Source organism: Salmo trutta, chromosome 38 (assembly GCF_901001165.1).
Source record: "Salmo trutta chromosome 38, fSalTru1.1, whole genome shotgun sequence".
In the NCBI taxonomy this organism is placed as follows: domain Eukaryota; kingdom Metazoa; phylum Chordata; class Actinopteri; order Salmoniformes; family Salmonidae; genus Salmo; species Salmo trutta.
This window is the reverse complement of record NC_042994.1, coordinates 6,194,529-6,265,910: the sequence shown is the minus strand read 5'-3', so window position 1 is coordinate 6,265,910 and position 71,382 is coordinate 6,194,529. Positions and strand designations below refer to the sequence as shown.

At 42.2% G+C, this 71,382-nt stretch overlaps 3 protein-coding genes across 11 annotated transcripts; all 3 read left to right on the top strand.

The window, feature by feature from the left end:
- Nucleotides 1-34,707: 34,707 nt before the first annotated feature.
- LOC115178314 (prostaglandin E2 receptor EP1 subtype) lies at nt 34,708-41,542 on the top strand. 4 transcript variants are annotated; one of them, XM_029739449.1, is made up of 6 exons: nt 35,472-35,875; nt 36,253-36,306; nt 38,034-38,161; nt 38,383-38,943; nt 39,388-39,648; nt 39,964-41,542. In XM_029739449.1, the coding sequence occupies exons 3-6, from the start codon at nt 38,075-38,077 to the stop codon at nt 40,240-40,242; spliced, it is 1,188 nt and encodes a 395-aa protein (XP_029595309.1). In that variant the 5' UTR covers nt 35,472-35,875; nt 36,253-36,306; nt 38,034-38,074; the 3' UTR covers nt 40,243-41,542. The 4 variants fall into 4 exon arrangements, with proteins under 4 accessions (XP_029595310.1, XP_029595308.1, XP_029595309.1 ...); XM_029739447.1 differs by lacking the exon at nt 35,472-35,875 and adding an exon at nt 35,912-36,049; XM_029739450.1 differs by lacking the exons at nt 35,472-35,875; nt 36,253-36,306 and adding an exon at nt 34,708-34,727.
- Nucleotides 41,543-45,207: 3,665 nt separating this feature from the next.
- Nucleotides 45,208-59,936, top strand: LOC115177811 (interleukin enhancer-binding factor 3-like). Of its 3 annotated transcripts, none has more exons than XM_029738787.1 (20): nt 45,208-45,283; nt 45,878-46,038; nt 46,675-46,789; nt 47,783-48,000; nt 48,932-49,106; nt 49,419-49,596; nt 51,223-51,320; nt 51,978-52,073; nt 52,245-52,356; nt 52,500-52,597; nt 52,868-52,979; nt 53,128-53,256; nt 53,465-53,673; nt 54,094-54,213; nt 54,511-54,636; nt 54,952-55,119; nt 56,711-56,828; nt 57,087-57,125; nt 58,020-58,433; nt 59,136-59,936. In XM_029738787.1, exons 2-20 carry the CDS (start codon nt 45,914-45,916, stop codon nt 59,267-59,269), a joined length of 2,784 nt encoding a protein of 927 aa, XP_029594647.1. In that variant the 5' UTR covers nt 45,208-45,283; nt 45,878-45,913; the 3' UTR covers nt 59,270-59,936. The 3 variants fall into 3 exon arrangements, with proteins under 3 accessions (XP_029594647.1, XP_029594649.1, XP_029594648.1); XM_029738789.1 differs by having other exon boundaries at nt 45,209-45,283; nt 58,020-58,418; XM_029738788.1 differs by having other exon boundaries at nt 45,213-45,283; nt 45,881-46,038.
- Nucleotides 59,937-63,791: 3,855 nt separating this feature from the next.
- LOC115178653 (tartrate-resistant acid phosphatase type 5) lies at nt 63,792-68,714 on the top strand. 4 transcript variants are annotated; one of them, XM_029739907.1, is made up of 8 exons: nt 63,792-63,882; nt 64,722-64,812; nt 65,228-65,427; nt 65,641-65,765; nt 66,214-66,376; nt 66,652-66,834; nt 67,797-67,946; nt 68,169-68,714. In XM_029739907.1, the coding sequence occupies exons 2-8, from the start codon at nt 64,722-64,724 to the stop codon at nt 68,286-68,288; spliced, it is 1,032 nt and encodes a 343-aa protein (XP_029595767.1). In that variant the 5' UTR covers nt 63,792-63,882; the 3' UTR covers nt 68,289-68,714. The 4 variants fall into 4 exon arrangements, with proteins under 4 accessions (XP_029595767.1, XP_029595768.1, XP_029595765.1 ...); XM_029739908.1 differs by having other exon boundaries at nt 63,829-63,915; XM_029739905.1 differs by lacking the exon at nt 63,792-63,882 and adding an exon at nt 64,486-64,524.
- The last annotated feature ends 2,668 nt before the right edge of the window (nt 68,715-71,382 follow it).

Sequence of the window (71,382 nt, the reverse complement as noted above, 5' to 3'; positions counted from 1 at the left end):
TTATATTTAATGAAAGCAGACATTTTTAATGTCATGAACATACGCTCCTTCAACAGATATAGTTGACCTTGGTGGGTGGATGATGAAATAGATCTGCCAGAAAATATTAGTTTGGGGTTGTGTTCCTTCATGAGGACCATAATGGAACCTCTAAACTGAAGATCCATTGCCATGGTTATTACACAGAACAGAAGGAAGCTCTGCTCTGAAACATATCTCTGTCGTCTTTCTGTCCTAGATACCAATCAAGGAAAGAAATATTCCTATTCTGAAATGATAAAGGCTTTAAGGATTGCACAAGGCTTTTGGATGGCTCTCCAATGAAGCTGAATTTGCAATTCAGATCTGATCTTCATCTAATCTTCCCAATCCAGGCCTGGTCTCCCATTCCCTTCCCTTCCCAACACTGTATAATGTTACCAATGATCCATTTATAACCTGGGTGGATTTGATGACTCCTCCAAGAAATCTCATCCTCCATGCTTCAGTGGAAACCAGATGACCTTGGGCTGGAAGGGAGCGAGAGAGAATGTGTGTGTGTGTGTGCAAGCGTGTGCGCATACAGGTGTGCTTTGTTCATGTGTGTGCATCTAGAAAGTTGCATGGTCCTCATTGAGGAAGGGCTAGGCTAAACATCTGTTGTAACTGCTGTGAGCGAGCGGGTGGCTCTTTCAGTCATTATGGGAATGGTCCGCTGTCAGGTGTCTCCTTTCCATTTCCAAGAACTTACTCACTCAACCTTCCAATGGGTTTATTATTTTATCCAGACAGATTGGAGTTAGTAGCCAAAGTCCCTTTATTGTTGGTGGTGGTGGGTCTGTAAATACGGTTGAACGTTTTCTTTTTGAGTGCAGCCTGCCTGCGGATATTCAAGGATCTTTCGTTTCTTAGGTTTAGGTTGTCTCGGCTGCTATGGCAACACTTAAACTCTGTAACCAATTAGAGTAGACCAGTATAAAACCAGAAGAGAGGATGAGTAAATGAGCAGGATATTGGCTGTGCACCTCAATGGCAGAAGGACATATACTTCATCTAAGCCTTGATTACAATGCATATAGGGGTGGCATGCTCACCAGACCTGGGTTCAAATACTATTTGAAATGTTTCATACTTTGATCGTTTGCTTTAGCCGGTGTCTGGAGCGCTAGGTGGGAGGGGTTAGCACTTTTGGAACTTTTCTATTGGCTCCAAATCATTTCAAATATTATTTGAACCCAGGTGTGATGCTCACATTCCTTAAAACCAGTGGTGTAGTCTACTGAGTCAACACATGATCAAATGTATTCCAGGAAAGAAAGATGTACTGATACAAGGTGGGGGGTCAGCTGGAGGGAAAGCAAACACTTTATAGGTGTCTCAGCTTGGTGTTGTGTGTGTGTGTGTATGTGTGTGTGTGTGTGTGTGTGTGTGTGTGTGTGTGTGTGTGTGTGTGTGTGTGTGTGTGTGTGTGTGTGTGTGTGTGTGTGTGTGTGTGTGTGTCTGAACCATTGTGTAAACCCTGATGACTTCCCTGCATCACTCAGCAACAGAGCAGGGTCAACTCTCGGCTCCTTATCTTCCGCAGTGCATCTGAGGACACACACACACTTACTCACACACACTCTTCCAAATATGTGACAAAGTCAAATGGCAGGAAGTCACACTCCATGTATTCGGGCGCAGAAGATCAGCGCGGTAGCGGGGTTGAGCAGACATATGCAGTGTTTACCGGGACTGCAGTCTCCGCGAGCGTGGAAACATTGCCTTTACATTTCAATCACGCTACAACGCTGATCTTCGACGCTATTGATTGAATCCAGCCCTTCAACTCAGTGACTCTTCATTGCGTCACACATAAACACATATCCTCCTCGTCTTTGCGGCGCAATAAAAAACCGAAGCCAAATTCCAAACAACGGTCCAGAAAATGAGGTTATCTTTGACTTCTCGGCGAGAAGTTGATAAATGGTTGTGCTCCCGGGTTGTTTATATTGACACGTCTAACGTTCAGTAAACATCTACTGACTCCTACTCTTGTTCTGGGACTTGGCCGAGGAGAAGGAGACCCAAGCAAAGTTTGGCTCCTGAATTAGAGATGACTCATGTTCTTTAAGAATAATTTGTTCATCAGTGTTCTCTCTGCTGCTCCGTTATATAACCTTCTTCTTCTTCTTCGATATAGAAAGGTTTATAGGCCTCTATAGGAAAGCCTGTCACGTGGAACGCTTTATAGGGACCATAACTCAGGGGGGATAATTCGCTCTACAGATAATTTACTGCTATCTACAGGAGATCACTTATAACCTAAGCCACTGGAGGCTCAGAGACAGTAATTGAGCTTTAATAATACATTTTGTTTACGTTCTTATGTCAGGGCTCTGGGTAGATACGTTTGTTTGGAAAGGTGTAATTTACAAGGTGCTTAATGGCCGTTGGGGATGAGGAAGGGATCAATTTGAAGCAAAGCAGGAAGTGGATGCAGGGAGAACGAGAGTAGGTGACAACGTAAACATGGGATTTTCTCTCTTTTTCTCGCTCCTCATTCTCCAGTTCAGTTACTGTAAATCAGCCCTCATAGCTGCCTTTCCACGTGCCTGCCATAAAGTGTTATAGGCGAACCTGCAAGACAGAGGAATTCATGTGGGCTTAGTAAATATCAAATATGTCACAATTTCAGTGAACACAGTATAGTGGCTGCCTTCCTCTGCATCCCCTCTATCTGTCTCTCTCCCTTCTCTCTCTCCTCTCTGCCTCTGTCTCACACTCTCTCCATTTTCCCTCCCTTTATCATATATCGCTCTCTCTCCCCCTCTTTTATGTTCCTCATTTTTCTCTCTCTCCATCCTCTTTCTCCTCTCTCTCTGTCCCTCCTCTCTCTCTCTCTCTCTCTCTCTCTCCCCCTCTTTTATGTTCCTCATCTCTCTCGCTCACGTGCTCTCTCTCTCTCTCTCTCTCTCTCTCTCTCTGCCCCCACTCTCTCTCTCTGCCCCCCCCCCTCACTGCAGAGCAGGGACGTGGTGCTGTGCATAGAATTAGAATGACCATAGTAATGATGCATCACAACACCATGTCAGCCATATTGAGTGTACCCATGAGTGTACCAGTACCAGCCAAATTGCCTTGATCGGAGGGTCTATATCCAATCTAGTAGGCCTAATTATATTTCTATGGGCTTGTCGTTGACCACTCTTAACTGTCAGCCACCCCGGGGCACTCTGAACGAACAGAGTGCAGTTTAATTCCTAAGAAATCAAATGTCTTTTGCAAGAGAGACCTGGAGGTTATATCCGGATATCTGACGTTCCTCCGGGCTAAAAGATGGGACTCCGGAGAAGGATTTGGACATCTACTAGATAGCAAAACAAACAGGCCAACAGACACACTATTGCCAATGTCTCATACTTTGTGAACCACTCCTAAAGAGTCCTAAACACTCTCACTCTCTCTATCGCTCTCTCTCTTTCTCACTTTCTCTCTCCCCCCTCTCCCTCCCCCTACATTTTTATGCATGATTATTCAGTTAGTGCAGTGGACCTGATCCTAACCCCCTGGGGGGCATCAACACCAGACCCAGCCTCAGGACAGTTGGTCTCAACGGTTGTGAAACTGCTGCAGCTCGTGCCAGGGACATGAACTAATGCCTGTGACGGCCACCACGGACTAATAACTCCTTTACAGCGAACGGTGAGGACAGGGGGAAGGTGTGATTTATGAGCCTGCCTTTCCAAATGGGAGGAAGGTTTACCTAATGCATTAAATACTTTTGGATTTCTACAGCATCTCACTTTGGGTTTGCAGTCTATGGTCCGAAGGTTGTGTCTGTGTGGCTCTATGGCCCTGCTCTACAGACAGAGGTTAGACAGCGAGAGACAAGAAGATGAGGGTTTTATTGTTGCTGTCTGGTTGTGTTTAGATATGTGTTCGGTGTATGTTTCCTCGTGGTGAAAACCAAAACAAGGGCTGGATAGAGATGCTGAATGATCAAATCCCGTTTTTCACATCTAGTGGACAAAGAATGAACCCAATTTTGCTTTTACTGTTCTAAAATGGACCAGGTCCATCTCATAATTGGGACTCAATGGGGAAATCCAACAGGTGTTTCATTGAAAACCCAACGAGCTTAATTCCAATACCAGATTTTTTAATAAACCCAGCTGGACAAGAATACATACGAACATTAGCCGCATAGCTACCTAATTCCCATACAAACTGAAAATATACTTGGGAAGCATGAGAGACGATTGGTTTACATGCTCCAGAGTTTGGTGGGCGCATTATTCTGATTTTGTACACCCCATATTTCACTTCATTGGCCTTGTAAAGCAGAGAGTGCCAGAGCACTCAGACTGTGGGGCTAGTTCAAAGGAGACAGGCAGGTTTGTATTGGCATCACTCATTATGCAGCTGCGGTGTAGTGATCATCTCTCTCTCTCTCTCTCTCTCTCTCTCTCTCTCTCTCTCTCTCTCTCTCTCTCTCTCTCTCTCTCTCTCTCTCTCTCTCTCTCTCTCTCTCCTATGATAGCTTGAGCCAGAAAAATATTGTGTGTTCAGTAAATTAAAAGCGGCCCTAATGCTTAAGGAATTACAGTCCAAGGCACCGGCCGTTGAAGTTGAGTGACCCTTGCTAAATCTAATTTCCTCTCCTGGTGAATTGACCAAAGAGAACTTGATTTTTCCTCTTTGCTCTTGGACGGAAGGTTGGATGATGTGAGGAGTGTTTGGGACTGGGGATGAGGGATAGCGAGTCTATTTTATTTTGGTATAACGCTGATTAAATCAATTCCATGGGCCAATGGTCATTTATGCAGTCAGATTTTCCAGACCCCAGCCAGGTTGGTGACTGTTGTCAAAAACAATCGGACTGTTCTAAAACATGAGATTAAACACTTAAGAGACTATAACAGTGTCTCTTCAGTCATGTGATAAATATGGCTGATCTCTCTCTCTCTCTGTTTGTTTTTGTCTAAAATATCCAGTTGTCTCCATCTGGTCTAGTAGGCCGTGACCAGACACATATATGGTAACAAAAGGAGCATATCGACAGACAAACTTCAACCTTTACCCTAGCAGGAAAACAAACAGCGCTGTTCCAGCAGAATAGACTGTTACTTTATGCAACGGTCTAACGTGCTTATTTTTTATTTTCTCTTGCAATTAATCATTCTTTCTATCTTTCTTTTTTTGGGACTGTGTGACGGTAAATAGCCCCCCCCAGCCCATACAGACTTCTTGGCTGATCATGGAGGATACAGCTGCAGAGAACCACCTAGTCCTGCCGTCCCTCCTACGCTACTAAGCAACTAACTGTCAGTCTGCATCTAGTACCCTCAAACTCAACTCTGGACCTCAAAGCCAGTTCCACTGCATTTTTTCATTGTTCCCATCTAATCAGAGACGGATTTAGACCTGGGACACCAGGTGTGTGCAATTAATTATCAGGTAGAACAGAAAACCAGCAGGCGCTGGACCTCGTAGTGTAAGAACAGAAAACCAGCAGGCTCCGGACCTCGTAGTGTAAGAACAGAAAACCAGCAGGCGCCGGACCTCGTAGTGTAAGAACAGAAAACCAGCAGGCTCCGGACCTCGTAGTGTAAGAACAGAAAACCAGCAGGCTCCGGACCTCGTAGTGTAAGAACAGAAAACCAGCAGGCTCCGGACCTCGTAGTGTAAGAACAGAAAACCAGCAGGCTCCGGACCTCGTAGTGTAAGAACAGAAAACCAGGTAGAACAGAAAACCAGCAGGCTCCGGACCTCGTAGTGTAAGAACAGAAAACCAGCAGGCTCCGGACCTCGTAGTGTAAGAACAGAAAACCAGCAGGCTCCGGACCTCGTAGTGTAAGAACAGAAAACCAGCAGGCTCCGGACCTCGTAGTGTAAGAACAGAAAACCAGGTAGAACAGAAAACCAGCAGGCTCCGGACCTCATAGGGTAAGAGCTGAGTACCCCTGATCTAGTAGATAGTAACAGACTAGTTCAGTCCAGATGCTTCACACGGCCTTTCTTAGTTCAGGATGTGTGCAGGAGTGCAGGGAATCACATAGGCCTATCATTTCCCAATGCCATTGGTCAATAGCTTCTCCATTATGATGCGGTTCAGTGTTGGGGTCAATTCCATTTCAATTCAGTCAATCCATAAAGTAAACAAAAATTCATTGGACTTTCAATTTACCTCCTGAAATGACTGAATCAAAATGGAATTGACCCCCAACCCTGAACTGTACTTTATGTGAGAAGCTATGTAAGCTGGGCTTGCTCAACACAATACCCCCCCCCCCCCCCCCCCCGTAACTCTATTGTATGAACATCTCATGAAGGGGAATGCTAATGGTATGGAACACTAACAGGGAATATTAGCTCATTACAAACTACACCACTTATTCCAGTAAAATCAGAAACTAGGCCAACGCAATAACTTTGCTGGCAGCACATTAGCTTGTTTTCTCCTTCCAGCCTTAAACAATGTCTCTGGAATAGGGGGCATCTGGTGGAGCGGGTATAAGCAGTGCCATATTGGGACATTGACTTGTCTGACCTAATCAAAAACACTCTTTATGTTCGTTTTTTATGGAGGGGGCTTTAGACAAAGCGCTCACAAGTTTACCGCGTGGAAATCTCAATGTGATTTACGAGTTTCAATTTAGGATTTATTGTTCTTCAGAAACCTTCATTCCACTCTGTTACTGATGGTACGTTCAGACAGTGCATGCTCCTCAAATGGCAACCTATTCCCTATGTAGTGCACTTCTTTTGACCAGGGCCCATAAGGCTCCCACAGGGTGCTAGTCAAAAGTAGTGCACTACATGGCGAAAAGGGTGCCATTTCAGACGCAGTCAGTGTTTCAGTTAGAATTAATATATATATTATTTTTTATTTAACCTTTATTTAACCAGGTAGGCTAGTTGAGAACAAGTTCTCATTTGCAACTGCGACCTGGCCAAGATAAAGCATAACAATTCGACACATACAACAACACAGAGTTACACATGGAATAAACTGTCACGTCCTGACCATAGAGAGCTCTTATTTTCTATGGTAGAGTAGGACAGGGCGTGACTGGGGGGGTTTATTCTAGTTTTATTTTTCTATGTTGTTTGGTTCTAGTTTCTGTTTTTCTATGTTGGGGTGTTTGGATGATCCCCAATTACAGAGGGAAAAAAGTATTTGGTCCCCTGCTGATTTTGTACGTTTGCCCACTGACAAAGAAATTATCAGTCTATAATTTTAATGGTAGGTTTATTTGAACAGTGAGAGACAGAATAACAACAACAAAAAATCCAGAAAAACGCATGTCAAAAATGTTATAAATTGATTTTAAAATGTGTGTGTGTGTGTTTGTGTGTGTGTGTGTGTGCGTGCGTCCTAGTACAGGATCTAAATCAGGTCTGATTTATGCAGAAGGAGGTAAGTGATACTGCAGACACAGTGATACTGCAGACACAGAACTCAAAGCCATACATGCTTCCACTGGGTCAACAGGTTTACGGCGTCTCTCATACTGCTATAGGCCTCATTGCATATGAACTGGGATTAAATTACTGATTGCCATTGTTGATTGACTTAAACCAGGGGTGTCCAACTCATTCATGGAGAACCTAGTCTCTGCTGGTTTTTGTTTTTTCCTTTCAATTAAGACCTAGACAACCAGTTGAGGGGAGTTCCTTACTAACCAGTGACCTTAATTCTCCAATCAAGTACAAGGGAGGAGCGAAAACCTGCAGACACTCAGCCCTCCGTGAAATGAGTTTGACACGTGATTTAAAAGGAAAATAGGTAATCTTATTATTTTGACATAAATCTTTTACAAAGTAAGTATTCGTATATCTATGCCAATGGATGGCATGGTATAAAAACAATCACAAAGTTGTGTGTGTGTGCTTGTGTGCATGCATGTCTACTATAGAGATAAGATGGAAAGTACCCAATCATTGTGGGCGGGAATGCCAACATGGATAAGCCAAAACAACATAGACAGAGAGTTTATCGGAAAGGAAAAGTTGAACTAGATTTCCTGGTTTCTCTTTGGGAAAGGGCCAATAGATAGGCCTACAGTGTGAGTCATGTTTATAATCAGGCTCTGTTATGAGTAATGATTCAAACAATGCTTCGTTATATTAATGAAGCAATACAGGGAGGCGGTCACAATTTAATGTTGTTATAAGTAATATGATATACAATAAATAGTGTTATTGGTGTTTGTAGCCAGCAATGTTTAATTCAATTACAAAACCATGTAATTTGACTGTTTGCAGTGTAAAATGCATGGCATTTTTGTCTATCATGCAACTGTGAAATACTAAGGGTTGAACCTGCCATATTTTCAAAGGCTTAAAGCTTGAAGTTATCAGACAGTGTTTGAGACTAGAGTTCGGTCGGGTAAGTCGTAACTTTTGCGTGAGAAATGTGAATAATGTCATTTCTGGGCCAGCAATGCTAGAAACACCTTGGATGAATTAATTTGTTACAGTTGTAATGTATCAGTGCAATCTGATATCGTGTTTCTCTTGTTTTATGCTTCATTCCCTCAACAATTTAGCAGCTTAGCCTATTTACAGTTGAAGTCGGAAGTTTACATACACCTTAGCCAAATACATTTAAACTCAGTTTTTCACAATTCCTGACATTTAATCCTAGTAGAAATTCCCTGTCTTAGGTCAGTTAGGATCACCACTTTATTTTAAGAATGTGAAATGTCAGAATAATATCAGAAAGAATAATTTATTTCAGCTTTTATTTCTTTCATCACATTCCCAGTGGGTCATTGTAACGGCCGTCGTCAAAATGAGACCAAGGTGCAGCGGAGGATGTGTTCATCTTGAAAGACTTTAATGGACTAACTGAACACTTACAAAATAAACCAAAAACGACCAGCAACAGTTCTGTCAGGTTGTAAAACTAAACAGAAAACATTCACCCACAAACCCCAAAGGAAAAACAGGCTGCTTATGTATGACTCTCAATCAGCAACAACGATCTACAGCTGTTCCTGATTGAGAGCCATACACGGCCGAAACAAAGTAATACACCAACATAGAAAAAGGAACATAGAACACCCACCCTAGTCACACCCTGGCCTAACCAAAAATAGAGAACCAAAACCCTCTCTATGGCCAGGGCGTGACAGTCATACACTCATACATACACTCAATTAGTATTTGGTAGCATTGCCTTTAAATTGTTTAACTTGGGTCAAACGTTTCGGGTAGCCTTCCACAAGCTTCCAACAATAAGTTGGGTGAATTTTGGCCCATTCCTCCTGATAGAGCTGGTGTAACTGAGTCAGGTTTGTAGGCCTCCTTGCTCGCACATGCTTTTTCAGTTCTGCCCACAAATGTTCTATGGGATTGAGGTCAGGGCTTTGTGATGGCCACTCCAATACCTTGACTTTGTTGTCCTTAAGCCATTTTGCCAAAACGTTGGAAGTATGCTTGGGGTCATTGTCCATTTGGAAGACCCATTTGTGACCAAGCTTTAACTTCCTGACTGATGTCTTGAGATGGTGCTTGAATATATCCACATAATTTTCCATCCTCATGATGCCATCTATTTTGTGAAGTGCACCAGTCCCTCCTGCAGCAAAGCACCCCCACAACATGATGCTGCCATCCTCTTGCATCACGGTTGGGATGGTGTTCTTCAGCTTGCAAGCCTCCCTCTTTTTCCTCCAAACATAACAATGGTGATTACGGTCAAACAGTTCTATTTTTGTGTCATTAGACCAGAGGACATTTCTCCAAAATGTACGATCTTTGTCCACATGAGCAGTTGCAAACCGTAGTCTGGCTTTTTTATGGCGTTTTGGAGCAGTGGCTTCTTCCTTGCCGGGTGGCCTTTCAGGTTATGTCGACATAGAACTCGTTTTACTGTGGATATAGATACTTTTGTACCTGTTTTCCTCCAGCATCTTCACAAGGTCCTTTGCTGTTGTTCTGGGATTGATTTGCACTTTTCGCACCAAAGTACGTTCATCTCTAGGAGACAGAACGCATCTCCTTCCTGAGACGTATGACGGCTGCGTGGTCCCATGTTGTTTATACTTGCATACTATTGTTTGTACAGATGAACCTGGTCCCTTCAGGCGTTTGGAAATTGCTCCCAAGGATGAACCAGACTTGAGGAGGTCTACAATTTTTTTCTGAGTTCTTGGCTGATTTCTTTTGATTTTCCCATGATGTCAAGCAAAGAGGCACTGAGTTTGAAGGTAGGCCTTGAAATACATCCACAGGTACACCTCCAATTGACTCAAATGATGTCAATTAGCCTATCAGAAGCTTCTTAAGCCATGACATCATTTTCTGGAATTTTCCAAGCTGTTTAAAGGCACAGTCAACTTAGTGTATGTAAACTTCTGACCCACTGGAATTGTGATACAGTGAATTATAAGTGAAATAATCTGTCTGTAAACAATTGTTGGAAAAATTACTCGTGTCATGCACAAAGTAGATGTCCTAACCGACTTGCCAAAACTATAGTTTGTTAACAAGAAATTGGTGGGGTGTTTGAAAAACACGTTTTAATTACTCCAACCTAAGTGTATGTAAACTTCTGTCTTCAACTGTATGTACTGAACCTTGAGACCATAAAGGGATTAACAGTTTAGTGAAATTTGAAAACAATTCTAAGCGCCATTGAGTTGTTTGAGTCAAAGTCTCACCCTGTTTTTCTGTGTTAGCAGCACAGTGGCAGCCCTGCTGTGGGCCACCCTGACATGGTCTCAATCTCAACAATTGAGAAATAGGCTCTTTTCCAACATTTACACTATGCACTACTACACTACATTACAGCTTATTCTTTTTTTATTAAATTGGACCTTTATTGAACTTGGCAAGTCAGTTAAGAACAAATTCTTATTTACAATAACGGCCTACCGGGAAACAGTGCGTTAACTGCCTTGTCAGCTCAGGGATTCGATCCAGCAACCTTTCAGTTACTGGCCCAACACTCTAACCACTAGGCTACCTGCCGCCCCATTCTAGTTATTACCTAGAATGAAGCAATACATTGGGCATGCTTTCTAGGTGGTATGCTAGTATGGACATTGGAACATAGCCATAGCTGAACTGCCAATAGACATATGGAAAAACACAGAAAAGTAGACCAGAGACCACATTACACCAAGAGTACATCAGTGGAGGCTGCTGAGAGGAGGGCGGCTCATAGTAATGAACGGAACGGAATTAATCCATTCCAGCTATAATCATGAGCCGTCCTCCCCTCAGCAGCCTCCACTGCTGTGGCCAAGCAGAACAGTGTTCTAGTTGTGGCAGTGCCCATCCCACATACTGTACAGTCTCTGCCATCCCAGCGAAGCGCCAGGTGACTCGAAGCCAAGCCATGTGTTTTAGGTTTACACTGTCCCGGGATGCCAAGGAGTGTCGGCCTGGCAACCTGCAACATGGTTGTTATTGTACAGAGACAGACACAGAGGCACACCTGAAACAGACTTGCACAAGCATGTGTACAAGCATGCATGAATGCTCTCTCCTTCTCTCTCTCTCTCTCTCTCTCTCTCTCTCTCTCTCTCTCTCTCTCTCTCTCTCTCTCTCTCTCTCTCTCTCGTATATGTACAGTGCCTATAGAAAGTATACTCTGACATTACACCGTCAAAGTGGAAGAAAAATGTTAACATTTTTTAAAGATTCATTAAAAATAAAGAACCAATATACCTTGATTAGATCAGTATTCACCGCCTATATGTTAGAAACACCTTTGGCAGCAATTCCTTCTGGGTAAGTCTCATAAGTGCTTTGCACACCTGTATTTTGCAATATTTGACCATTATTCTTTTCAAAATTCTGTCAAGGTGTTGGAGGTCATGGCTAGACAGCAATTGTCAAGTCTTGCCATAGATTTTCAAGCAAATTTAAAACTGTAACTTGGCCACTCAGGAACATCACTGCGTTCTTGGTAAACAACTCCAGTGTAGATTTTGCCTTGTGTTGTATGTTATTGTCCTGCTGAAAGGTGAATTCCAGTGTCTGGTGTAAAGCAGACTGAAGGTTTTCCTCTAGGATTTTGCCTGTGCTTAGCTCCATTCCATTTCTTTTGATCCTGAAAAACTCCCCAGTCGTTGCCGATGTCATGCATACCCATACCATGATGCAGCCACCACCATGCTTGAAAATAAGTAGGTAGTTACTCTGTGATGTACTGTGTTGGATTTGCCCCAAACATAACACTTTGCATTTAGGCCATCTTTAATGTGTCTGGGTAGTTTAATACATCATCCACAGCATAATGATTAACTTGACCATGCTTAAAGAGATATTCAATGTCTGATTTGTTGTTGTTACCCATCTACCAATCATCTGCCCTTCTTTATGAGGCTCCTGAAAATCTCCCTGGTCTTTATAGTTTAATCTGTGCTTGAAATTCAATACTTGACTGGGGATAATTTCTTATTTTGTGATTTGTTGAGCAGAATTTAACTTCTGAACTAATTCTGGCTTGCCTAAACAAAGGGGTGAATATTTATGCAACGACTATATTTTAGTTCTTGAATTTGTATTAATTTGTAAAAAAATTGTCAAATTTTTTTTTTGAATTTGACATTATGGAATATTTTGTGTATATCAATTAAATATATTTCAATCCCACTTTTATGCAATAAAATGTGATAAAAGTTCCAGAGGGTGTAGAGTTTCTATAGGCCCTGTATGTGTTCTTATTACAGTATTACTGTCTTCCCGTCTTGTTATCACTACTGTCAGCTCTATATTTCTTCCTTACACATTAGTCCAGTATTTGTTCCTCTGACTGGTGCCTCTCTCCACCGGGGCCACCTACATGGACGTGTTAGTGGTTTACAAATAAAACACTGCGGCAAGTCTGTAAAGGTTCATCAATAAAGACAGATACATTTTACAAATGCCTGGACTGGATTGGAACTGAACACAGAATCAATACAAATATCAATACAATGAGAGTTCAGAACTGAACTACAGTTGACTACAAAAAGATTTGATTTGATTTGAGTTCAGAAAGAAAGAAAGAAAGAAAGAAATAAAGAAAGATGGACAGCAAAAGTAAAAAATAATGTTTTGTCGAGCGTGCCAAGAATTTATCAAACAATGTTATGAGAGCCATAAAATGAAGGGAGGCCTAAACCCTTCCCAATTACACTTGGCTGATTTTTGTACATTTTGAAACAGTTTTACAAACGTTAAAGTCTCAAAATAAAAACATAAAATTAATGTAAAAAGCGCATTTACTTTTGAACCGTTTTAGTAAAGAATACCGATAAAATGTAAGACAAAGGGCTGGTAGATGTTAATATCACATTCCATCGTTGCTGATATAAACGTGGCTCCACAATGTCCTCTGGAAAACAATGTACAACAACTACGCTAACCACTGTATTGACTTCAAACTGCTTTTTACTATCAAAAAGGTTAGTAGTATTTCCAATCTGGGGAAAATGATCCTTAACTCTAAATCAACATCATAAGAGCAACTGATTTTGACACTAAATGAGAGAAAAATCATAAATCATAAATCATTTAGAGAAAGCTCAATTAGATAAAGTTCCTTCACTTCTTTATTTATTCATAGAAATTGCAGACATATATATTTACATATTCGACATGCCAGGAGATGTGACCTTAATAATAGCAACAGTAACCATGACTATGGTGTAATAATATATGATTTCCATATGTAACCTAATAAAACCACAGACAGTGATTTCCAGTTCAGTGGGGCAATGCCTTGGCTTGGACCCTAGCCTGGCTAAACCAGTCAGAACTCGCCTGCTAGTGAGTCAGAGCAGCATTCAGTCTGGTTTAGCCAGGCTTGTTCCCCGGACAGCACTACTGTTTGACACAGAGCACAGTGATGATTCAGCTTTGATCCTGTATCAGGGCCTCAAAAGGGTTGAGGAGAGGGTAGATAACCACTGTCTGTGTGTAAGAGACACGCAGTGAGCATACACACCAGAACCCAGCAGCAGAAGATAAGTGTCATCCTTATCATCAAAGACTTTCTGAAATAGAGAGCCCTCCTCACAACAAACAATCCAGAAGCATCTTTGATTGTACAGTACTATGCTTGTAATTAATAATGGTGGTATTACATTCAAGTAATATTATTCTATCATGGGGATCTACTTTGAGTGTTTGAGAACTCTGCTGGAGTCCTCGATGGGGTTTCCATACTGACTATAATATCAGCTAACATCGACAACAAGGTGCTTGTGTGAACCAAGTCTTTTGAAGATTTGAATCACTGAAACCTTTCACCGATAATAGTCCTGATTCCATTAAAACAACATACACTACAATATCTATTTGGCCAGTATCCTAGTAGGCTAATTTACATTCACGTCCCAAATGAATGGCAATGTCAAACTTTGACAGTTATACTTGCACAGCATAGCTTTGATTACCGGATTGTCGTAAATATTGAGAGAGAGAGAGCGAGAGAGAGAGAGAGAGAGAGAGAGTGAACGTGGGCTGAGGTAAGCTCAACACAGCATGATAAATATTGAGAGAGAGAGAGAGAGAGAGAGAGAGAGAGAGAGAGAGAGAGAGAGAGAGAGAGAGAGAGAGAATGAACGTGGGCTGAGGTAAGCTCAACACAGCATGCTAAATATTGAGAGAGAGAGAGAGAGAGAGAGAGAGAGAGAGAGAGAGAGAGAGAGAGAGAGAGAGAGAGAGAGAGAGAGAGAGAGAGAGTGAACGTGGGCTGAGGTAAGCTCAACACAGCATGCTAAATATTGAGAGAGCGAGAGCAAACCCTGGCCACACTCTATATAGGCCCCCCCATATCAGACCTATGCCCCTTCAGCCCACCCCATGCCTCCCGCCCCTGCGGCAAGGACCTCAACATGACAGCAGGACATAATGCCCAGGCCGTGAGCAGAGCAACAGGCCCAACCCCCAGTATTACACCCGCCCATCCCCCATCATGCGACCTAAGAGGTATGTATCAGATGCTCAACATACTCTGCTCACGCCTACAGTGATGGTCCAGGCCTAAATCACACAAAAACAACACTAGACACTATGGAACACAAAGCTTTTATTATCTCATCCTGGAATATACAAGGTCTGAGGTCATTTGCCTTTGGCCTAAAGAGCAGGAACACAGACTTCATCAAAGAAATCAGAAATACAGACATTGTCATCCTACAAGAAAGATGGTATAAAGGAGACGGACCCACTTGTTGCCCTCTAGGTTACAGAGAGCTGGTAGTCCCATCCACCAATCTACTAGGTGTGAAACAGGGAAGAGACTCAAGGGGTATGCTGATTTGGTATAGAGCAGACCTAAACCACTATTAAATTAGTCAAAACAGGAACATTTTACATCTGGCTATAAATTAATAAGGAAATGATCTCAACAGAGAAAAATGTCCTCATGTGTGCTACCTATATCCCCCCAATAGAATCCTCATACTTTAACGATGACAACTTCTCCATCATAGAGGGGGAGATAAACAATTTCCAGGACAAGGGACATGTACTAGTCTGTGGCGACCTAAATGCCAGAACTGGACAAGAACCTGACACCCTCAGCACACAGGGGGACAAACACCTGCCTGCAGGTGACAGCATTCCCTCCCCCATATGCCCCCCTAGACACAACTACAACAACATAACCAACAAAAACGGGTCATAACTCCTGCAGCTCTGTCGGACGCTTGGTATGTACATAGTCAATGGTAGGCTTCGAGGGGACTCCTATGGTAGGTACACATATAGCTCATCTATTGACAGTAGTACTGTAGACTACTTTATCACTGACCTCAACCCAGAGTCTCTTAGAGCGTTCACAGTCAGCCCACTGACACCTCTATCAGTTCACAGCAAAATCACAGTCTACTTGAACAGAGCTTTGCTCAATCATGAGGCATCAAACTCAAAGGACCTGAATAATATTAAGAAATGCTATAGATGGAAGGAAAGCAGAGTGGAAATCTACCAAAAAACTATTAGGCAACAACAAATTCGATCCCTTCTAGACAATTTCATGGACAAAATGCTTCACTGTTATAGTGAAGGTGTAAATTTGGCAGTAGAAAACCTTAACAGTATATTTGACCTCTCAGATTCCCTATCAAATCTAAACATTTCAAGCAGACAACCTAAGAAAATGATTGAGAAACCTATACAAACAAAAACCTGAGCCTATGCCTTCACTATGGTGAATCACTAAAACATTTGCATCACTGCCTGGTATGGCAACTGCTCGGCCTCTGACCGCAAGGCACTACAGAGGGTAGTGCGAACGGCCCAGTACATCACTGGGGCTAAGCTTCCTGCCATCTAGGACCTCTATACCAGGTGGTGTCAGAGGAAGGCCTTACAAATTGTCAAAGACTCCAGCCACCCTAGTCATAGACTGTTCTCTCTGCTACCGAACGGCAAGCGGTACCGGAGTGCCAAGTCTAGGTCCAAGAGGCTTCTAAACAGCTTCTACTCCCAAGCCATAAGACTCCTGAACATCTAATCAAATGGCTACCCAGACTATTTGCATTGCCCCCCTCTTTAACGCTGCTGCTACTCTCTGTTATTATCTATGCATAAGTCACTTTAAAAACTCTACCTACATGCACATATTAACTCAATTACCTCGACTAACCGGTGCCCCCGGACATTGACTCTGTACTGGTACCCCCTGTATATAGCCTCACTATTGTTATTTTACTGCTGCTCTTTAATTATTTGTTACTTTTATTTTTATTTTTTATTTAGGTATTTTTCTTAAAACTGCATTGTTGGTTAAGGGCTTGTAAGTAAGCATTTCACCTGTTGTATGACAAATACAATTTGATTTGATTTGAAAAAACACTATGGAGAAAAGAAGGAACAGCACATCAGAAATCAGCTCAATGTAATTGAATAATTAGAATCTAACCACTTCTGGGGAAATTGGAAAACTCTAAACAAACAACAACACGAAGAGTTATGTATCCAAAACGAAGACGTATGGATAAACCACTTCTCCAATCTTTTTGGCTCCATAACAAAGAACAAATAGCAAAAACATATTCATAATCAAATACAAATCTTAGAATCAACTATTAAAGACTACCAGAACCCACTGGATTCTCCAATTACATTGAATGAACTACAGGACAAAATACAAACCCTCCAACCCAAAAAGGCCTGTGAGGTTGATGGTATCCTAAATGAAATGATAAAATATACAGACCACAAATTCCTTATTGGCTAAACTTAACCTCTTTAACATCATCTTGCACATTCAAGATTCTACTTGCACATTCATCTTCTGCACATCTACCATTCCAGTGTTTAATTGCTATATTGTAATTACTTCGCCACCATGGCCTATTTATTGCCTTAACTTACCTCATTGTATATAGACTGTATATAGACTTTTTGTTTTCTTTTGTTCTACTGTATTATTGACTGTATGTTTTGTTTATTCCATGTGTAACTCTGTGTTGTTGTTTGTGTCGAATTGCTTTGCTTTATCTTGGCCAGGTCGCAGTTGTAAATGAGAACTTGTTCTCAACTAGCCTACCTTGTTAAATAAAGGTGAAATAAATAAATAAATACAAATATAACCCCAATATTTGGAACCAAGGACTGATCACCTCAATCCACAAAAGTGGAGACAAATTTGACCCCAATAACTACTGTGGGATATGCGTCAACAGCAACCTTGGGAAAATCTTCTGCATTATCATTAACAGCAGACTCGTACATTTCCTCAGCGTTGACTATGTACAGTCTCAATGAGCATAGCCTTGCTATTGAGAAAAGCTGCCAAAGGCAGATCTGGCTCTCAAGAGAAGACAGGCTATGTGCCCACTCCCCACAAAATTAGGTGGAAACTGAGCTGCACTTCCTAACCTCCTGCCAAATGTATGACCATATTAGAGACACGTTTTTCCCTCAGATTACAGATTCACAAAGAATTCAAAAACAAATCCATTTTTGATAAACTCTCATATCTACTGGGAGAAATACCACTGTGCAATCACAGCAGCAAGATTTGTGACCAAGAAAAGGGCAACCAGTGAAGAACAAACACTATTGTAAATACAACCTATATTTATGTTTATTTATTTTCCCTTTTGTACTTGAACTATTTGCACATCATTACAACACTGTATATAAATAAAGGTTAAATAAAAATATATAAAAAATATAGACATAATATGACATTTGAAATGTCTATTCTTTTGGAACTTTTGAAAGTGTAATGTTTACTGTAATTGTTTTATTGTTTATTTCACAAAGTGTTTATTATCTATTTCACTTGCTTTGACAATGTAAGCATATGTTTCCCATGCCATAAAGCCCTTTATTTGAATTGAGAGAATGAACGTGGGCTGAGGTAAGCTCCACACAGCATGATAAATGTCAACATACTCTCTGTGTTATTAAAATCAATGAACATTAGTTTAACACAGCTTAGTCTATCTTCAGAGAGAGAGGGAGAGAGAACGAGTGAGAGAGGGGGTGGGGGGCTATTCTGAACATGTTCAAAGGTGTGTCCTAAGAGACGCGTGTTACAGCTTGACCTTGGAAGTGGTGGAGAATAGTGAGCTATGCGTTCTCTATGTGATGATATGGACCATTGCCTGCATCCACTTGCAACCTGGTCTCAGAGCATTTCGTATTATTCTATACGTAAATCCGAGAAACTCCATATAGCAAATTAAATAAAATTAAAAGAATGTTATGTTTGGTATGGTTACATAAGACAGATGGTTACTTAAGGCAAAAACAAAAAGAAGGTGATTGGTCGGGTGTATGGGTGAGCGTATAACCCAAAGGTTGCCAGTTCAAATCTCATAATGGACAACTTTTGCATTTTAGCTAATTAGCAACTTTTCAACTACTTACTACTTTTTTAGCTACTTTGCAACTACTTAGAACGTTAGCTCACCCTTCCCCTAATCCTAACCCTAATCATTTTAGCTAACCCTTCCCCTAACCCTAACCTTAACACTTTAACTTAACCCTAACCCCTAACCCTAACCCCTAGCCCCACTAATGTTAGCAAGCTACCTAACGTTAGCCACCTAGCTAGAATTCAAATCAAATAAAATTTTATTTGTCACATGTGCCGAATACAACATGTGTAGACCTCACCGTGAAATGCTTACTTACAAGCCCTTAACCAACAATGCAGTTCAAGAAATAGAATTAAGAAAATATTTACTAATTAACTAAAGTAAAAAAATAAAAAGTAACACAACAAAATTACATAACAATAACGAGGCTATATTCAGGGGGGTACTGGTACCGAGTCAATGTACAAGGGTAAAGGTTAGTCGAGGTAGTTTGTACATGTAGGTTGGGGTAAAGTGACTATGCATAGATAGCAGCAGTATAAAAAAGGGGGGGGGGGTGGATGTAAATAGGCCGGGTGGCCTTTTGATTAATTGTTTAGCAGTCGTAACATATCATACAATTCGTAACATATCATAAGTTTAGCAAATTCGTAACATATTATATGTTTTGTAAATTCGTAACCTCATTTAATATGAATTTTAATTTGCAACATCTTCAAATTAATACATACCATACAAAACGTAACATATCATACTAAATTGTTCGCCTTGGATTTACGTACAGAATAATACTAAATGGTCTGAGACCAGGTTGACACATGATACACTTAGTCTGCAGCCACCAATTCTGATACAGCCAATTGCCTGGATCTACTATCATGATCAAACTATTTGTGAGGCAAATTGCCACTCAATTCCAAGTACAGCTGGTGAAGTGGATCAAATGTTGGGAAGTATGATTTTTTGCACTGCTGGCACTGGTATTAAAGCCACATCGGTGTCAATGGTAGGCTACAAGAGGACATCATCTTCAAGTCACTAGCTTGCCAATGTTATTGTACCGTGGCAATCCTTACAGAATTCTTAGACACATTCTTAGACAGGGTGGAAGACATCTTCCTGTGGTTATTTATGGAAATTCAGGAACGATAAAAGAACATCAGTTTTGGTCTCGGTCATCAGTTCAGAGGCTTTATTACAATGGATCTGAGCATAGGCTAAATATCTCACCAAAACATGTTGCAGAATCAGAAAGCATAGAGGAGTACTATCAAAAAAATCTAGTGATAGATCTCTCTATGTATGTGATTTAGTGGCAGGTAACCTGGCGGTTAGGAGCATTGGGCCAGTAACCCAAAGGATTCTGGATCGAATCCTTGAGGCGACAACATAAAAATCTGCGACTCTGCCCTTGAGCAAGGCAATTAACCCTTATTGCTCCAGGGTCGCCATCAATAATGGCTGATCCCTGGCTGTGACCCCACTCTCCAAGGGTGTCTCGGGGGAATGGGATATGCCAAAAACACATTTCCATTTCACACCTCACACCAGTACAGGTTACCCACTTGTACATACAATGAAATGGAACTATATAAGCACCCCCTAATTATTAAATACAATCACAATCAAATGGAGATAATCAGAGGACATCGTTAGTCAATCCCTCCACATAATGCAGTTTAAGACATAAACTGGGTATAACTAAGTGAAACCAGAACACGAGTGTGTCAAATCAACAAGAGAACCAATAGACACATGTCTACCATTAGGGCTTAACTCAACACTAATTACTGTCAAACTGAGGCAAACACTGTCTCTGGCACACCACTGCAGACTCATTTTGTCAACAGGGTTCAATTTCAGGGACAGATCAGTGGTGTTGAGCACAGACAGTTCCACAATATGCTACAGGTGTCAGATCCTAATTTGTTGTACAGCAGGAAATGCAAACTTGTATTGTTTTCAAAGTTTAAAAAGGCTTCTAAAATGTGTAATTTCTAAATAAAATGTTGGCCTTAATTTGCCCTAAATAAAAATGTATCTTCTCCTACATAAATGTCCACTAATTATAATCCACAAAATAATTCAGATTTCCTGTTGCTGCAGGACTATTTTTCCTCAAGTATAGTGGTCATTCATCTCAAGTATAGTGGTCATTCATCTCACGTGTAGTGGTCATTCATCTCACGTGTAGTGGTCATTCATCTCAAGTGTAGTGGTCATTCATCTCACGTGTAGTGGTCATTCATCTCAAGTATAGTGGTCATTCATCTCAAGTGTAGTGGTCATTCATCTCACGTGTAGTGGTCATTCATCTCACGTGTAGTGGTCATTCATCTCAAGTATAGTGGTCATTCATCTCACGTATAGTGATCATCCATCTCAAGTATAGTGGTCATTCATCTCACGTATAGTGGTCATTCATCTCACGTGTAGTGGTCATTCATCTCAAGTATAGTGGTCATTCATCTCAAGTGTAGTGGTCATTCATCTCACGTGTAGTGGTCATTCATCTCACGTGTAGTGGTCATTCATCTCAAGTATAGTGGTCATTCATCTCACGTATAGTGGTCATTCATCTCACGTGTAGTGGTCATTCATCTCAAGTATAGTGATCATTCATCTCACGTATAGTGATCATCCATCTCAAGTATAGTGATCATCCATCTCACGTGTAGTGGTCATTCATCTCAAGTATAGTGGTCATTCATCTCAAGTGTAGTGGTCATTCATCTCACGTGTAGTGGTCATTCATCTCACGTGTAGTGGTCATTCATCTCAAGTATAGTGGTCATTCATCTCACGTATAGTGGTCATTCATCTCACGTGTAGTGGTCATTCATCTCAAGTATAGTGGTCATTCATCTCACGTATAGTGATCATCCATCTCAAGTATAGTGATCATCCATCTCAAGTATAGTGGTCATTCATCTCATGTATAGTGGTCATTCATCTCACGTGTAGTGGTCATTCATCTCAAGTATAGTGATCATCCATCTCACGTGTAGTGGTCATCCATCTCACGTATAGTGATCATCCATCTCACGTGTAGTGGTCATTCAAACAAATGGCTTTCTAATGGGGCAAAGGAAAAGATAAATGTGTTTTGAAAAAGATAATCAAGTTGAATTGTTAAGTTGTTGAGCAGGCTGTAGTAGTGGTTTTCAACCTTTTTGGTATTGAACCCTCAATCACGTTTTGCTCTGCCCAAAGTGCCCCCTCATGTGTAACTGATCATTAGGCCCATGTTCTTATGAGTCTTCCTAAGTATCCCCTTGTGACAGTAGTACCCCATGTTGAGAACAACTGAATGACACTACAGATGTAGGATCTTCATTTGAGACAGTTTGCTACAGCAGGAAAATAATCCTGCAGCAACAGGGAATGTGAATTATTTTTGTGGATTATAATTAATGGACATTTTTGTATGGGTCGATACATTTTTCATACGGGAAAATCAAGTCTGAAATGTAAAACTTCAGAAGCCTTTTTGAAACACAAATACATTCCAAGTTTTTTAATTTCATGCATTGCAGGAAAGTTCTCCTGCAACAAGGTGATCAAATTAAGATCCTACATCTGTAACTATCTCATTACACCTCCTTCTACCTCTGAGCTCTAATTCTCATCATCTCATTTCTGTCCTGCAGTTTTACACAATAAATGTTCCACTCGGATTCGGGACACGTTCGATACCGTCTGGCTCTCAGAGTGTTCTTGGCTAATGGTTCCTGTGTTAGTGTGTGTGTTTGTGTGTGTGTGTGCACACTAATGCTTGTGTGTGTGTGCGCGTGTGTGTGTCATGGCCATTTCAGGCCAGGTTCAGTCTCTTTGTTTTCATAAGATACTCACAGGGGCTTATTTCAGTAATTATTCTACATTGATGTCTGAGAGCCTCATCATCGATTTTGTTTGTCTCCCCATGGAGCATGGCCTGATGGATAATTAACCAATAAGGCCTGAGGAGGTGTGGTATATGGCCAATATACCACAGCTAAGGGATGTTCTTAGGCCATATATCACAAACCCAGAGGTGCCTTATTGCTATTATAAACTGGTTACCAATGTAATTAGAGCAGTAAAAATAACTGTTTTGTCATACCCATGGTATACGGTTTGATATACCACGGCTGTCAGCCAATCAGCATTCAGGGTTTGAACCAACCAGTTTATAATTGAGTTTATACTATATTTGAGTCTATACTATATTTGAGTCGATACTATATTTGAGTATATACTATATTTGAGTTGACACTGTATTTGAGTATATACTATATTTGAGTCGATACTATATTTGAGTATATACTATATTTGCTCTCTGTCGCCTATGTGCATGCCTACAAGTGTGTGTGTAATATTGTGTGTGTTGTGTGTGTTCGCGCAGTGCATGTAGTGTAGTGTAGGGCATGTGCATACCTGTGTGTGTGTGTGTGTGTGTGTGTGTGTGTGTGTGTGTGTGTGTGTGTGTGTGTGTGTGTGTGTGTGTGTGTGTGTGTGTGTGTGTGTGTGTGTGTGTGTGTGTGTGTGTGTGTGTGTGTGTGTTTCTACATGTGTTGGTACCATGGCATCAGTCATTATTTAGCTGAATGTTGACTCTGCTAGCAGGCAGCTTTCAGTTCTTAAATCTCTCTGTTCTGCAGGTCCACTTTAATCACTGCTGCCTCTACCTTTATATCCCTTGACAGTGTGTCTGTTTGTGTGTGTGTGTGTCGACAGGGCATTCCTTAGTCACTACCACCTCCTACCTCCCACAGACCGTTACCACCAATGTTGTTCTTACCAACGTCAGCAAAGCCACCGATGGAGAATTAAAACACGGCACGACCATGAGGTATAGTGGTGGGGGGTGTCATGCATCAACGCACCCTCTGACATTTACTGCAAAAGCAATTCACTCTTATCTCTGCTGCGAAGGCAGATGGGCAACGTATTCTTAATGTATTTCCTACTTCTGGGCTGTCTTCCTGAATGGGGAAGGAAGATATGTCAAGACTGCAGAGAAAGACAACAACAACAAAAATCTTTAAACTCCAATTCTTGTCTTACATTCTGACTCCATGTTCCACTGGCATGCCGATCCACACACGAACAACGTGTAATAGCCAATAGGTAATCTGTGAAGGATTTTTAAGCAATGCCAGCCAGATCTGGGTTCAAATACTATTTTAAATCTTTCAAAAAAATGTAGCGTTTGCTTAGCCGGCCTGAAGTGCCAGAAGGGCGGGGTTTGCAGTTTGCACTTTTACGACTATTCTTTTGGTTCCATTGCGTCAGGCAATCTCAATCAAGTCCAGCTGAAGTAATTTAAATGATTTCAAATAGTATTTGAACCCAGGTCTGCTGCGGGCTAATGCACGGGGCCAAGAAAAGCAAAACAATAATGGCTGCTGCCATATCATGAGCCAAACTGTTCAGTGTGAACAGTAAACATTATGAGAGTCAAGTTCTCATGGAGGAAGGAGAAAGAGAGCCAGAGAGAGATCGATAGAGACAAAAAGAAGGAGATAGAGTGAAAGGAAGAGAGAGGGAGGGAGAGGGAGGGAGAGAATGAGAGAGCAGGAGAGAGAGAAGGATAAAAAGAGAGAGAGCGAGAGAGAGAGAGAGAGATAGAAAGAGAGAGAGAGAGAGAGTGAGAGAGGTGGTGTGTTTGTTTAGGGATGCTGGTTAGGTTTTGTTTGGCGAGGGCCAATAATGAACCAATGTTTGAGGAAGATGGTGCCCATTAGAAAGCTATGGAAGTATGTGGAAAGCTGTCATCGGTTTAGTCTGGAAAGATAAAGAGCCAGTCAGTGACTTTATAAAGCATAGAGAGGAAGTGTGATATTGGCGCACTCCGGTGCTTTAGTGAAGAGGAGGACATTTAGAAAGGTTTCTCTTCTTTGCTAAAAGGGTCCTGGAAATTGCTAAAAGCTAAATAAAAATATTCATTAAAGTGGTTCTTTGTTTAAGTTATACAATATATCTTCCGCACTTTGCCAGGGCATACATCAATAAATGCACACATTAATAAATTAAATCTTTCTATTATTAAAGCTTTGTAGGCTATTAACAAATCACAAACGTGACAAAAGGAGGTTTATTCAATTCCTGTGCTGATGCATAATAGGTCGTCCAATTTGTAGTCGAAATCATTTCTTTAGTACATCTTAAATGGCTGTTAAACTGAAAGTAAAGGTCAATGAAGCTCATCAAAAGATGCCTGGTTTATATGAGACATGAATAGCAAAACCAAAAGCTTCTTAGGTCCTTGTTTACGTCGTTCATATTGAATAAGTTCTGTTCTGTTCTTGTCCTCGAGGATGGGTTTACTTATTATTACAATTCACAGTCACACTCATCTTCAGTGATTGGTGGAGAGTTGTCAACCCACCTATAGGTCAACGTTCTGTACTGTATGTCTCAGGAGGGAATGCAACTGCCAGCAGGAACTGTCTTCATCATGTCAATTAGAGGAACGCAAACACCACACACACACCAGTAACTTATTGATGCCACAGGCTCTGTATTGATTGATCACGTGCCTGCTTTCTAAAACGACCACATCGCTATAAAGATCACAGGTCGATCCATGAGTAAAGCAACAAATGAGTCAAACGTTTGAAGACAAGTGGCCTGATCTAGATATATTATCCAGGATTCAGAGCTATTTCTGTCTGATGTTCTTAGCTTCATCTTATTTAGTCTTCATCATCCCACTAGTTTGTTGACCATGTTGTCACCATCCCCATCGCTCTCTCTCTCTCTCTCTCTCTCTCTCTCTCTCTCTCTCTCTATGCCTCCTACTCTCTCTGTTATTCCTAATCAATATCAACACTTCACAAACGGCCTGGTGGCATGTCACCAATATCAATCAGTTATTATTCTCTCTCTGAGGCGCTGGCATTCCGTGTTCCAAGCTCCGCTTATCCCACCCCATCCAAACCCACAAGCCCCACATTGCCTTTCCATCTGGGGCACAGAGATATGGAAGGAAAAGGGGGAAGAAGGGATGTTTTCTTTTTTCAGAACCCCTGATATTTTGATGTGTGTGTGGCGTACTAGACAGCGGTTATCGGATGGAGAGATGGAAAAGAGGAATTTGGGGATGGAAGGATAGAGGGATGAGCTGGGGCTATTGACCTCCCAATCACTCCCCTGTTTCAGCGTTGACTGTCAGCTTCAACACATGCGCGTGCGTGCGCGCACACACACACACACACACACACACACACACACACACACACACACACACACACACACACACACACACACACACACACACTTTGCACCTTTGACCCCCCCCCTCCTTCAGACCCATAATCTGTGGTCTCAACAGTGGAAAGAGGTTAGCTGTGAAGAATTCTTCTGAAGCCCTCCCAGCTGTGGTCAGTCTGTCTCTCTGGTCGGTCTGTCTTTCTGGTCGGTCTGTCTCTCTGGTCGGTCTGTCTCTCTGGTCGGTCTGTCTCTCTGTGGTCGGTCTGTCTCTCTGGTCGGTCTGTCTCTCTGGTCGGTCTGTCTGGTCGGTCTGTCTCTCTGGTCGGTCTGTCTTGGTACAGGATGGGGATGATTTATGCTGGAGTGTGTGTTTGTGTGTGTGTTATTTTAGGTCCCGGCGAGGATAGAAGAACATAATGTGTGTGTGCGTCCTAGTACAGGATCTAAATCAGGTCTGATTTATGCAGAAGGAGGTAAGTGATACTGCAGACACAGTGATAGTGCAGACACAGTGATACTGTAGACACAGAACTCAAAGCCATACATGCTTCCACTGGATCAACAGGTTTACGGCGTCTCTCATACTGCTGTAGGCCTCATTGCATATGAACTGGGATTAAATTACTGATTGCCATTGTTGATTGACTTAAACCAGGGGTGTCCAACTCATTCATGGAGAACCTAGTCTCTGCTGGTTTTTATTTTTTCCTTTCAATTAAGACCTAGACAACCAGTTGAGGGGAGTTCCTTACTAACCAGTGACCTTAATTCTCCAATCAAGTACAAGGGAGGAGCGAAAACCTGCAGACACTCAGCCCTCCGTGGAATGAGTTTGACACGTGATTTAAAAAGAAAATAGGTTGCTAAAAATATATATATATATATTTTGACATAAGTATTTTACAAAGTAAGTATTCATATATCTAGGCCAATGGATGGCATTGTATAAAATGTATAACACAGTTGAAGTAGTGTTTAATGGCTGTATGTCTTGCTTGTTATAAGGTAGTTCAGAAGGATAATACTATATACTTACTGTAAAGGATCATCTCTATATGATCTGCTGTGTAACCAAATGGAGGAGAAACAACTCAGCTTTCCTTTTCTCTCATTTGAATCTAAAACGTAATTTGTGCAACCTTCGAGGTCAAAAGTACAGTAATTTGACCTCAAACACTGAAGCCTTATTGGTAGACTACAAGGGAGTAACAGGAAATGATTTACATGCTTCCACGCTTACTTTTCTGGAATTGTTTATTTATGTTTCACAATAGATAAATGTAACTAATGTTTACTCAGATATGGTATTTTGCCAGAAAAGGGAAAGTGAAGAAGATGGAGAAATGAGACAACATAACAGCATGTGGGAATGACTAGCTTAGCTATCACAACAAAAATCTGACGCAGACTAAGACAATATAGTAATGTTTATATTTCACAATAGAATAGATAGACACAGTCCTTGTTTAGGTTTCAGATCTTTGGCCAGAAAAGGGAGCGAAAAGAGATGAAATGTGTTGACAGGAGCATATGGGCATTAGAGAGAGTTAGCCATCACAACACAAATCAGACAGTCTAATGATATTTAGAAAAGACAAGTTCATGGTTTTCCTCAAAATGCTGCCGAGCTGCCAGAAAGGGATTTGCATCCGTTATGAAATGTGTCATTAGAGGGACTACTAGACAGATCCCAGATCTGTTTGTGTTTTCATGTATGACCATAGGAGTTGGCTAGACAGCACAAACAGATCTGGAATCAGTCTAGTAGTACCTCTAGTGACACATTTAATAACGGATGCAAATTCCTTTCTGGCAGCTCGGCAGCCTGACACTTTAGACCAGTGGTTCTCAATCCTGGTCCTGGGGACCCAAAGGGGTGCACATTTTTGTTTTTGCCCTAGCACAACACACTTGATTCAAATCATCAAAGCATTTTAATGAGTTGATCATTTGAATCCGCTGTGTAGTGCTAGGGCAAAAACAAAAATGTGCACCCCTTTGGGTCCCCAGGACCAGGATTGAGAACCAGTGCTTTAGACTGATCCCAGATCTGTTTGTGTTTTCATGTATGACCATGGGAGTTGGCAAGACAGCACAAACAGATCTGGAATCAGTCTAGTAGTCCCTCTAGTGACACATTTCATAACGAATGCAAATCCCTTTCTGGCAGCTCGGCAGCCTGACACTTTAGACTGATCCCAGATCTGTGTGTTTGTGTTTTCATGTATGACCACAGGAGTTGGCTAAACAGTACAAACAGATCTGGAATCGGGCTAAAGTGTCAGGCTTAAATATTTGAAGCATTTGGGTTGCATACTTATTATATCCGTGGAATTGCAGGCTAATTGATGTTATTGCAAAGAGAGAGAAAAAAAATGCCACACTGACCTACAGCTTAAATCAAACTTGGCCTCTCCTCTTCTCCATCTCGAACCCTCGTTGAAATTCTACTGGGCCTCGTTCAAAGTATGAACCACCAAGAGCGCCAGAGGTTTTGGTCCAAATTCATAAGCAATAAATAATACAACCGTTTTTTGGAGCACCATTTCAACATGCCACAGTGCATTGAGTAAGTATTAAGACGAACAAAGTGTTTAGCTTTCAGCGATGTTCAGGATAACAGTGGGCTTTGTTTAGGTGTGCTAGTGTGAAAGGTAAATACAATATTGAGATAGGGTCTTTTATACAAATGTCAGGGATTCCACGTAACAGCTTGTGTTGCTTTGAGCTCATATCACTCTGCTTGGTGACGTTATGGAGTGGAGAGAGAAACTAGAATCTAGTCGATGCTGCTGAACAGATGCCATATCTTAATTTGAGCCAGTTTGCTACAACAGGAAAATAATCCTGCAGCAACAGGAAATTATAATTATTACGTGGATTATAAATATTGGACATTTTTGTAGGGGTTGATACATTTTTCGTTAGGGTAAATCAAGTCTGAAATTTCAATATGGAAGTCACAAATTTCAGAAGCCTTTTTAAACCTCAAATACACTACACATTTTAAATGTCCTGCATTGAAGGAAAGTTCACCTGCAACTGATCAAATTAAGATCCTACATCTATCGGTTCAAACCTAGAGCTACATCTATTTATCTATATCTGTGGGTTCAAACCTAGAGCTACATCTATTTATCTATATCTGTGGGTTCAAACCTAGAGCTGCATCTATTTATCTATATCTGTGGGTTCAAACCTAGAGCTACTTCTATTAATCTATATCTGTGGGTTCAAACCTTTTGGGATGATGACAGCTGTTTTCCTTTTTAGCGAAAAACTAAACTGACCAACTAAACAACACAACATGTCCTCCCCCTGTCCTCAACATCTGGTTTGTACATGAGTTGTGTTTGTTACCATGTAGGTAATGGTTGCTTTCCAACATAATCATATGGTTTTAAAATATGTTTGATGTTCATTTTCTATTTTTTGTTGTATATTAGTTTAGTATTTGGTCCCATATTCCTAGCCTGCAATGATTACATCAAGCTTGTGACTCTTCAAACTTGTTGGATGCATTTGTTTTGATTGTGTTTCAGACTATGTTTTGCCCAATAAGAACAGAATAGTGAATAATGTATTGTGTCATTTTGCAGTCAGTTTTATTGTAAATATATTTTTTTATGTTTCTGAACACTTCTACATTAATGTGGATGGATAATCATGAATGAATCGTAAAGAATGATGAAAGAGAAAGTTAGAGAAAAACAAAGGTCATACACCCACCCCCCCAAATGCTAACCTCCCATGTTATTGGTAATGGGGGGGGATGATCTTATTATAATCTTTAGGGTGTGATTGTTGGTTACTGAAATATGAATATACTGATAATTAGTGCAGTGATTTATCAAAAACACATGCATGACCCTTTTCTTTGACAAGATCTAACTAAATTAATTACTGGAAATGTTTGCCCTTGAAAGGAATTTGATTGTGAACTAGACACAAATTGATTTTTAATTGGCAAGCCTTTCTCTGCTGCACACCTGTCTTGTATCAGTCCATGTCCATTCCTCCATGTTCAGCTGTGGGAGCCAAGACAATCCATCACTGACAGTGCTGTTCAGAAACTATAAGGCCTACTTCCCAAATGACACCCTATTCCCTACATAGTGCATAGGGCTCTGGTCAAAAGTAGTGCACTATATAGAGAAAGCCCATTTGGGACGATACCTAAGACTACCCAGAGTGCATTTCAGCCCCAAGTGCCCAGAAGATCAATAAACCCATTTTCTCCTCTTTGTCTCTGCTCTTGGTTTCAACATGGGGTTCTGGTGGAGAGAAGGCCTGGCCACGATAAACACCTATATTAGCATACCCCAGGTCGGGGGATTGAAATGTGTGAGTGCTCAGTGCTGGTAGATTTACATGATGGATAGAAAGTGTGGAACATTCCATGAATCCATCGCTGTGGTAAATCTAAGAACCACTAGTGTCTCTGTCTGTCTGTCTCTCTGTCTGTCTGAGTGTCTGTCTGTCAGACTGTCACCCCCTCCCACATAGAAAAGTAGTGAGGTAGCCTAGCCTGCCAGCGGAACCGAAAGAACCCACCCAAACGTTCCAGAACCAACAAGCTTCCATCTTCCTTCCATTCCACTCATCATAGTCATCTCTTTATGAATGGAATAAGTGCTTAGAGTCAACGATGCTGATTTGCATATTTTTATATATTTTGATGTACTGTAGACGTTCCAGTTGGCGTCCAATTTATCCTGTTGATTCTAGAGTGGCTAGATAGCATATGGCTTTCCAATCATGACAGCAAAACATCTCACTGTAAAACGTTAGCAGGACAGATTATGACATGGTTGTGGTTTCTGTTTGTCTCTGTGAATAAATTGTATGACTGCATATTGTTTTATTCAAAATAACACTCACAGTGCTGTGTGCATGTGGACAGTTTGGCAAACAAAACTGTTCAAATTATTTAGGACTGCAGCTGCTGTTGCCTGGGCGTCAAGATTTCTGCAGTTGGAGAGGTTGTTCTGAAGGCAAAATACAGACAAAAGACCCCATAATAAAGTGATATTAGACATAGTGTCACCAGCTACTGCGTCTGATAGGGTTCCTTTAATTCATATTAATTCAACATCAGGTGGGTTTATTGCATAAGACATTGAAGAATTTTGTGCAAATGAAGACTGGAGAGACTGCACAGAAGGAACTCTCATCAGAAACTGATCGGAGAGGCACAACCACCTCTATTCTTGGGTTTGAGGGTGATACTAAAATGCCTGAGACAGGTTGAGATATGGGGTGTTCAGCGACACAGACAGACTATTTTTTCTTACTGCATGGGATGCAGATTTGGACGAGCGAAGTGCCGCCCACACAAACGGTATGCAGTGACCAAAGAGTACTTAACTCTGTGCTTTTCTTTAGTCTAGCATTTCCAACTTGATATGAACAGACAAAGATCTTTATCCTAAACCTTTTGCCTGGCTTTTCCAACCCTCCATTTCGCTGCTCCATCGGAGAGCGGTTCAAAGGCCGGCAGGTTCACTGTTGAGACAGAAAAGGGGGGAAGAGAGGAAGAGGAGAGCAGTCAGTGGTTTTCAGGACCACTTTGTGGTCAGTGGGGGAGATTGAGGAGCCGAGGGAGCCCGAGGAGGCCTCAGAGCCAGACTGGGTGTTGGAAGGACAACAGGGCCGTTGCACAGGCCAAATGGCAAAGTTTGCGAGCGCAAATTACCAAGAAAATGGGGAATGGGGAAAAATGTTCATAGAAAAAGGGGGCCGGGGGAGGGGGGGACGTCTCGTCGGGGCCAAGTGCTTGACTTGACTTCTGCTCTACGGGTCTGACTCTGACAACCCCAGCTGTTAAAAAAAGAACGAAAGTTGTCTTCTTCTTGGTCCTGGATTCCGGATCCAACTTCCAAGATCAATATTCCCACAACTGTGGCCCTCTTTGAGATGGGCTGCGTCGCAAAAGGCAACCTATTCCCTATAGAGCCCTATGGGTCCTGGCCAAAAGTAGTGCACTGTGTAGAGAATAGGATGCCATTTGGGACGTAGACATGGTCCTAATGGGGAAGGTTTGAGCCGTTCCAATCCTTTGAACTTCCAACGCTGTTTTGCGCTTCTGGATGATCAAGGTCGTCGGTTGTCACGCAATTCCTGCTTGTGTTATCAGATCCTGGCATCCTACTGAGGAATGTTGAAAGAGAAACCACCTCCTGCCACTGTTAAGCCCGTTTGGTGCGGATGTGTGAGGTGAAGGTAGTCTGGCTGTTACTGACGTCATTCTTTTCTGGCCTTAATGGCCATGTACTCTTATATTCTCCTTCCGGCACAGCCAGAAGAGGACTGGCCACCCCTCAGAGCCTGGCTCCTCTCTAGGTTTCTTCCTAGGTTCCTGCCTTTTTAGGGAGTTTTTCTAGCCACCGTGCTTCTACATCTGCATTGCTTGCTGTTTGGGGTTTTAAGCTGGATTTCTGTATAAGCTCTTTGTGACATCTGCTAATGTATAAATGGCTTTATAATTAAATGTCATTGATTGATTGATTTTCAGGAATGTCACGTTAAAATGGGAAAGGAATTAAAGAGAAAGTAGGAAGTGAAATGAAGGAGATGATTTTATGTTTCGTGCTTCTACACCTGCATTGCTTGCTGTTTGGAGTTTTAGGCTGGGTTTCTGTACAGCACTTTGAGATATCAGCTGATGTAAGAAGGGCTATATAAATACATTTGATTTGATTTTGATTTGGAGGTTAATCGTTTTTTAGATCAAAGAGGTGACAACTAATATACTGTACCTCAATGTTACATTCCATTTACTTTCACACACAGGTTGTTTTTCAGGTCCGATGTCACATTAAAATGGAAAAAGGAATAAAAAAAGGAAATGGGAAGTGAATTTCAGGAGATCTTTTAACCTCTGAGATTGCTTCGGCGATTTTTTAGATCACAAGGTCAAACCCTCCTTTGATGCACCTTGTTAAATTCCCATTTCAATTTTTTATGCGGCATTCCATTTACTTTTCACACACTGGTTGTTTCTTGATCGCGCGTTTGATCATTCTCACCGTCACCCACCTTCTTTCACTCTAACAGATGTTGTGGGTCTTACGTTGTGTTCTGGTTTTGTTGATAGACTACTCTTCAGCCAGACATCTTTCTCGCCATTTCAGCCTTCACAAAGCCTCTCTTTGTGAGAGATGTTTTGAACCATTTGGAAGGCCTAGTAGACCTGGTCCAGTCCAATGGAATACCAAACCAATGTCTCAGAGTATTCCCTCAGAACCATACCAAACATGAATGTCCTCTCTCTCTCTCTCTCTGTCTCTCTCTTTCTGTCTCGTTCTCTCTCTCTTTCTGTCTCTTTCTCTCTCTTTCTCTGTCTCTCTCTTTCTGTCTCTTTCTCTCTTCCTCGCACTCCTCTCTTTCTCTCTTCCTCACCCTCCTCTCTTTCTCTCTTTCTTTCTCTTTCTCTCTCTCTTTCTGTCTTTCTCTCTTTCTGTCTCTTTCTCTCTCTTTCTGTCTCTTTCTCGCTTCCTCGCCCTCCTCTCTTTCTGTCTCGTTCTCTCTTCCTCGCCCTCCTCTCTTTCTCTCTCTCTTTCTGTCTCTTTCTCTCTTCCTCGCCCTCTTCTCTTTCTCTCTCTCTTTCTGTCTCTTTCTCTCTTCCTCGCCCTCCTCTCTTTCTGTCTCTTTCTCTCTTCTGTCTCTTTCTCTCTTCCTCGCCCTCCTCTCTTTCTGTCTCTTTCTCTCTTCCTCGCCCTCCTCTCTTTCTCTCTCTCTTTCTGTCTCTTTCTCTCTTCCTCGCCCTCCTCTCTTTCTGTCTCTTTCTCTCTTCCTCGCCCTCCTCTCTTTCTCTCTCTCTTTCTGTCTCTTTCTCTCTTCCTCGCCCTCCTCTCTTTCTCTCTCTCTTTCTGTCTCTTTCTCTCTTCCTCGCCCTCCTCTCTTTCTCTCTCTCTGAACTCCTCACTTCTTATTGCTCTTAATCCAATGCCAAGCCACATGCCTGTGTCTGCCCTGGCGTTGCCAAATAATGATTTAATTAAACAAACATGCGCACCTGTCTCCAGTGGGCAGTACGAGACGAGCGCCACGCTTTGGTTGGACCACCTGACACATTCCTCCTATCACCTCTTTTTATACTAAGCTGTCAATCAAAGAGAGAGAAAGACAGACAGTTTCAGCACTAAATGAATAGTGTTAGTAGTAGAGGATGGAAAGGAGTTCCCTAACTAAGCTGCATGGTCTCTGGGTAACCATATGAGTGAGTAGTAAAATGACATTCAATATATTTAAAACCACAGTGGGATAAGACACAGTAAGTAGTATAAATATTAATCATTCTTGGGCTGATCAGAGTGAATTAATTCCCTTGATATCTGGGCTATCTATAGCAGGCTAATAAAGCCTGTCATAATCAATCACTGCATGAATTAAGTGTCTGGTTTAGAATATATTTGCCTACATCATACATTTAGACAGGAGAGTAAAAAGCCACTAGAGAACCAGTCTGCCTACCTCATAGGCCTACAGTATGTCCTCAGCAAAGTATTCAACTTTTACTGGGTCTGGCCTGATAGTTGACACCTCTAGTTATTTATAACATCATGTTTCATATGCAGCGTCAGCGTAGCAAGAGAGAAATGCCATCTCTCGTCTCGGTTTGCACTTTATCATCAATTTGAAACCAAGCATTGATCCTAGGACCTGGAAAAAGAATACTGATCTAGAGAAATCAGATAGATCTCACTAGGGCGGCAGGTAGCCTAGCAATTAGAGCGTTGGGCCAGTAACCGAAAGGTCGCTGTTTTGAATACCCGAGCCGACAAGGTGAGAAATATGTTGATGTGCCCTTGAGCAAGGCAGTTAACCTTCATTTGCTCCAGGGTTGCCATAATACTATGGCTGACCCTGTAAAACAACACATTTCACTGCACCTATCTGGTGTATGTGACAATAAAACATCTATATTTTTTGCTACAATACCTCAAGGCATACTCTGAGATGCACACGTTAAAAACACTTGGAACAAATGTATTTTTACAGGAGCACAGAAAATAGCCTGAATTACTGTATACCAGTGTTTAATGGTGAATTATAAGCATAAGTATCATTTGACACTTTCCTATACAGGCTGCACCATACTGTCTAACCTACTGCATGCAGTGTTTCACCTCTTATAATGATGGGTTATAGACCATGCGTTCATGTCATTTTTACTGAGCAATAATGATCAAATTAATCAATAATGGCTATTTAAAAACAACCAAATATTTAGGTATCTATTTTAAACTATAGATGTTTGGCAGCTGGTTATTGTGATGCTAGTTGAGTTATTATTTCCTGAACCATGTATACACAGACTGATATTCAAAAGTAAAATGTGAATGTGCCTCACAATGGCTACAGTAGCCGAATATTACAGTGACCGTAAATCGTACATGTAAACATGGACAAATTACATGAAAAAGTGTTATTCTATGTCTGAAAATAATATGACTTAATGACTCACGGGGCCGCCCATGGGCTACCTATCCATTAGGACACGGCGCTATATAAAACGCTATTGAGAAGCACGCGTCAGAGAACCTGCGGTACAGCCTATCCGCGGCATTGGAATATTCCACGCGCTCCGGTCATGAAACTCCAATCAAACGGATTTAAAAGCGATGAAGGCAATTCTGTTGGGAAGTTGTTGAACATTTGTTTTCCGAGAACAATGGGGAATATTAACTCAGTGTCATCATCCTGCCGAAGAGATATCATGGAACAATGGTTCTTCTTTTAGAGTACTTTTATGCTGCACCAGTCGGTTTAGGAAGACTTTGGTGAATGTGTTTCGTTTTCAACGGTTTCTTTGGATTATATTGATACCTGTATATCTTTCTGGAATCTGGATTTAGAATAACACCGCAGACTATTCCGTTGACAGGGTGGACATCACAATTGACTGGAATTATTCATCCCTATCTGTAATGGTAATGATTATTCATTAAATATTTTCTTATCATAATTATTATGGCTTTTTATTTTATTTTTGTGTATGGCAACAGTATTAATAAAGGGTAAGCAAATGGACAGCTTTGGAAAAAATAACCCTCCTCAAAGAAATGATGCTAAGAATGTTTCAGAGCCACAAAGACATGTCAGTGGTATGTAAGGCATGGTAGTGCATATTTAAAATAGCTAAACACACCTTCAACTCAATAATAATTACAGGGTGGCTCGATAAGGTAATAATTAGTCATTGAGTAGGGTGATTAGGATGATAGTGAAAGGTGACAGGTTAATCCAGAAAATGTCTTTGGATGTTTTCTGATTCATCTTCAGTGACTTGATACTAAACCTATTTTAGTTTCATTTACAGTAAGGGTGAGCTGTGCATGGAGAACTGTTTTCCTCAAGTTTAGTGAGTATGTAGGTCTATTCATGACACATATGCATGTGCAAAACCACCTGTTGAGATTTGTTTTACTATAATAGAACAGAAAATAATTGAATATAATTGAGTAGAATAGAACAGCCAAGTTATTAATTGAGTTGGGTAGAATAGCCAAGTTATTAATTGAGTTGGGTAGAATAATCTTGGCAGCATATATCACCTCTATTAGTGACATTAGACCACTGAATAAAACAGACAAATTTGTATTAGAAACATAGACTGTCTGCCACATCAATACAATATAGACACACTGTTGAAACACAAACATGTGTGTAGAGTTATCAGAAATGTGTTTTTTTGCTTAAGATGTATTGCTTGAAAGTCTACTTTTACACCAACGAACACAGACCATTTGAGGCGGTTTAAAAAGAACCATCACCTCAATGTAAAGTCCATGTTTCCAGACAAGTGTTAATGTGAGGAAACCATTTTGTCAAGAGAGAGAGCGAGAACGTGTGTTGCCTGCTGCCTCCCTGGTCTAGAATAGAGCCTGAGGGATTGAAGCTGCTCATGGAATGTGTCTCAATAGTTGTGTGCTTGTCAACAGGGAACTGTTATAACTTGCCCTTAGTTCTAACCCTTCAGTGGCGTATGACTAATGTACAACAGATTGTGTGATACAACAGAGAGTTTTTCAGCAGAAAAGTCATTACACCAGTGTGTGGAGACACTGCAGAATGCTTGTGTCTATATTTGTGTGCAGACAACCTCTCAGTTGTATCAAATGCATTGTACATCAATTGTACAACCTAAGGGTGAATAGAGCAGCTGTTCTGTGGGATTAGGTGGAAGCTGTCCCTAACCGCTGATTCAGGATCAGATATTGTTTAATGATTCCTTAATGGTTATGTTTGGGAATTGGGGTAGAATGAGCTGATCCTAGACCTGTGGTTAGGGGTTAGGTGCTATTACCTCAAATAAACATTTAAAATAAATACAAATCATTATTCGTCATGTACACAGTTTACAGCAGGTATAAAAGTTTAAGTGAAATGCTTGCGTGATAGACGCTCAACATTGCAGTACAATATCAATAATAAAAAAAATTATAATGATTAATTAGAGGAAGGTAGTATGCAAAGTAAAACTGATATGTACACAATAGAATATACAGTATAGATAATGAATGTGTTATGTCAAGTATGACTGTGTTACAAATATAACGTGGATAGTGTCTTGGTCGCGCAGTTAAATAAATTGTATATAATAGAACAGCAGTGTTGAGTGTGTGTGTGTGTGTGTGTGTGTGTGTGTGTGTTTATGTGTGTTTCTGTGTTTGCGCTTGTGTGTAAGGGTTGGATGTGTGGAGAATCAATGCAAACAGTCTCTAAGGTACAGATATTCTCTGAGGTGCAAATAGCTATTTTTGTCAAGTTTAAGTTTAAAGGGGCTTTAAAGCATATTCTATCTATGTGGGTTAAATAGGATAGAGAACAGTGTGAATTTTGACACATCTGATTCTGTGGTGTCATTCATGAGTTCCTCATCATCATGATATTTTATAGCTAGTAGATAGCTAGATAGGGAAGAAGACTTGTTGCTGAAACTTGAGAGTCTGAATTCTAGTATTGACTGTGTGTGTTTTCCATTTATATTGCCACCTATACGATGACCCCATTCCCCCATGTTACTTACAGGTCATTGAAGCCTGAAATACCACTATAATCACATTGTCTCTCTCCTTCTCTTCCCAGCCTCTCTCGGTGATGGGGTTCCTGACCTTCAAAGCCCAGTGATGCTAGCCATGAATCACTACAACCTCTCCGGGCCCCCGGGGGCCCTCAACCCCCTCTCCAACTTCAGCCAGTGGGACACGGAGATGGTAGGTAGGCCAGATATTAGAGAAGTGGAACAGTAACCCGAAGGTCACTGGTTAAAGTCCCGGGGGCCAGAACTAGCTAATGGAGGGAGGCTGGTTTCACTTCTGTGTGTGTGTCTGTGTATGTGTGATGTCCGTTGGGTTGGATAACATAAGACAGCAAAAAGACACAGTTCAGATTGTGATTGGACATAAAGTTGTATTGTATATTGCATATTGTATAGGTGGAAATGGAGAGTCTGGCTCACCAGGGGAACCTCACCTCGGACAAGCCTATGTCCGGAGGCCCGATCGCAGCCGCTCTCTCCATGACCCTGGGCGTCATCTCCAACATCGTGGCCTTGTTCATCCTGGCCAACGCCTACTCCCACCAGCGCCGACGCTCCAAAGCCACCTTCCTCCTCTTCGCCAGCTCCCTGGTACTCACAGACTTTTTTGGCCACATCATCCCGGGAGCGCTGGTCCTCCGGCTTTACCTCTCCGGAGGGGTGTTCCCCGAGGCGGTCGCCGCTTCCTCAAATGGCTCGACCGACCCCATGTGCCAGTTCCTGGGTGGATCTATGGTGTTCTTCGGTCTGTGCCCGCTCTTCCTGGGCTGTGCGATGGCCGCCGAGCGCTGTCTGGGTGTTACGCAGCCACTGCTCCACTCCTCCTTAGTTACCACCACCCGTACCAAGCTGTCCCTCTCTGGGATCTGGCTGGTGGCCCTCTGCGTGGCCCTGCTGCCCTGTTTCCAGCTGGGGTCATACACCTACCAGCACCCCAACAGCTGGTGTTTTATCAAGGTCAGTAGCCAGCAGGGCTGGGGTCAATTAGAATTGACAGCTGTCAGGTCAGAAAGTGATTTTAATAAAAAAATTAAGAAATGGAAAAACGTTTTAAATAAATAGCTTCTACTCCTCAGTTTATTAAGAAGTAATTAAAAATAGATCCTGTTTTTTTTATTTTTTATTTATTATTTATTGATTTAATTCAATTCGAATTGACCCCAGCCCTGGCAGCCAGATACTGAGCTCCCCTAATGCTTTAGGTTGAACATTCTCAAAGTTCTATGGCAGTTATTTAAACAATGTGACGTTTAGTAAATCTGCCTACCACCATTAAAGTGAATGTTTTTTTTTTGGAGGCACAAAAAGCTTAATTGAAATAACACTAGTGTACAATATGACAGGATAAAGTACCGAGTTATATACAACAACGACTAAATGTCTGTCTTCTCCTTCATCAAGGTCTTAGCTAACGACACCCAGGAAGCGGACGTAGCCTTCGTTACGCTCTTCTCCGGGCTGGGCCTGACGTCGCTGGGGGTGGCCCTGGTGTGTAACACCATCAGCGGGCTGACCCTGGTTCTGGCCAGGCTGAGACGGAGGCCATCGGGCTACTCATCGTCCCACAGCCACCGCTCAGTGGCCAAGAGCCATGATATAGAGATGGTGGTGCAGCTGGTGGGCATCATGGTCACGTCCTGTATCTGCTGGAGCCCTCTGCTGGTGAGTGGGACAATCGCTGCCTAGGACATGAACAAGTGTAGATGCTGATGCCACTGATTCCATCCACCACACCATGCCTATTCCCTACACCCGCTACACATCTAGAAAAAAGTCACCCAACAACAAAGACTGGCCACAGGCCCCTTCAGTTTGATCCATTTGTACACTGAAAATACACAAGATAGTTTATTTTACGCAAAATTATTCCAAAGAAATCGAATTAGGCCGTCAATGCCCCATCAAAAAAATAGGTTGCATGATGCTCTGGATCAAAGTATAACAATGAACAATTATATCTCTTCTCTTATGCCCCAGATCTTCGGACTCATGTCGGTGATGCGCTCCTATAGGGGCTCCATTGATAAAGCTGACATGGCCACCTACGAGACGTTGAATTTGATGGGCGTGAGGCTGGCTTCCTGGAACCAGATCCTGGACCCCTGGGTCTATATCCTGCTGCGTCGGGCCGTCCTCCGCAAGATCTACCTCATCACCAAGCGCCAGGCCGATTTGAAAGGGAGTGTGCTCCGACGCTGGGAGGGGAACTCGTTTCAGAGCAAGAGCTCGGAGAACAATCCCGTTAACAGGATATGAGATCATAAACAAGCAACAGGCCGATGTGAAGGGGAGTGTGCTGCTACGCTGGGAGTGGAACCCCTTTCAGAGTAAAAGCTTGGAGAAGAATACAGTCAACAGGATATGACTGTGTGACTGACGGTGTTCGAGTGAGTGCCAGAAGAAGACAGCATTAGCCCGCTAAGCTAAAGCCTAGTATTGACCAGGGAGCCAAAGCAACTCTTTAGGTCTCAGGCAAGGTTACTCATCATGCAGCGAGCGTGGTCCTTGGTACTTTGTGGTGGCCACCGACAGAAAAAGAGGGCATTTCTGTTGTCACGTATAGTGAAGGATACAATGCTCTGAAAAATGAGGATGTTCTTCAGCCATGGCAGTATCTCTCAATCTTCTTCATCACAGTGCCTGGCAAGCTAAGATCATCCTCCTTTGGATATCTCTTAAATTAAAACTAGGAATTGAGTACGGACATACCCGGTGTCCGAGTACGGTCTATTGGACCGGTCAGTCTGCATTATCGCACTGACCGAGAGTTGAGAAACACATTATCCCAAGGACCGAGGGTTGGGAAACACATTATCCCAAGGACAGAGGGTTGGGAAACACATTATCCCAAGGACAGAGGGTTGGGAAACACATTATCCCACAGATGGAGAGTTGAGAAACACATTACCCCACAGATAGAGAGTTGAGAAACACATTACCCCACAGATGGAGAGTTGAGAAACACATTACCCCACAGATGGAGAGTTGAGAAACACATTACCCCACAGATAGAGAGTTGAGAAACACATTACCCCACAGATGGAGAGTTGAGAAACACACTTGCATAGTGAGTAGGTTGAAGCATATGAAAATGTGCAGCTATATCAGCACAGGTTCATCTTAGAGATCAGAAGGTCAAAGCCTAGCTACATATCTTCATGAATAGAATGAAACGCCGATGAATATCACAATTCATTCAACTGATTGGATCTCATTTGTGGAACGTTACATTTGATTGTTCTGAAGTCTGTTGGTTAAGGTTTAACAATTACATTTTAACATCACCGATGTCTAACGATTCCAGAACGATTCCAAAAAAACGGAGTTGTATGCTATGTAAATGTTATGCTAAGATTAAGATTGCTTGTTAAGTAAAGGGAGAACTATGATTTTTCCTGACCTTCTGATGTATAAAAATGCTACTTCATGTCAAATATTGTACAAGTTATAAATATTTATTGCTTTTCCTCAATTCTCTGGGGACGCGTAAAGAAGTTATGGAATGTAAAGCAATTGAATGTGATGAAATAAAGAAGAAGGTTTTGACTGAATTAGATACCGTTGTTGTCCTTTTTTTCTCCTCTCCGCCAAGGTATTAAATACAGTATTACAATAATACAGTATGAGTATTATTGAGTGTACAGTATCCTGAATATATGGTGGAAAAACACACGATGCAAAGAAACCAAATGGTGTTCCTGGGTCCATTCTAGTAAACAGTGACTATTATGCTCAAGTGAATATTCTTCGATAGGAAACTGAAGATAAATGCTGCAGCCTGCTTACCGCCTACGTAGTTCTCTGAAAACTTTCCTCTCACATAACTGTATATTTGACACAGCTTTTAAATCATACATTTGGAGAAAGGCCAAAGTCAGCAAAACACCAAATTCCCAAAACACATGCAACAACACAAGCCAACCCAGCAAACCAGGACTGAGGGTCATCATAACACCTCATAAAACATCCCTGTTCAGTTCTAAGTCCAACGCTTGATTTATTTATTTCTCAGGGCCCATTACAATCCTTCCTCTATAGTCTCTAGACTTTACAGTCTTGTCTACAATTCATATATTCTGTCTGACTTGGTCTTTTTTTCATTCAAATGATAAGATGCTGGAAACTATGCTCGAAATGTGATTCCCATGGGACAAGAGCAAGAAAGGAATGCTGGCTTAGAGTAAGTAAATTAAATAGCAAATTATATCGACCATGGCAGTCAATAAATAACATTCATAGTTCTTTCCTATAAAATGATTGACTCCAAGTCACACTGAATAAAATTGTGGTAGCCACGTATGTACAGTTGAAGACAGAAGTTTACATACACTTAGGTTGGAGTCATTAAAACGTGTTTTTCAACCACTCCACAAATTTCTTGTTAACAAACTATAGTTTTGGCAAGTCGGTTAGGACATCTACTTTGTGCATGACACAAGTAATTTTTCAAACAATTGTTTACAAACAGATTATTTCAACTATAATTCACTGTATCACAATTCCAGTGGGTCAGAAGTTTACATACACTAAGTTGACTGTGCCTTTAAACAGCTTGGAAAATTCCAGAAAATTATGTCATGGCTTTAGAAGCTTCTGATAGGCTAATTGACATCATTGGAGTCAATTGGAGGTGTACCTGTGGATGTATTTCAAGGCCTACCTTCAAACTCAGTGCCTCTTTACTTGACATCATGGGAAAATCAAAAGAAATCAGCCAAGACCTCAGAAAAAAATTGTAGACCTCCACAAGTTTGGTTCATCCTTGGGAGGCATTTCCAAACGCCTGAAGGTACCACGTTCATCTGTACAAACAATAGTACGCAAGTATAAACACCATGGGACCATGCAGCCGTCATACCGCTCAGGAAGGAGACGTGTTCGGTCTCCTAGAGATGAACATACTTTGGTGCGAAAAGTGCAAATCAATCTCAGAACAACAGCAAAGTACCTTGTGAAGATGCTAGAGGAAACAGGTACAAAAGTATCTATATCCACAGTAAAAATAGTCCTATATCGACATAACCTGAAAGGCCGCTCAGCAAGGAAGAAGCCACTGCTCCAAAACAGCCATAAAAAAGCCAGACTACGGTTTGCACATGAGGACAAAGATTGTACTTTTTGGAGAAATGTCCTCTGGTCTGATGAAACAAAAATAGAACTGTTTGGCCAAAATGACCATCGTTATGTTTGGAGGAAAAAGGAGGAGGCTTGCAAGCCAAAGAACACCATCCCAACCGTGAAGCACGGGGGTGGCATCATCATGTTGTGGGGGTGCTTTGCTGCAGGAGGGACTGGTGCACTTCACAAAATAGATGGCATTATGAGGATGGAAAATTATGTAGATATATTGAAGCAACATCTCAAGACATCAGTCAGGAAGTTAAAGCTTGGTCGCAAATGGGTCTTCCAAATGGACATTGACCCCAAGCATACTTCCAAAGTTGTGGCAAAATGGCTTAAGGACAACAAAGTCAAGGTATTGGAGTGACCATCACAAATCCCTGACCTCAATCCCATAGAAAATTTGTGGGCAGAACTGAAAAAGTGTGTCTGAGCAAGGAGGCCTACAAACCTGACTCGGTTACACTAGCTCTGTCAGGAGGAATGGGCCAAAATTCACCAAACGTATTGTGGGAAGCTTGTGGAAGGCTACCTGAAACGTTTGACCCAAGTTAAACAATTTAAAGGCAATGCTACCAAATACTAACTGAGTGTATGTAAACTTCTGACCAACTGGGAATGTGATGAAATAAATAAAAGCTGAAATAAATCATTCTCTCTACTTTATTCTGACATTTCACATTCATAAAATAAAGTGGTGATCCTAACTGACCTAAGACAGGGCATTTTTACTAGGATTAAATGTCAGGAATTGTGAAACTGAGTTTAAATGTACTTGGTTAAGGTGTATGTAATCTTCCGACTTCAACTGTATCTCCACCAGTTTGGATATCTCAAATAACACCTGGCTGCCACCTACTTTTGGCCTAGATATGGCCTAGATATGGCCTAGATATGGCCTAGATATGGCCTACAGTAGGTGGCAGCCAGGTGTTATTTGAGATATCCAAACTGGTGGAGAGAGTGCTGGGTAAAGTGAAGGCTGTGAGGATCACGAGAGGCAGGCTTGTTTAGATGTGCTGTGCTTCTGCGGATCAGAAGGAACGTGCGTTGCGTCTCACCCGATTTGATAAGTTTTAAGTGTCGTTTGTGTGTCTCTTCGGAACAGGGCACCCCTCAAGGGGGTTATATCTGGCATCTCGTGAGAAGTCGATTTTGAAGAGATTAAAAATATTCCTGGAATGATTGATGCAAGTCGGATGAATCGTGTGAATGGTGAAAAAGTGAAGAGTTTATCTGTTCTTTTATTTGTTGATATGGAGTCTCTCCCTACTCAAGTGTAGTTGGGGTATATAAACTACAGAGTCAGAGTATTTATCCCAAGACCAATGGAGTGTGACCATTGTAAAGCTTTTGGTCATGTTTCAAGTGTTTGCAGAAGGGAGAAACTGAGATGTCCAAGTTGTGGAAAAGATCATATCATGTGTTTTATAATAAGGAAAATGTAACATGTTGCCATTGTGGTGAGAACCATGAAGCTACATTTTTCGATTGCCCTACAAGGGTGAAAGAGAATGAGGTGGCCAAATTCAGGGCTGTCCAGAGCATTTCATATGCAGCCGCTGTTAAAAGGGTTAAGGGTTTGAAAGGTGCTCCTGAAGAATCGATGTTGGTAGATAGGCCTTCACTGGAGGCTGCAGGGGTCGCCTTTCACCAGCAGGACCTGGCATTTTAAAGGTTAAGAAGGTGGCCTTCATAGCTATGGTGATTAATGGCACTGCCAAGGTGGAGAGAAGGTCCAGGAAAATAAATGTCATTGTGGATGTGGCAGAGTGGTTCCTGGAACTGGAAGACTTCACAGCGGATGAGTTACATTGAAATATTGTCACAAGCCGTACCACCCTCTCAGGCCCTAGAGCCTGAGAAGGGAGATATGGAGATTTGAAAGAAGGAAGAAGTAGGAGTTTTGTTATGTTTTTGTCAATGTACTATTTTTATTTAGGTGTATTAATATGTTAGTTTCCCTATCACATATAGATTTAATTTTTTACCTTGTTTTGGTTTTTCAACCCGTCCAGTGGGTGGCGGCAATACACCTTCTGGGGTTGTAGTCCGCCATTGTCCCACAGAAGAAGAAGCCACCAAGGTGTTGCTAAAACACGTCATTATTGCGCGACACCGCGCAGCTCCACGCCTCCCAAACAGCGCGACATTACCGTGCCTCCTTCCTTTTCAGGTGAGTGTTTTTAACGATCTAGAAAAGGTTGTTACTTTAGTGTTTGTAAATTAATACAGACATTCTGCTAGCGATGTATTTAATTGCAGTTATGTGCTGAATTAAACGTCAAAAAAAGTATTAGCTTACCTTGCTAACTACAGCATCTGGTACGGTCTCTGATCTGGTAGTATCATGCTAGCTATCTTGCCATAACAATGGCGTCGGCACCGCAGGTTGAAAACAAATTCTGTTAGCCCAATAATTATTGGTTTGCAGCGTGTTTAATTTTAATTTTTTTTGTTTTAAAACCAAATTACCAAAAGCGGTATGGACAGCTGCGTACACATTTGTTGGTAAACAAACAGTTAGTTAGCATAGTTTACCTGCACGTCGTTGTGCAACTGCCTGGTATGTTTACGAATGTAGTTCGTAAACATAAGTAGTTACCTCAGGGATGTACGTGATGTACACGACTGTCGTACGTCACACTAACTTCAGTTTCACCAAATGTTCTTATACAAACTGTATATAGTTTTCTTTACCATGTGTTTATCATGAGGTGGTGCATTGTAGAGAGAGGGATTTTCAGTGTTTCTGTTTCTATGGCTACAGCAGGTGTCACACAGGTGGCAGTGAAAAGACAAGTTCATGGCTATGGCAGCAGAGCCAGTGCCAGATGCAGTCTGGGACGAACGGCAGGCCTATGAAGAGCTCCTGTACTGGGACAGCCTGATACAGCGAGGCCATCGCCTGCTACCACACGACTTTGACAGGTATGGTATCGCTCCAGGGTGAAGTTTCAATGAGGTACAGATCTAGGATCCACATCCCCTCCCCAGTCCTAACCTTAAAGGAAAACTCCACCTAAAACTATATTTGGGTATTTGTTTCATTAGTCCATTGTTGATATAGTCCCAAAATGTTTTGCATGTCAGAAATATAGTTTTCCAGAGATATAACTTTCAAAATACAAAAATATAGCCGGTATGATGGATTTGCATTATATGGTGCAAAATGCATCATACTGGCTGTATTTATGTATTTAGAAAGTTACATGTCTGGAAAACTATATTTCTGACATGCAAAACATTTTGGGACAATATCAACAATGGACTAAGAGTTTTTGGGGTGGAATTTTCCTTTAACCATTAGTGGGGGGAAATGCAAGGAGCACTGACTAAAGAGCAGTGCCTTCTCTCATCCATGCCTTTTACTCTTACTCCAACTGGTTATAATAATGTAACATTATGAAAACTACAATGTAGTATTTCTACACACAAGGCATTCCAATTCTCTCCAAAGGTTGCACTAATCTATGCCAAAATCGGTCGATGTTGAATCTACAGAGGTGAACTTAGTACTGTAATTGGTTTCTATTCTAACTACTTTGTGTCTCTCTCCCCTCCCAGATATGAGGAGCTGCGCTACTGGTATGACTGTCTCTGTTACGAGGAGGAGCTGAGGCAGTACGATGAGTACATCGCCGCCATACAGGAGATGGAGGAGAACCGACTCCAAACTGAGGTTCAAACTTCCACCTCCACCGTTTCTCTTCATATCAATACAAATTCCCTGTGTGTGTGAATGTAGCGCTGGCTAATGCCTGTCACCTCCGAATGAACACAAGGATTGGAGAATCAGATTTATCCCTAGGTGTTGTGTTGAATTTTACTTGAAGAACAATTTGTTTCACCTGTACAGCACAGAAGGCTGGTGAGGGGAGGATGGCTCATTATAATGGCTGGAATGGAGTGGATGGGATGGTATCAAGCCCTTGGAAACTGTGATGTGTTTAATACCATTCCATTCACTCTGTTCTAGCCATTACTATGAGCCGTCCTCCCCTCACCAGTCTCCTCTGCTGTGCATACTGTTAATAGGCCAACACGAGAAGCCAATTGCACCTACTTTGATATGTTGGACAAATGGTCCTATGATTTGTTTCCAACGTGATGGCCATTAATAAAATATTTTATTTCCCCTCTTGCTAAGAGGCATGTAAATGCAGAAGTTGTAGATGATACAGTAACTATACTTTTCCAGTCACAGTTTTTCCCCTCAGTCTATTTGTACTTACTAGTCATACTGGTTTTCCAGATCATTCACACACATCCTATTCCATTGGAACAAATTAAAGTAGTGCTTTGGGCTGGCATGGTAACTGTATAATCATGTAACCAACGATTATGGATGAAGACCGCCATGAAAATAAAAACTTTTAATACCATAACATTTTTTTTTTTAACAAACTTTACTCAAAAGCATTCAAGTAAAATAAGCCTACTTCACATCTAACAGCCAATATAAGGAGAGACTAGAGGAGACAAAACTAGCCTGTTTTAGAATTTTGTGTTGTGGAACGAACAGCTGTCTAAAGATGGCCTGGCATTCAAAAAGGCAAGACGCACGGTTGATTTATTACAATAAGAACATAGATTTCAGTTTTCCTACTGTGTGCCCAACTGAACACGACCCACATCTCACTTACCCTTTTCCATCTTACCTTCTCTCTTCCAGGCCCCTCCGGTGCGCACGCCTCCCATGCGTATATTTGTGAGCGACGACCGCCACATGATGGCGAAGCACGCAGCGGTGTACCCATCGTCTGAGGAGCTGGAGGCGGTGCAGACAGTCATCTCCCACGTGGAGTGTGCCCTCAAGACCGTCTCCGACCTGCTGGATGTGGAGGCCGGAGTCGGGGTGGCGCCTGTACCTGTGGAGGGGGCAGAGGAGAGGTAAGAAAGACTGATCAAAGACCCTGGTACTGCAGGACCTATACCAGGCGGTGTCAGAGGAAAGCCCATAAAATTGTCAGACTCCAGTCACCCAAGTCATAGACTGTTCTCTCTGCTACCGCATGGCAAGCGGTACCGGAGCACCAAGTCTAGGACCAAAAGGCTCCTCAACAGCTTCTACCCCCACCCCTCCCTTTTGTACACTGCTGCTACTCGCTGTTTATTATCTGTGCATAGTCACTTCACCCCCACCTATGTGTACAAATGACCTCTACTAACCTGTACGCCCGTACACTGACTTGTACCGGTGCCCCCTGTATATAGCCTCGTTATTGTGTTACTTTTTATTATTACTTTTTACTTTAGTCTACTAATATTTTCTTAACTCTTCTTGAACTGCACTGTTGGGCTTGTAAGTAAGCATTTTACGGTAAAGTCTACACTTGTTGTATTCAGCGCATGTGACAAATAAAGTTTGATTTGATTTGTTTGGAAACGCTTCCTTCGTCATTTCCTTGAGTTAAGCAAGAGATTGATACATGATTGGATTAACATCCTATTACTTTCACTAATCCAAGCAATTAAGATCTGTGACTCTTAGGCTGCAGGTAGCCTAGTGGTTAAGAGCGTTTCGTCAGTAACCGAAAGGTCGCTGGTTTGAATCCCCAAGCCGACTAGGTGAAAAATCTGTTGGTGCTCTTAACCCTAATTGCTCCTGTAAGTCATTCTGGATAAGAGCATCTGCTAAAAGTCTAAAATGTAATGAATACTTCAACATAGGAAGGCAAGATGCATTTTTAGAGAGAGAAAGAAAGTGAAGGATAACAGTACATCTAATCTTGGATATGTGTGGTTCTTCATATCTTGTAGATTTACTTATTGCATTTGTCTCTGAATAAGCATTTCCTTGGTACTCCCTCCCCTGTCCCAGTGAGGTGTCTCCCCCTCCAGAGCGTATCCTGCGTGGGGTGATGAGGGTGGGCCTGGTGGCCAAGGGCCTGCTGCTGAAGGGAGACATGGACCTGGAGCTGGTGCTGCTCTGCACTGAGAAACCCACCGTCACCCTGCTCAAGAAGGTGGCTGAGAACCTCTCCACCCAGATTGAGGTAGTGTATCTATTTCATTTAACCTCTACTCAACCAGGAAGTCCCATTGTGCTCAGAAGACCTCTTTCCCAATGGAGACCGATATCCTTCGATGATTTTAACGTTGTCTCTCTTTGGTCATTTTGAAGTGAGAATATGAGAGTGACCGAGAGAGTTGCAATAGGACCTATATTTAAAAAGGTATTTTTGGTTGTGAAAGGTGCCGCCTCTATGCTAATATTGTCTTTCTTTCTGTACTGTAAGCCAAGCCAACCCTTCTGTAAGCCAAAATCCTAACTGATTTATTTTCCCATCATTCCAACTCTACTAAAGCTCGTCACAGAGGACAAGTATGAGGTCACCCAGATCCCAGAGGAGGCGGAGATTGTGATCAAGAGCATCAAGGAGCCCGTCCTGACCCTAACCATTCACCTGACCTCCCCCATGATCCGCATGGAGGCTGAGCCAGAGGGTGCCGGAGCTACCACCCCCCTGGAGGGACCACCTGGAGGTATGACCCCCCCCCCCCCCCCCCCCAGGGACCAGCCTTAAACCAGGCCAGGAGGCTGGGACTACCCAACACTACCACAGCTGTGTTCAGGGCACAGCGTTGTGGGACGTTTCAGATAGAAATATGATGTATAGATCTATTTGTGATATGTGCACCAATAGATATTATGTGTGATACTTCTATCTGCAATGTTCCACAACATTGTGCTTTGCTGAATGTAGGCAGCCCTGGACTGCACTTAACAGCAGGCAACTTCAGATCAGCAACAGCTGATAATCTGTGTGTTACTATTTAATTAAAGCATGTTACTGTGCAGCTCCCTACTGATCCATACACTGAGACACCATTTAAATACCTGATCAGTCAATAGAGGTTAGTGGAACCTGCACAGTGGCTACTTTAGAACCGATGCCAGTGAACAAACAATCTGATTGGTTCTTCACTGGAGCTCGGAGTTCTTCTATTCGCTGTAATTATGTAACAAAACGGCGAAAATCTTCATCGCTACAATGCCTCTTTTAGTCGTTAATAATGCATTGTGTAATAATGTTTTTGGTTATTTTAATAACAGTAATGTACGACTTAATTTACAGTTAATTGTATTGTTCAAGTTAAGAAATGAAGGCTTTTCTGAGAAAGCCAGCCAATGCGCGGATATAGATTTGATTGCATGTGTTTTTAATGCAGAACAGTGTAACGTGAGGCTCGTATTGCAGCAAAACTGATCGGCATGACAGGTAATGTTTTTGGACCCTTCCTTTGATCTGCCTGGTTGAATGGGAACACAACCAGTCACAAGCAAAGGATATGGAAGGGAAAGTGTATGTGAGAGAGCAATATGTGTGAGTGAGTAATGCATGGGGGTGTATGTGAGAGGCAAAAGAGATGAATGTGATCTAATTAAAAGCATTTTGAGTTCAATCAGCTTTAGTAGCTACGTCCTCCAAGAGAATGGCCTTGTCTTGGATCAAGGCCAGATTTGGTTGCTGGGGGAAGCCAAGCTGAAGCCAAGCAGTCATCAGTTTTGCTGCAGTACCGAGCCGACCACAGATGCATTCTGATTCCAACTGCCTTGTACAGTAATTCCAAACCTGATTGATTCTCTCTTACTAAGCCTTCTAGTGTGTCAGTTTTTAGGGACGCTGGACCTTTGACCAACTGGCATCTCATTCTGTCTCGGAAAGGGGCAGAGCAGTATGACCCAAACCACTGGGGCGGAGGGAAGGGGTACTAAGACTAGGATTGATTAAGACTAAGAAATCCCCCCAGCAAAACCTTATATTGAGAAATATTAAGCTCTGGTACCCACTGTGAATCTGATGGCTATAGTACTCTCTCATCACTTAGACCTAGCATAGGGTTTTGTGCTACAGGGTGGGTGGGTCAATCCATTCTCTATAATTACGGGGAGTCCCCTTCAATCAAATTTATTCATAAAGCTCTTTTTACACCAGCCAATGTTACAAAGTGCTGTACAGAAACCCAGTCTAAAACCCCAAATAGCAAGCGATGTAGAAGTCCTTGTCCTGCCTTGGGAAAAGCTGCCTCCTCCCCGAGCCTCGAGACAGAACCCCCCCCCTTGGTCAAACCGTACCTTGTCTTCTTATCCCACCCATCGACCAATAGAAAAGCTAACGGTCGACAGCGATGCGCCGGCGGACGTTCTGGACAGGCAGAAATGCCTAACTGCCTTGGCATCTCTCCGCCACGCCAAGTGGTTCCAGGTTTGCATCCCGTCTTTACTTGTCAAATAAAGTGTTCAAATGTGCCTTTTATTCTGCCTTGTCCCATAATGAGTTGTGAGTTTGTATGCTCTCACAATGCCTCATTGTTTTCTATGATTTCATTCTGTCTTCCTTGGAACTATATTGCTGCTATTTGCTAGTACAACTGATATTGTAGCTACGTTGTTTTTAAGGGTCCCTAAACACTATGTAACCATCACTCGTTCAGAGGGGTTGGGTTAAATGCACATTTTGGTTGAATACATTAAGTTGTGCAGCTGACTAGGTATCCCCTTTCCCTCCTAATTAAGTATTTGGCTCCAATGGTATATTGGAGGGATACTACACTAATCTTCCTATGCTACCTCTGGGTGCAATATTCCTGATGACTCAGTACGTACACAATTGGTTGAATTCGACTCGTATCACACTTTTCCTTTGTGCTGTCCAGGAATATTAGCCTCGTGAGCTGGCTGCAGCGTGCATTCATGTAAGCTCGCGGGATCATGCGGCTCGCGAGGCTACTGGAATATTGCACCCCTTTTTTATTTATTTTATTTACCAGTGCTCTAGGTAGGTAGGTAGGTAGATAGGTAGGTCGGTCGTTGGATATCGCACCCTCTTTGACTTAGCTCGGCCCGTGCTTGTCTCTCTCAGGCTAAGGTCAACGACCTGAAGTCGGCCGCCATCGTGATCCGTATCATGAGAGACCTGTGTAACCGCGTCCCCACCTGGGCTCCACTCAGAGGATGGGTGAGTCAAGTCAAACTAATATAATACATGTAATATTGACTATAATGATATACATGTCATACAATAAATTATTAAATCTAAGTAAATAAATATTATTACATTTGGTGGCAGCGGTGGGATCCAGGTCTGAACTAGATTCATTATCTACTGTTCTCTCTCTGTTCTGTCTAGCCTTTAGAGCTGCTGTGTGAGAAGGCCATTGGAACATGCGATCGGCCAATGGGAGCTGGAGAGTCTTTCCGCAGAGTTCTAGAGTGCTTGGCGTCTGGAATCCTGATGGCCGGTAAGTCTTTTATCCCTAAAGACCTGTATCGGGTAGAGAAAATATAGGGCCTAGAGCATAGCCTTGCGGAACACCTCTCAGAACAATTTAGAAATTACATCCACCAAATTAAACTAATTCAAATGTTCTTCTGTTTTTCAAAGACGGTCCGGGTATCAAGGACCCTTGTGAGAAGGAGAAGTTGGACGCCATCAGCCACCTGGACACTCAGCAACGTGAGGACATTACACAGAGTGCCCAGGTAAAACAGGCTGCAGTTTTATTCGGTTAGGTGAAATATTTATGCCTATAATGTTCCAGGTAGAATTGTAACAAATGGAGCTGACATGATTTCCTACTCTACTTGAAAAACGATAATATCTGTTCTACACAAGATTTTTGTCGCTGAAAGTTCTGTTATGTTGCGTCCTTAACGCGCCCCAGGTAGAATATCAAATATCAATTGTGTTATTCACTCCCATGTGCTTCCTTTTGTGATTGACTGTGTTCTATGTTTGTTTTTCCCTGTCAGCATGCCCTAAGGTTGTCTGCGTTCGGACAGCTGTATAAGGTGCTGGGGATGGATTCCCTGCCTGCCAGGGAACCAAGGAGGACCATAGGGCCAGGTCTCAGAAACTACGGTTGTGAGTATCTCCTCAGTTTTTGGCGATCTTCCTGGCCTGTCCCATGCTTCTCAAATGTGACTTTCATATTAGCTGTCTAGTAGTAGTCTTGATGTGTTGTGAATTTGAACTTTTCCTGAACCTTGTCCCTTTTCCATGTCCCTACCAGCTCAGATCCTGGCCAGTTCCACCTACCCTCCCAAGAGACCTCATGATGCCGCTGACAAAGGGGGAGATGACAGCAAGAAGAGGAAGTTTCAGAAGTTCCAGAAATATCCCAAATTTCCTAGGAAGTCGTGTATGTATCCGAAGTGGTCTTCGACTGGGATATTTCGTAGCTATTCTACCATTGAGGCTCTTTTTGAGGAGGTTACATTTGTTCCTGTTCTGATATGCTCTCTCCCTCTTTATCCCTTTCTTTCTCCCCCCTCCCCATCTATCTCTTTCTCACTATCTCTCCCTGTCTCTCTTTCTGTCACTCTCTCTTTCACTCTCCCTTCCCCCAGCCACAGAAGAGAAGCCCGGGGACTCTCCTATGGCCATGAACGCCCTGATGCGTCTCAACCAGCACAAGCCTGGTCTGCAGTACCGTCTGACGGGTCAGAGCGGTCCAGTGCACTTCCCGGTGTTCACCATGTCCGTAGACGTGGACGGCGATACGTACGAGGCCTCAGGGCCGTCCAAACGCACCGCCAAACTCCACCTAGCTGCCAAGGTAAGGGATTGTATGCCTAGGCTAAAAAACATGCTAGCTGTACCAGTAGACTTCCAGTCATTGCGCTAACACTAGTTAGCATTAGCGTGCAAATCTACCTGCAAGTTCCTTCATACTGCACATAGAGACATAAGAATGGTATCCACGACTCTGGGTAACTAGACACATCTCGCACTATCCCTTTAAGATGATGGTTAACTGGTACAACACAAGTTGGTCCCTGAAATCAAATGTTACTCTCTTTGAAGGAGTAGTGTTTCTCCTCTCTCTGTAACCCTCGCTTGCTGTCATCAAAGTGTTATGTCATTGTTCTCCAAGAATGTAATCCGCTGGTTTTGCATTCAATGCCTTGTTGTTTGTATTGACTCTGTCTATAATGGCTGCCGTCCACCAAGTCCTCTCTCTCCCTGTCCGTCTCAGGTCCTGCAGAAGTTGGGCCTGCCCACTGGGGCGGATGTGAAGATTGAACCAGGCGAAGAGGGAGGAGCCAACGTACCATCCACACCTACAGCAAGTGATGCGTCCATTGCATCTGACGAGGTAGTCCTTCTCTCTTCATATCTCTTATGTTCTCTGGCTTTTCCCTGTGACTTTTTAAAATGGTTGACTTAATGTACTTTCATAAAGCAGCACAAAGCATTGCTACTGTACCTGTAGACTTCCAGTCATTGCGCCAACGATAGTTAGCATTAGCTTGTGAAACTACCGCATCCTTCCTTCCTACTGCATGCAACAACATAAAAATGGTATCTGTGAGTTTATCTGACTCTGGGTACGTAGAACAAGGGTACGTAGAACAAGGACTTGACTGTTCTGCTATGTCTTCCATACTATCAGAACGGTCCCATCCTCACCAAGCACGGGAAGAACCCAGTGATGGAGCTGAACGAGAAGAGACGCAGCCTGAAGTACGAGCTCTCTGCTGAGACCGGGGGCAGCCATGACAAGTGCTTTGTCATGGAGGTCAGTCAGTGGCAGATGAGCGGGGTTTGCACGCTTGGGACAATTCTATTGATTCATTGCGCATGGATTTGGAAACTACAGTAGATGAATAACCAGTAAGGTCGGGGCTCGCATCAACAAAGCATCTCAGAGTAGAAGTACTGCTCAAGGATCAGGTCCCCATGTTTATGTAGAATCTTATTCATTACGATCCTAGATCAGCACTACCACTCTGAGACTCTTTATGAATATGGGCCCAGATGTAGTTGACAGAGCAGGATGTGGAAACACAGTAACCAGCATGTGTCTCTTTGTAACCACCTCTGCCACTCACAGGTGGAGGTAGATGGACAGAAGTTCAAAGGTCGAGGCTCCAACAAGAAGGAGGCCAAAGCCTACGCAGCCTTAGCTGCTTTGGACAAACTCTTCCCCGAGGGGGCGGGGCCCTACTATAACCCTCACTCTGACCCCAAGAAGAAGAAACCAGTCACATACACTTCTATGGTAAGACATGATATAAACTCAGCAAAAAAAGAAATGTCCTCTCACTGTCAACTGTGTTTATTTTCAGCAAACTTAATGTGTAAATATTTGTATGAACATAAGATTCAACAACTGAGACATAAACTGAACAAGTTCCACAGACATGACTAACAGAAATTGAATAATGTGTTCCTGAACAAAGGGGGGTGTCAAAATCAAAAGTAACATTCAGTATCTGGTGTGGCCACCAGCTGCATTAAGTACTGCAGTGCATCTCCTCCTCATGGACTGCACCAGATTTGCCAGTTCTTGTTGTGAGATGTTACCCCACTCTTCCACCAAGGCACCTGCAAGTTCCCGGACATTTCTACGGGGAATGGCCCTAGCCCTCACCCTCTGATCCAACAGGTCCCAGACGTGCTCAATGGGATTGAGATCCGGGCTCTTCGCTGGCCATGGCAGAAGACTGACATTCCTGTCTTGCAGGAAATCACGCACATAACAAGCAGTATGGCTGGTGGCATTGTCATGCTGGAGGGTCAGGTCAGGATGAGCCTGTAGGAAGGGTACCACATGAGGGAGGAGGATGTCTGCCTGCAATGACAACAAGCTCAGTCCGATGATGCTGTGACACACCGCCCCAGACCATGACGGGCCCTCCACCTCCAAATCGATCCCGCTCCAGAGTACAGGCCTCGGTGTAACGCTCATTCCTTCGACGATAAACACGAATCCGACCATCACCCCTGGTGAGACAAAACCACGACTCGTCAGTGAAGAGCACCTTTTGCCAGTCCTGTCTGGTCCAGCGACGGTGAATTTGTGCCCATAGGCGACGTTGTTGCCGGTGATGTCTGGTGAAGACCTGCCTTAAAACAGGCCTACAAGCCCTCAGTCCAGCCTCTGTCAGCCTATTGCGGACAGTCTGAGCACTGATGGAGGGATTGTGCGTTCCTGGTATAACTCGGGCAGTTGTTGCCATCCTGTACCTGTCCCGCAGGTGTGATGTTCGGATGTACCGATCCTGTGCAGGTGTTACACGTGGTCTGCCACTGCGATGATGATCAGCTGTACGTGCTGTCTTAGGCGTCTCACAGTACGGACATTGCAATTTATTGCCCTGGCCACATCTGCAGTCCGCATGCCTCCTTGCAGCATGCCTAAGGCACGTTCACGCAGATGAGCAGGGACCCGGGGCATCTTTCTTTTGGTGTTTTTCAGAGTCAGTAGAAAGGCCTATTTAGTGTCCTAAGTTTTCATAACTGTGACCTTAATTTCCTTAATTGCCGTCTGTAAGCTGTTAGTGTCTTAACGACCGTTCCACAGATGCATGTTCATTAATTGTTTATGGTTCATTGAACAAGCATGGGAAACAGTGTTTAAAGCCTTTACAATGAAGATCTGTGAAGTTATTTGGATTTTTACAAATGATCTTTGAAAAACAGGGTCCTGAAAAAGGGACGTTTTCTTTTTTTGCTGAGTTTATCTTTCGTACACACACGGTAATGCACCTCACAATACTACAGAATCATGACTAGGAATAGCCATTAATTAATCCACACACACACCATGACTAGGAACCCTTTAGTGACCTCTGACCTCCCCTCAACAGCATATCCCAGGCTTTGGCACTATTCGAGGCATTCCAACCGACACGGAGCCTAACAACCGGGGCCGCGGGCGAGGCAGGGGTCGAGGAAAGCCTACGACTGGCAGCAGCTACAACCAAAGTAGGACACTTCCCTTGGACTGTCTATCTCAGGATCTAGACTGGACTTAATGCCTTTTAAGAGCATGTTCTCACAGAGATGAGGTTATCAGAAAATCATTCAAATATGGCTTATTTTAGATTATTTAGTAAATAAGTTAATGACTAGACAATAAGCCTATAGTCGGACTGTTCTAGAGAGCTTGTTAGGAAATCGTCCAACTCTTTTGGGCTCCTTTGCGTTAAGGTAATAAATGTATATCTCTTTTCTTGTTAACAGCAAACTACCGTTATGGAAGCAGTGCTGGCTCTGGTTATCGTAAGTGACTTCTCTCCACACTGTTGACTGTTGTCCAGGGAACTAAAGAGTGATAGATTAGGTCTCCCCTGTGGCTCAGTTGGTAGAGCATTGTGTTTGCAACGCCAGCATGGTGTGTGCAAAGCCAGGGTTGTGGGTTCGATTCCCACGGGGGGCCAGTACAAAAAAAAAATATGCATGAAATGAAATGGATGCATTCACTACTGTAAGTCGCTCTGGAAAAGAGCGTCTGCTAAATGACGTAAATGTAATGTAAATGTGTGTTCATTTGTGTTTGGTAACTTATCTCTTTAGCCTTGTCTATTCTATAGCCACTATAGTCTATTGAGTCACTGGTACCCATTTGAATTCTTTAAAGTACTTCCTTCCTTCAAGTATAATCACTAGAAATCCATGAATTAGACAGCCATGTGCCTCCCTTGCATCAACTGTATAATCATGTATAATGATTGAATTAGTGATTACGCCTACTTCAAAGAAGGGAAGAATGGGGCCCCAGAAGTGGGCTAAGGGGGCCCTGACTGCTAGCTTTGCTTTCTGCCCTCCTTGGCCTCTAAGTTGAGTCTTAACACTTACACATTGCTTCTCTTATTTAAACCCTAGCATCTCTCTCCATCATGTTGACTTGAATGCTGGGGCTGGGCTGCAACACAATGTTGAGCATTTGTCATAATAATAATAATATGATGATGAATTAAAGGAAAATATACAGTATTTTTACTTCCTAGTTGAAGTTGTTTGGCTGAGATATAGAGACGATCACTATACATTTCTCAGTTTTTCTCAAAAAGATATCCCCTTCACAGCATTTGCTAAGTGTTCCTCCAACCAATACTAAATGTCCTCCATTCACCAATCACGCTATCGTAACTTCATTGTCCATCTCTCCCTCAGACAATCTGTACAGTATGGGTGCCACAGAGGCTGCTTCCACTACAACCACCTCCACCGGTGACGCCTCCACAGAGGCAGACGCCAGCGGCAACACCACCGGCTACGGCACCTTCTACCCCGAATCAACCTACACCACACCGGCCATAACCGCCTCCGCCACCTCGGCCGCCATGACCGCCCAAGCCCAGGTCGGTGCATCTTCCCTGGGTGCCTACCAGTCAGTGCCCCCTCCCCTGGACCAGCAGAGCCCCTATAGTTATGGCTACGGAGGGGATAAGAAGAGTCTGCTGACTGCAGCTCAGGCTCAAGCCCAACAGACCCAGCAACAACAGGTGGACTACTCTATGTACAGTACAGCCTACCCCAGCTCTGTCACCGGGGGCCAAATGTACAGTTACGGTGAGTGGGGATGCGGTGAGTAGAAATCTATGTAAGGGGCCAAAGGAGGCCCCCACCGCCACACACACTCATACACGCATTCATACACCGGTTACAGTGCCTTCAGAAAGTATTCTTACAGATGATGATGATAATAATAATGTGTGGGGTACAGAGATGAGGTAGTCATTCAAAAATCATGTTAAACACCATTATTGCACACAGAGTGAGTCCATGCAACTTATTAAATACTGGAACGTATTTAGGCTTGTCATAACAAAGGGCTTGAATACTTATTAGCTCAAGACATTTCAGCTTTTCAAATGTTTACGTTTCTAAACATAATTCCACTTTGACATTATGGGGTATTGTGTATAGGCCAGTGACAAACAAATCCACATTTATTCAATTTTAAATTCAGGCTGTAACCCAACAAAATGTGGAAAAAGGTCAAGGAGTGGGAATACTTTCTGAAGGCACTGTGTGTGTGTGTGTGTGTGTGTGTGTGTGTATGTATATGTATATGTATATATATATATATATATATATATATATATATATATATATATATATATATATATATATATATATATATATATATATATATATATTATTATTTCTGATATTGGTTCTGTCTTTAGTCACTTGATATCCAAATGTCTTAATAATGGTTTAAAGAGCATCTGATCGGTTGATTATTTAATGCCTTGTTCTTATTGATGTTTCATTGGTCCGTAGGCTACGGCAACCAATCGAGCTTCAGCATGTACGGGAACGCCTCCTCCCAGGGCTACGGGGCGGCTGCTACTCCCCAGACCCAGCAGACCTCCTACCCCACGGGATACGGAAACATGAACTATCAGTATAAATAGGAGGTACCACACACCACATCCCTCTCTCAAGCCCCCCACCAACCCTCTAAAGCCTTCCCCCAGAGGAAAAGAAGACTTTCATGTCTTCCTCTACTTTCATTATATTGATCTAAAATGGATTAATCCTAAACCCTCAGTCATTTTCACCATCACTTTATTTCATAAACCAGACTATCCATTTCTTTATTTACCATGTGGTAAATGTAACCTAAATGTGTCTAACAAGTTGTTCAGTTCTGTATCGGGATTACAAAAAGGAAATAATAATAGCGCTTTCGGAATGATGTTATCTTGGGTCATAGACTTCTTGTTTAGTTAAAGTTTTTTTTAAATTTATTTCCCTTTTTTTTTTTTACACTTTTTGTTTTTCTGTTGTCAAGCCACCCGAGGTTGAATGTGAATGTAAACGGAGAATCTGTTCTTAGTCTTTAAAATGTCTGTTTCAAAGACTTTTCTTTACATTTTTATTTTCGATTTTAATTTGAATCACTATTTTATGTTTTAATTATTATATTAACCAGCAGTGTGGTTAAAAAAACAAAAACAAGTTGACAGTAACTTGGATTTGTATGTGAAAGAGCAATGGAAATGTGTTAATTGCAAGGTTTCGGTAAAAGGCTTGTATCTGGTTGTTTGTAAGAATAAATTACTTTTATTTTGGAGCAAAGTGTCATACTTTACATACACTGACCACTGTTTTCCAGACCTGGGTTTAAATACTATTTGAAATAATTTCAAATACTTTTATCTGTGCTTGATTGAGCTTGCCTGTTGCAATGCAAACAACAGAAAAGCCCCAAAAGTGCAAACTCAAACGTTCAAAGTATTTGAAAGGTATCAAGTAGTTATTGAACCCAGGTCTGTGTTTAGGCTTCTTCTCCACATGACGACCGATCCCCTGACATGTTTTCATGCTGCGGGCCAACTTGTTACTTTTAGTTCTGTATTGAATATAGACTGAATCCTATAGTTGACCTGACTGGCGGTGGTTACATTTTAAATGCCTAAAAAGACGATGTAGCTAGCTCATCTTGAGCATCACTTTAAAATACCAGGGATGTTCCTCACAAGTAACATTATGATGCAGATCATGGCTCATGCATTGGGAGCCAATGGCCCAAATGCTTTCACTGAAGGTATGCTATGCTTTAGTTTCTACTCTTAACCACTGAATGCACTTCCTCATTGTGGTTCTAGAGCCTGGCCTACCATACCCCACTATGTACTGTAGCTAGAAGAGTTTACAGTGAGGGAAGAAAGTATTTGATCCCCTGATTTTGTACGTTTGCACACTGACAAAGAAATGATCAGTCTATAATTTTAATGGTAGGTTCATTTGAACAGTGAGACAGAATAACAAAAAAATCCCTAAAAAAGCATGTCAAAAATGTTATAAATTGATTTGCATTTTAATGAAGGAAATAAGTATTTGGCCCCTCTACAAAACATGACTTAGTACTTGGTGGCAAAACCCTTGTTGGCAATCACAGAGGTCAGATGTTTCTTGTAGTTGGCCACCAGGTTTGCACACATCTCAGGAGGGATTTTGTCCCACTCCTCTTTGCAGATCTTCTCCAAGTCATTAAGGTTTCGAGGCTGACGTTTGGCAACTCGCACCTTCAGCTCCCTCCACAGATTTTCTATGGGATTAAGGTCTGGAGACTGGCTAGGCCACTCCAGGACCTTAATGTGCTTCTTCTTGAGCCACTCCTTTGTTGCCTCATTGTCATGCTGGAATACCCATCCACGACCCATTTTCAATGTCCTGGCTGAGGGAAGGAGGTTCTCACCCAAGATTTGATGGTACATGGCCCCGTCCGTCGTCCCTTTGATGCGGTGAATTTGTCCTGTCCCCTTAGCAGAAAAACACCCCCAAAGCATAATGTTTCCACCTCCATGTTTGACAGCGGGGATGTTGTTCTTGGGGTCATAGGCAGCATTCCTCCTCCTCCAAACACAGCGAGTTGAGTTGATGCCAAAGAGCTCCATTTTGGTCTCATCTGACCACAACACCTTCACCCAGTTGTCCTCTGCCAATGAACATCTGAATGATTCAAACTTCAGACGGGCATGTATATGTGCTTTCTTGAGCAGGGGACCTTGCGGGCACTGCAGGATTTCAGTCCTTCACGGCGTAGTGTGTTACCAATTGTTTTCTTGGTGACTATGGTCCCAGCTGCCTTGAGATCATTGACAAGATCCTCCCGTGTAGTTCTGGGCTGATTCCTCACCGTTCTCATGATCATTGCAACTCCACGAGGTGAGATCTTACATGGAGCCCCAGGCCGAGGGAGATTGACAGTTCTTTTGTGTTTCTTCCATTTGCGAATAATCGCACCAACTGTTGTCACCTTCTCGCCAAGCTGCTTGGCGATGGTCTTGTAGCCCATTCCAGCCTTGTGTAGGTCTACAATCTTGTCCCTGACATCCTTGGAGAGCTCTTTGGTCTTGGCCATGGTGGAGAGCTTGGAATCTGATTGATTGATTGCTTCTGTGGACAGGTGTTTTTTATACAGGTAACAAGCTGAGATTAGGAGCACTCCCTTTAAGAGTGTGCTCCTAATCTCAGCTCGTTACCTGTATAAAAGACACCTGGGAGCCAGAAATCTTTCTGATTGAGAGGGGGTCAAATACTTATTTCCCTCATTTAAAATGCAAATCAATTTATACAATTTTTGACATGCCTTTTTCTGTTTTTTGTTGTTATTCTGTCTCACTGTTCAAATAAATCTACCATTAAAATTATAGACTGATCATTTCTTTGTCAGTGGGCAAACGTACAAAATCATCAGGATCAAATACTTTTTTCCCTCACTGTAATTGCAACTTACAACTATCAGTTAATTGAGAACGTCTGCTTGTTAATCATTCTTCAAAAACCATATGACATAAATGAAAAACATCCATTGTGGTGTAGATTTTACATTTAAATATAGCCCCATATACATGCAATACTGTTTTATTCACAGCCTTTTCCCACAATTCCAATGAACCTCCATACATTATCTCTGTCCTGTTCTACTACTACTACTACAGGGGTGTCAAACTCATTCCATGAAGGGCCTATTGTCTGCTGTTTTTTTAAGACCTGGATAACCAGGTGAGGGTCGTTCCTTACTAATTAGTGACCTTAATTCATCAATCAAGTAAAAGGGAGGAACGAAAACCGACAGCCTTCCACGGAATAAGTTTGACCAGAGAGGAAGAGGCAACGCGAGAGGGATTACGGCCCAAAATCTGTTTTCTCTATCAGGTGGCGTTTTTTTCGCTGAGGTCAATGAGTGTCGAATTTGGTTAACAAAAATGTAATGGCTTATTTGCTACATGTGACTTATTTGATCTAATGTACGTTTTGTAATGCTTAGGTTGTTCTGGGTCTACTGATATAAGTAGGATAGGTAACATCCTGGCAAATTTCAGAAAAAACACTATTGGAGTTTATCAAACGGATCAATCACTCGCCACCAGCATTTTCTATTGAACTGTGATCGATTTTCTACATAGTAGAATAATAGTGAAGACATCAAAACTATGAAATAACATATGGAATCATGTAGTAACCAAAAAAGTGTTATTCTTCAAAGTAGCCACCCTTTGCCTTGAAGACAGCTTTGCACACGCTTGGCATTCTCTCAACCAGCTTCATCAGGGCAAAGGGTGGCTACTTTGAAGAATCTCAAATATAAAATATATTTTGATTTAACACTTTTTGTTACTACATGATTCCATATGCATTATTTCATAGTTTATTATTCTACAACGTAAAAATAAAGAATACCCTGGAATTTGTAGGTGTGTCCAAACACATTAGCTAGAATGGTCCCACCTGATCTTGCCTCCTCCCTTCCCTTTTTGAAGACATTTATTTTCATTGTTAGAGCGGCCAATTGAGTATCTGGTCAATATAATGGATAATCTGTGGTTTGACACGTGTACTGTTAGATCATTGATGTGCAGCTCCTTTGACCTCAGGACCTCTCAGGTCATGTTTCTGAGAATCTGCCCATACATTGACAGATGAGTGAATATGGCAAGGTCACACGATGCTGCTAGGTGGGGTCATAGAGGTAAATGTACAGTAGTAATTTATAAGCACTGATAAGTAAACAACTTTTTTTTTGCAAACATGATGGGGGGGCATTCCAAGAAAAGGAAGAAGACCCCTTGCTCAAAAGCAATCCATCAAGCCTTCAAGATACTGTTGAGAGGATATGGAGAGAGAGAGCAAACGAAGGAGAGAAAAAAAAGAAGTTTGAGAGACAGAAAAGGAGAAACGCTGATTAACACTTGAGGTGGAAAATGTGGAGTCTGACCATTAGCTTTTATAACCAATGTCAGTCACATGCTGCTTGCACTCCGTCTCTGGTCCCAAGACTGACTCGGGCTCAAGGGTGTGAGCAACTGTCATGCTCCAGTGGCATGGTTGTGGTCTGGGCTTGATCACAGACTGGCCTGGGGTTGTGGGTGGGGCGGGGCGGGGCTGGCCCTGGGGTTACCTTGGTTCTATCAGGACAGACAGACAGGAGCTGATAAAAGAGGAGTGGAGACTGAATAGACAGACGAGTGTTGGCCTGGCTGCAGTAGGACACTCAGGACAACTCACTACCATCACAGTGAGTGGATTTACATGACATTCTTATCAACCTGTAAGTTTTCAGTGTAGGAGAAACAGCACTTTCAGGATTTTTTCATATTGAATACGGCTGGCAATTAGTTTTTTTGCTAAATAGATCTGCATTTACTGATTTTACTCCATGTAAAGTTGACTGCTCTGTATCTGGGGTTTGGAGAAGCTGTTCTGTAGGTGAGATGTAGGTTATTTAAAACAGTTTGTTAGGTACAAAACTTATGCTATATTCATTCTTTGACACTTCTAATGCAACGGGCATGAGAGGGATGAGATCACGAGTCATGACCCTTCCCTGGGTCATGGTTTGACAAGATACAGCTTATGTCAAATTGAGTTCAAAAGTTGAATTTGTAAGCATTTTAGCTAACCCTAACATTAACCTAATTATCTTAACCAGCTATGGATGATCAACTCTGACAAGCTGTATTACGAGCTGTATTACTATCTTCCCTGCCACAGTGGTACTAGAACTCTGATTGGCAACAGCGAGTCCCAGCTGGGATTGGTCAACTCACTAAACGATCAATAAGCTGCCATTTTGGACTTACAAGAAGTGGTGCTTGCTCTTGGGAAGACAGAGAATTGAGTCTGTCAACACATGATGCGAGAGCCTTTGTTACTTGTGGTAGTTTGTTTTCTTAGTGCAATGTAAGGTTATTGCTTGTGCTGAGTTGGCAGTGTTTGCATGTTTGTTTCAATCTGTAGGTTGTGCTTTGTCAGGGAAAATTCAGGCTATTCTGTTCTTCTGTATTCCTAACATTGGACTTGGATTTTGTCAAATAAAACCAAAGCAAGTTATCATGAATTGTTTTTGTCCTTTAGATGGCCCTTCCCCTGTTCACCCTCCTGCTGACTGCCCTCCCTGTGGTCCACTGCCTCCCCACTGCCTTCCAGGACCTGGAGCAAAGCAGCAGTATGTACATTTTCAACAGTGGTGGCTGGTGGGAGATGCTATAGGAGGACGGTCTCATGTAATGGCTGGAATGGAATAAATGGAATGGTATGAAACATATGGAAAACATGTTTGACTCAGTTCCATTGATTCCATTCCAGACATTACAATGAGCCCATCCTCCTATAGCACCTCCCACCAGCCTCCACTGCTTTTCAGTTATACTTCCACTGACACATCCCATTTGGCTACAAATCAATCTGTTATAGTAAGTTGTGTGTATATACACTACATTTTCTGAGACGCTATGCGTTTGTTGGAGGATGTAATGGGTTTGATTCCTGCGTGGGCCTCATACACTTGAACTGTACATTTCTTTGGTTAAAAGTGTCAAATGGCTATAATACTACATGTATGGTGGTGGTTTCTCCCCCAGAGAACCAAACGTCCATCCGGTTCCTGGCTCTGGGGGACTGGGGCGGGGTGCCCTACCCTCCCTACATCACACCGGTGGAGAAGGCTACAGCCTGGGAGATGGGCAAGATAGCAGAGCAGATGGGCGCAGACTTTGTTCTGGCCCTGGGTGATAACTTCTACTACTCTGGAGTGAACAGTGCAGATTCTCCAAGATTCCAGGTCAGTTGTTAAGCAGACTTACTCCAGCTGTACTTCAGCTATGGCAAAATGGATCAAATATCTTTACTTTCTTTGCTGTGAATGTTTTTCTGATCCTAATGGTTAGTTGCTGTGTCTGTTACGTCTTGAGGAATTTTAAATGTGTACGGTTTGCAAACAGAATGGGAATGTGCTTGTTTATCAATCTGTCTAAAATGACCTCTGCCCTCTCAGGATACCTTTGAGCGCGTGTACACGGCTGACTCTCTCAACATTCCCTGGTACATCCTGGCTGGAAACCACGACCATGCGGGCAACGTCAAGGCTCAGATCGACTACAGCCGCAAGTCTGACAGATGGTAAGAAACAGACACTTAGACCAGAGGAGAGACATTTCACTCGCTCCTCTTTTCTGGTTCATGAACTAAGCAGACAAGACCCAGCTGATAATGCATTGCTGCCTATGGGACAGCCACCCCTTCAGCAGAATGGAACTGTGACCCTTTTTTTCAATGGTAAATCACCTGAGTGGGACATCTTCATTTTTCCACTGTCTTTACTTAGACCTTATGCAAGTCTTTGACAGTATAAAACCTTTAAGTTTTCCGTATCTCTGTTCATCATATGTTTGATTCTGCTGCATGTTACGTCTTTTCACGGCATAATCCTAGTTTGCATCCCAAATGTCTAAAATAGTACACTGTTGGGATTAGGGTGCCATTCGGGATGCAGACCTTTTCACTGAGCTGTTTCTATCTTAACCTTCATTGAGCAGTCTTCATTCATTGAGCCTCAATCCCCCCTCAGGCGGTTCCCTCACTACTACTACGAGCTGAACTTCCGTATCCCCAACACCAAGCGCACTCTGAGCATCATGATGCTGGATACAGTAATGCTGTGTGGTAACTCTGACGACTACGTTGATGAGAAGCCCCGTGGACCACTCAGCACCATTGAGGCCAACCGACAGGTACACAGATTATTCTGGGCTTTGTTAAATAAAATGTTTTTGGCTTGAACTTTTAAAGTCACTAAGATTTGAGATTCTATTGACTTTCTTTGTTCCACTGACCCTGTCAACCTGACCATTGTTGCAACTGGATGTACTTTTTACACTTTTGTTATTCTTCTCTTGTCCTTATGGTTAATTAATTGCAACTGCTGACAAATTCTCCATCAGAAATTCAAAAAAACAATGTTGTAGAGGAAATGATCAATAACTAAGTCTTAATTTACTGTATCCAGCTGACCTGGCTGCAACAGAGGATGGCCCAGTCCAAGGCTGACTTCCTGCTTGTGGCTGGTCACTACCCGGTGTGGTCAGTGTCTGAGCACGGCCCCACAGAGTGCCTCCTGAAGAGACTACGCCCCCTTCTGGTCAAACACAAGGCCACCGCATACTTCTGTGGTCACGACCACAACCTGCAGGTTTGTGGAGGTTTTGAAACTTAATTTCGCATAGTCTTCTCCTAAACTACTAGTGGTGTAACCAACTATTCTATCAACCAGAGGGTTGCTGTTAGATAGAGGAAGGCCATATGGAAGATTGCTAAAGTGACATTCTAAAGTAAACGTTCTCGATTTATTGATGGATAATGTTAAAACTCCTTCGGGATTGGTGACCCTTCCACGGGACAGTTGAGCTAACGTAGGCTAATGCGATTAACAAGAACATTTCCCAGGACATAGACATGTCTGATATTGCCAGAAAGCTTACATTTTTGTTAATCTAACGGCATTGTCCAGTTTACAGTAGCTATTACAGTGAAAGAATACTATGCTGTTTGAGGAGAGTGCACAATTTTGAACATGTAAAGTTATGAATAATTTTTTGGCACATTTGGACAGTCTTGATACAAAACTCTGAACAGAAATGCAATGGTTCATTGGATCAGTCTAAAACTTTGCACATGCACTGCTGCCATCTAGTGACAAATCTAAATTTCACCTGGGCTGGAAAAATACATTATGGCCTTTCTTTTGCATTTCAAAGATGAAGGTACAAAAAAAACAATTTTTTTTTTTCCCCTTTGTATTATCTTTTACCAGGTCTATTATGTTCTCCTAGATTCCTTTCACATTTCCACAAACTTCAAAGTGTTTCCTATCAAATGGTACCAAGAATATGCATGTCCTTGCTTCAGGGCCTGAGCTACAGGAAGCTTGATTTGGGTGTCATTTTAGGTGAAAAAAAAGGGGGTGGATCCTTAAGCGGTTTTTAAGTTGCATCATGGTATCGTTTGGAATGGCAAACTGTAGAAAAATGTTCAACACGATTAAAAAATCTTTTCAGGTAGTGGCTCTATTTGAAAATGTTTACGCTCTGCCAAACATGACCCTGACTTAAAAAAAATATATATATTTTCCTCCTCTCCCTATTCTCTCCTCAGTACCTGAAGGAGTCTGGTGTGGGCTATGTAGTGAGCGGTGCCGGTAACTTCCTGGACCCAGACACGCGTCACTGGCACCATGTCCCCAAAGACACCCTCAAGTTTTTTACAGGCCAGTTTTCTACCCTGGGAGGCTTTGTCCACGGAGAGGTCAGTCATAAATAGAAATGTCCACTCTAGCGTTTTATTGAATTGTCTTATCTGTATACTGTTTGTGGTTTTCATACTTGTAGACAGACTTTGGATGTGTCACATGGCAGCCTATTCTCAATAGTCTCTGGTCAATAGTGCACTCCATGGGGAATAGGGTGCCATTTCAGATGTACATTTGCCTTTCCCTGAGTGGACCAATAAAGTTGTATTGTATTGAAGGTAACCAAGGACAAGATGACCCTCACCTTCATCCAGGCTAAAGGGACGTCTCTGTACCGCACTGTCTTGCCACGCAGGGACATCGACGATGACCAAAATGGCAGCGACGACAAGGATTAGCCCTAGTGGACGAAATAAACGGTCACAATTGACGTGTGTGTATATGACCTAGCCCTTAAATTAAGGACTACATTGATTTATTTTACAAAATTTCTTCTTTAGCAGTTCAATTCTGTCAAAGTACAATTTACTCAAATGTAGTCCTTCGTAAGGGCTAGATATTGACCATGTACAATAGGATGGATGGATGGCTGAGGTGTGGATACAAGACTGGCAGTTATTATAGTGCATGTTTGATGGATGGATGGATGACTTCAGGTTGCGATTTTAGAAAACAACCTTGGCATTAACTTTGGTGAAATTAAAAGTTTGCCTGAATGTAGCATAAAGGAGAAAAATGTATTATAATGAAAGGATGTTTTTTTATTTATATTAAATGTAAAAAGAGTGTGTTCATTTAAAGAATAAATAACCTTTTGGATTTGTTTTCCTGTAGTTTGTACATATTGATGCTAATCTGTTAGCTCTTTCAGGGCTTGCTATATTGATCATTGGGCCTCAGCATTAGCCCATTACAATGGCGTTGAAGGACCAAGTAATCTATTTATCCTTGTACATGCTGCCCTCTGGTGATTAGGCTATTTCACTGCACCGCTAGTTAAACAGTGACGAAGCGTATTACAGTGTTCTAAATTAATTGACTCAAAGGCCAGGCTCTGACAAGGTGTTCACCTAAGTCCAAACGTTATGATCAAATTGGTCTTAGTTGGACAGGTTGACGCCTGCTCCACTTCTTTTCAAACATTTGCTCTATTTAGATCTAAAATACATTCCCCAGTCTCGCCATGACCCCCTGAACCCACTGGTTGTAGGGAGCAGACAGAGGTGGTCGTGTTGAAGTTAGGGTGAGTGCTGCTGACCATGCTCTTTTTAAAGATGGTGGGTAAATGATGTCCCGCTGACATTGTCTTAATATGGAACAAAATGGTCAGTTACAATATGGGAGCGCTTAAGGGGTGGCGCTCCCATACTGTAGGCACCAATGCATTAGCGTCTGGTCTGCTTTAGTTCATTGACTGCATATGAACCAGATGAGGGAGTAGGCTGTCTGGTTGTGCTGCTGACCTTGCACTTTTGTCCATTGGTGAGGAGAGCCTCTGGTCTGCTGCCAATAGAAGACCAGTAGGGATCGGGGCTGAATGGTGTTGGCACTGTCAAGACCCACCAATAGGATGGACTCAAACACACCGTACCAGTATTGTCCTAGGTTGATGTCAATGCATGTTGTGTGAGGTAGCCTACAATCCCTTGCCAACGTCTTATCCTTGGCCACATTACACAATTCATTTGTTATTTACCAATGTATGCATGCAAATCATGAAGTACACTAGAAAATACAAATTAAGAGTTTAAATACAAGCCAATTGTGTAGTAGCCAGGCAGGCCCGGATCATCCAGTTGCAATCGTCACGGTACAGTAGGGAGCTGAGCTTAGTTGACCTGCGAGCAGGACAGGGACAGAACGGGATAGGGCCAGAGACTTACCGAGAACAGGTCATGTAGCCAGATGGCCGAGTCAGTCACACCATGGAACCAGGTCCTCTTAGCATGGGGTAAAAACCTTAAAGTGGAATTCCACTCCAAAATGATATATATTTTTCCATTAGTCTACATGCAAAACAGTCCCAAAATGTTTTGCATGTCGGCAGTCAAGTTTAAATACCAAACAAGAGTTGAGTGATATTCCCATTTAAGGGTCATGGGTAGGGTTGGTTACAACATTCTGTTTCAACTAACCTGAGACATCTGAATTGTTAATGTAATGAATAGATACATTAATTACATATTTCTACCTGACTTTGTAGCCCTTAGATACTGTAGCATGTTTTTTGTACCTTTAACTAGGCAAGTCAGTTAAGAACAAACTCTTATTTAAAATGACGGCCTAGGAACAGTGGGTTAACTGCCTTGTTCAGGAGCAGAACAACAGATTTTTACCTTGTCAGCTCAGGGATTCGATCTTGCAACCTTTCGGTTACTAGTCCAATGCTCTAACCACTAGGCTACCTGCCGCCCCTTATATTGTTAGACACTGCAGCACGTTTACATTATTAGGTACTGTAGCATGCTTACATTAGGTACTGTAGAATGTTTACATTAGGTACTGTAGCATGCTTACATTAGGTACTGTAGAATGTTTACATTAGGTACTGTAGCATGCTTACATTAGGTACTGTAGAATGTTTACATTAGGTACTGTAGCATGCTTACATTAGGTACTGTAGCATGCTTACATTAGGTACTGTAGAATGTTTACATTAGGTACTGTAGCATGCTTACATTAGGTACTGTAGCATGCTTACATTAGGTACTGTAGAATGTTTACATTATTAGGTAGTGTAGCATGTTTACATTGTTAGGTACTGTAGCATGTTTACATTAGGTACTGTAGCATGCTTACATTATTAGGTACTGTAGCATGTTTACATTAGGTACTGTAGCATGTTTACATTAGGTACTGTAGCATGCTTACATTATTAGGTACTGTAGCACGTTTACATTATTAGGTACTGTAGCATGTTTACATTAGGTACTGTAGCATGTTTACATTAGGTACTGTAGCATGCTTACATTATTAGGTAGTGTAGCATGTTTACATTGTTAGGTACTGTAGCATGCTTACATTATTAGATACTGTAGCATGTTTACATTAGGTACTGTAGCATGCTTACATTATTAGGTACTGTAGCATGTTTACATTATTAGGTACTGTATCATGTTTACATTGTTAGGTACTGTAGCATGTTTACATTAGGTACTGTAGCATGCTTACATTATTAGGTACTGTAGCATGTTTACATTATTAGACACTGTAGCATGTTTACATTATTAGACACTGTAGCATGTTTACATTGTTAGACACTGTAGCATGCTTACATTATTAGGTACTATAGCATGTTTACATTATTAGATACAGTAGCATGTTTACATTATTAGATACTGTGGCATGTTTACTGCAACGCCATGAAACTATCTCTTCTAGCATTATGTTAACTGCAACATTATGAAGACATTTCATTACCCATATAGCTGAGGATGTCAAAAAACAATTGTCTACACACAATGTTCCCTCAAACCAGCTGTGCTTTTTGTA

Excerpts from the sequence above, each read along its gene's own strand:
- LOC115178314 (XM_029739447.1), top strand. The coding sequence starts at position 35,941 with ATGGCAACAGTATTAATAAAGGGTAAGCAAATGGACAGCTTTGGAAAA. Across the intron at positions 36,050-36,252 it reads GCCACAAAGACATGTCAGTG|TTTCATTTACAGTAAGGGTG; the intron begins GTATGTAAGGCA and ends AACCTATTTTAG. Across the intron at positions 39,649-39,963 it reads TCTGCTGGAGCCCTCTGCTG|ATCTTCGGACTCATGTCGGT; the intron begins GTGAGTGGGACA and ends CTTATGCCCCAG.
- LOC115177811 (XM_029738787.1), top strand. The coding sequence starts at position 45,914 with ATGGCTATGGCAGCAGAGCCAGTGCCAGATGCAGTCTGGGACGAACGG. Across the intron at positions 46,039-46,674 it reads CTACCACACGACTTTGACAG|ATATGAGGAGCTGCGCTACT; the intron begins GTATGGTATCGC and ends CTCCCCTCCCAG. Across the intron at positions 52,357-52,499 it reads GTCTGGAATCCTGATGGCCG|ACGGTCCGGGTATCAAGGAC; the intron begins GTAAGTCTTTTA and ends TGTTTTTCAAAG.
- LOC115178653 (XM_029739905.1), top strand. The coding sequence starts at position 64,498 with ATGATGCGAGAGCCTTTGTTACTTGTG. Across the intron at positions 64,525-64,721 it reads GAGAGCCTTTGTTACTTGTG|ATGGCCCTTCCCCTGTTCAC; the intron begins GTAGTTTGTTTT and ends TTTGTCCTTTAG. Across the intron at positions 65,428-65,640 it reads CAGATTCTCCAAGATTCCAG|GATACCTTTGAGCGCGTGTA; the intron begins GTCAGTTGTTAA and ends CTGCCCTCTCAG.